Source organism: Arachis ipaensis, chromosome B2, assembly GCF_059453495.1.
Source record: "Arachis ipaensis isolate K30076 ecotype BB chromosome B2, ASM5945349v1, whole genome shotgun sequence".
Taxonomy (NCBI): domain Eukaryota; kingdom Viridiplantae; phylum Streptophyta; class Magnoliopsida; order Fabales; family Fabaceae; genus Arachis; species Arachis ipaensis.
The window spans coordinates 25,158,873-25,218,469 of record NC_142437.1 but is presented as its reverse complement, the minus strand read 5'-3'; the positions used below and the strand labels follow the sequence as shown (position 1 = coordinate 25,218,469).

Below are 59,597 nucleotides of genomic sequence, written 5' to 3'. Positions count from 1 at the left end.
GCATTATCTTGATGGCAATGTTGAGCAAGAGTGCTCAAGGCTGAGGCTAGATTAAAAGCTCAGCAAGGTCTAGCTAAAGACAATAAAGAAGCGCTTGCTGGGAGGCAACCTAGCCATTAGCAAAACTTTTTCTGTTATTTTATTTTATTCTATTCTTCATTTTATTTATTTTTTAAATTATACAAGTTCAATATTAATAATCTTCAAGGTAAAGAATCAATTGCATAAGTTCACAGGGTTATAGAAGGATTCAGAGTACAAAACAGGGAAAAGGAGCTCACTAGCAAGAAAATGCCAGTAAGAGGTACAATTGGGCGTTAAACGCCCAAAAGAAGCATCTACTGGGCGTTTAACGCCAGTAATGGTACCTTTCTGGGCGTTTAACGCCATATTTGCAGCATCCTGGGCGTTCAGAAAAACACCCAATGACGAGAGATTTCTGGCGTTTAACGCCAGCCAGAAGCAACAGCTGGGCGTTAAACGCCCAAAAGAGGCTACAGATGGGCGTTAAACGCCCAAAACAAGCAGTAGTTGGGTGTTTAACGCCAGGATTGTGGAGGGGAGGAAGTTTTTGTTCCCAACTTGATTTTTTTCAAATTTTCATAGTTCCATCCATACTTTCTTGCATAAACATGTTTTCACACTTTCATTTTTCAAACTCTTTTCCAAAAATATTAAACATATCTTAATCCTAAAATTAAATCTTTCTCAATTCTTCTTCAACCTCTTTTCAAATCTTTTTCAAAACAAATCTATCTTTTTCAAATCTTTTCAACTCATTAATATCTTTTTCAAATTTTCACAATAACCTTCTAAAAACAAATTTATCTTTTTCAAATATCTTTCATATCTTTTCAATTTTAAATTGCATCTTTTTCCTATCATACGTATCTTTTACAAATCACATATTCTATCATATCTTTTTCAAAAATTTTCGAAACCCACCCCCCTCCCCTTTAAATCCTCGTTCGGCCTCCCTCCTCTCCTCCACAATTCGAACTTGGCTCTCCATCTATCCCTCTCCTTTCCTTTCTTTTGCTTGAGGACAAGGAAACCTCTAAGTTTGGTGTGTTTATCCGTGATCACTAAGCCAATACTCACCAAGATCATGGCTCCTAAGGGAAAACAAACCACCTCAAGAGGCAAGAAAGAGAATATTCCAAAACCACTTTGGAATCAAGGGAAGTTCTTAACCAAAGAACATTCAGACCATTACTACAAGATAATGAGTCTAAGGACAGTGATCCCGGAAGTTAAATTCGATCTGAAAGAAGACGAATATCCAGAGATCCAAAAGCAAATTCGAAATAGGAGCTGGGAAGTCCTAGCTAATCCTGAGACAAAGGTGGGAAGAAACATGGTTCAGGAATTCTACTCTAATCTGTGGCAGACAGACAGTCAGAGAATAACTGGAACCGCATTCTATGATTATCGAACTCTGGTTAGAGGGAAGATTGTTCACACCCACCCTGACAAAATAAGGGAGATCTTCAAGCTGCCTCAACTGCAAGATGACCCAAACTTCTTTAATAGGAGAATGATGAGACTAAATCAGAGCTTGGACAAAATCCTAGAGGACATATGTCTCCCTGGAGCTAAATGGACAACCAACACCAAGGGTGTCCCAAACCAACTCAAGAGAGGAGATCTTAAACCAGTCGCCAGAGGCTGGTTAGACTTCATTGGGCGCTCTATACTGCCCACTAGCAACCGCTCTGAAGTTACCATCAAAAGAGCAGTGATGATTCACTGTATTATGCTGGAAAAAGAAGTGGAAGTTCATCAGCTGATTTCTTATGAGCTTTACCAAATTGCAAACAAGAATTCCAAAGATGCCAAATTGGCTTATCCAAGCTTAATCTCTCTGTTATGTAAAGATGCTGGGGTAAAAATGGGAGTAGATGAATATATCTCGGTTGAGCAACCAATCACCAAAAATTCGATGGAAAGACAAGTGCAGGACGACCCCATCAAGAGGAGAGCACAGGAGTTCCTACCGGAAATTCTTCAATTTGAATACTGGGGGCGCCTATCACCAAGTTGCAAGAAGCTATGGATCAACTGAAGGAAGAACATCAAAATCAAAACAGCATGCTCTGCAAACTGCTTAGGGAACAAGAAGAGCAAGGGCGTGAACTGAAAGAACTGAAGCGCCAGAAGCTATCTCTTGAAGGGCCAAGCACACCACAGACTAAAGAGGCATCTACCTCCCAAAATAAAGGTTGTTGAGTCCTAACTCTGTGATAACCTTTTATCTATTTTAAGAGTACATGAGTATTAAAATTAGAGTCATTTGTCTTTATGTTTTTAGTTTCTTTTCTTACTAAGTGTCTGCTTTTATGCCTAATTTATATTATTTCCATTAAATAATGAATAAAGATTAGAGTCTATGCCTTAAAGTTATGAATGTCCCATGAATCTATCACCTTTCTTAAATAAAAAATGTTTTAATTACAAAAGAACAGGAAGTACATGAATTTCGAATTCATCCTTGAAATTAGTTTAATTATTTTGATGTGGTGACAATACTTTTTGTTTTCTGAATGAATGCTTGAACAGTGCATATATCTTTTGAATTTGTTGTTTATGAATGTTAAAATTGTTGGCTCTTGAAGAATGATGAAAAAGGAGAAATGTTATTGATAATCTAAAAAATCATAAAATTGATTCTTGAAGCAAGAAAAAGCAGTGAATACAAAAGCTTGCAAAAAAAAAAAAAAAAGAAAAAGAAAAGAAAAAGAAAAGAAAAATGGCGAAAAAAAAAGCAAGTAGAAAAAGCCAAAAGCTCTTTAAACTAAAAGGCAAGAGCAAAAAGCCAATAGCCCTTAAAACCAAAAGGCAAGGGTAATAAAAAGGATCCAAGGCTTTGAGCATCAGTGGATAGGAGGGCCCAAAGGAATAAAATCCTGGCCTAAGCGGCTAAACCAAGCTGTCCCTAACCACGTGCTTGTGGCGTGAAGGTGTCAAGTGAAAACTTGAGATTGAGCGGTTAAAGTCAAGGTCCAAAGCAAAAATAGAGTGTGCTTAAGAACCCTGGACACCTCTAATTGGGGACTTTAGCAAAGCTAAGTCACAATCTGAAAAGGTTCACCCAGTTATGTGTTTGTGGCATGTATGTATCCGGTGGTAATACTGGAAAACAGAGTGCTTAGGGCCACGGCCAAGACTCATAAAGTAGCTGTGTTCAAGAATCAACATACAGAACTAGGAGAATCAATAACACTATCTAAATTCTAAGTTCCTATAGATGCCAATCATTCTGAACTTCAATGGATAAAGTGAGATGTTAAAACTATTCAAGAGGCAAAAAGCTACTAGTCCCGCTCATCTGATTGGAGCTAAGTTTCATTGATATTTTGGAATTTATAGTATATTCTCTTCTTTTTAATCTATTTGATTTTTAGTTTCTTGGGGACAAGCAACAATTTAAGTTTGGTGTTGTGATGAGCGGATAATTTATACGCTTTTTGGCATTGTTTTTAAGTAGTTTTTAGTATGATTTAGTTAGTTTCTACTATATTTTTATTAGTTTTTATTCAAAATTTACAATTCTGGACTTTACAATGAGTTTGTGTGTTTTTCTGTGATTTCAGGTATTTTTTAGCTGAAATTGAGGGACCTGAGCAAAATCTGATTCAGAGGCTGAAAAAGGACTGCAGATGCTGTTGGATTCTGACCTCCCTGCACTCGAAATGGATTTTTTGGAGCTACAGAAACCCAAATGGCACAATCTTAATTGCGTTGGAAAGTAGACATCCAGGACTTTCCAGAAATATATAATAGTCCATACTTTGCTCAAAGATGAATGACGTAAACTGGCGTTTAACGCCAGTTCCATGTTCCATTCTGGCGTTAAACGCCAGAAATAGGTTACAAGTTGGAGTTAAACGCCCAAAACAGGTTACAACCTGGCGTTTAGCTCCAGAAACAGCCTAAGCACGTGTAAAGCTCAAGTCTCAGCCCCAGCACACATCAAGTGGGCCCCGGAAGTGGATTTCTGCACTATCTATCGTAGTTTACTCATTTTCTGTAAACCTAGGTTACTAGTTTAGTATTTAAACAAACTTTTAGAGATTTATTTTTCATCTCATGACATTTTCAGGTCTTACATTGTATCTCTACGGCATGAGTCTCTAAACTCCATGATTGGGGGTGAGGAGCTCTGCTGTGTCTCGATGAATTAATGCAATTACTTCTGTTTTCTATTCCATCACGCTTGTTTCTATTCTAAGATACTCGCTTGTACTTAACCGTGATGAATGTGATGATCCGTGACACTCATCATCATTCTCAACCTATGAACGTGTGCCTTCCATTCTACCTTAGATTGAGTGTGTATCTCTTAGCCTCTTGGTTCATGATCAGAGTCTTCGTGGTATAGGCTAGAACTATTGGCAGCCATTCTTGAGATCTGGAAAGTCTAAACCTTGTCTGTGGTATTCTGAGTAGGATCTGGGAAGGGATGGCTGTGACAAGCTTCAAACTCGCGAGTGTTGGGCATAGTGACAGACGCAAAATGATTACTAAATCCTATTCCAGCAGGATCGAGAACTGACAGATGATTAGCCGTGCGGTGCCAGCACAATTTGGACCATTTTCACTGAGAGGACGGATGGTAGCCATTGACAACGGTGATCCACCAACATACAGCTATTACTTGGACGACCCAGTGCACTTGCTGGTTAGCGGTACGAGTTGTGAAAAGTGTGATCTATAATTCGTGCACCAAGTTTTTGGTGCCGTTGCCGGGGATTATTCGAGTTTGAACAACTGACGGTTCATCTTATTGCTTAGATTAGGAAAATTTTGTCTTTTGGGTCAGAGTCTTTTATTTTCTTTTCAAAAATTTTCCAAAAATTTATTATTTTTCTTTATTAATTTTTAGAGTTTTCTGTTTGAGTTTAGTTTCATATTTTAAGTTTGGTGTCAATTGCATGATTTTATTTTCCTTTAAATTTTTGAATTTGTGTTCATTATTCTTTCTTGATCTTCAAGTTGTTCTTGCTATTTTTCTTATTTGATCTTTAGGTTTTCCTGTCCTGTGTCTTTTCTTGTTTTTCTTGTGCGTTTTCAAATTATCAATTTTCAAAACTTCTTTCTTATACATTAAATATTTTTAAAAAAAAAAACACGTTAAATTTATAGCTCAATTGGCTAGAGCGTTGTGCTTATGTTCTTGGTAATTGAGTATCTTCCTTTTAAAACTTTTTCAAAAATAATTTTTCTTTGATTAAATCTTGTGTCAAATTTTTAAGTTTGGTGTTCTCCTGTTATTTTTATTTATATTTCGAAAATTTATTTTTAGTTTTCTAAAAGTTTTAAGTTTGGTGTTCTTTTTATGTTCTTGAGTCTTTGAGTTTTATTCTTGTTGTTCTTGTGAGTCTTCAAGGTGTTCTTGAGTCTTCTTTGTATTTTGATCTTAAAAATTTTTAAGTTTGGTGTTACTTGGTGTTTTTCCTCCAAAATTTTCGAAAAACAAGGAGCATTAGATCTAAAAATTTTAAGTCTTGTGTCTTTTGTGTGTTTTTCTCTTTCTTCATTAAATTCAAAGATATCTTTTCTCTTCATTTCAATTAATTTTCGAAAATTTCCTTTATAAATTCAGATTTCTATTTTAAAACTTTCTATTTTATCTTATCTTAGCTTTAAAACTTCAAAATTCAAATCTTTTTCGAAAATCATATTCAAAAGTTTTCAAATCTTTTCAATTAATTAGTCAATTCAACATTCAAATTTCTTTTTATTTTCCTTTTCATTTAATTTTCAAAATCTATATTTTATCTTCTAATTATTTTACTTTATTTTATTTCTTTTTTTTATTCGATTATTTTTAATTAAAGAAAATAAAAAATTAAAAATACATTTTACTTGCAATTCACATCATCTCCCTTTCTCCATCATGGATCTAAGTGGAAATGAACAGTCCAAAAGGACTCTGGGGTCATATGCTAATCCCACTATTGCTGCTGGTGCACAAAATTGTGATGTCCAGGCTCGAACAATCCCTGGTAATGGCTCCAAAGCTTGGTGCTTTGATCTTAATTCATAATTGTCACAACTTCGATACAACTAACCAGCAAGTGCACTGGGTCGTCCAAGTAATACCTTACGTGAGTAAGGGTCGAATCCCACGGAGATTGTTGGTATGAAGCAAGCTATGGTCACCTTGTAAATCTCAGTCAGGCGGATATAAAATAATCATGGAGTTTTCGAATAATAAATAATAAAATAGGGATAGAGATACTTATGTAAATCATTGGTAGGAATTTCAGATGAGCGAATGGAGATGCTTTTCGTTCCTCTGAACCTCTGCTTTCCTGCTATCTTCATCCAATCAGTCTTACTCCTTTCCATGGCTGGCTTTATGTGATACATCACCACTGTCAATGGCTACTTTCGGTCATCTCTCGGGAAAATGATCCAATGCCCTGTCACGGCACGGCTAATCGTCTGGAGGCATCACCCTTGTCAATGGCTTCATCATATCCTCTCGGTGAATAATATGCTCACGCACCCTGTCACGGCACGGCTATTCATCTGTCGGTTCTCGATCATGCTGGAATAGGATTTACTATCCTTTTGCGTCTGTCACTAACGCCCTGCAATCGCGAGTTAGGAGCTCGTCACAGTCATTCAATCATTGAATCCTACTCAGAATACCACAGACAAGGTTTAGACCTTCCGGATTCTCTTGAATGCCGCCATCATTCTAGCTTACGCCACGAAGATTCTGGTTAGGAGATCTAAGAGATACTCATTCTAGCTTAATTCATGTAGAACAGAAGTGTTTGTCAGGCACGCGTTCATAGGGGAGAATGGTGATGAGCGTCACACATAATCATCACCTTCATCATGTTCTTGAGTGCGAATGGATATCTTAGAAGAGAAATAAGAGGAATTGAATAGAAAACAGTAGTACTTTGCATTAATCTTTGAGGAACAGCAGAGCTCCACACCTTAATCTATGGAGTGTAGAAACTCTACCGTATGAAAATACATAAGTGAAGGTCCAGGCATGGCCGAGATGGCCAGCCCCCTAAACGAGATCAATAGTCTCCTAAGATGAACAATGGAATAAAACTGAGACCAAAGATGGTCAAAAAGACTAGTAAAGGTCCTATTTATAATAAACTAGTCACTAGGGTTTACATGAGTAAGTAATTGATGCATAAATCCACTTCCGGGGCCCACTTGGTGTGTGTTTGGGCTGAGCTTAAGTGTTGCACGTGCAGAGGCCATTTGTGGAGTTGAACGCCAGTTTCTGTGCCAGTTTGGGCGTTCAACTCTGGTTTTGGATCCTTTTCTGGCGCTGGACGCCAGATTTGGGCAGAAGGCTGGCGTTGAACGCCAGTTTACGTCGTCTATTCTTAGCCAAAGTATGGACTATTATATATTGCTGGAAAGCCCTGGATGTCTACTTTCCCAAGCAATTGGAAGCGCGCCATTTTGAGTTCTGTAGCTCCAGAAAATCCACTTTGAGTGCAGGGAGGTCAGAATCCAACAGCATCAGCAGTCCTTCTTCAACCTCTGAATCTGATTTCTGCTCAAGTCCCTCAATTTCAGCCAGAAAATACCTGAAATCACAGAAAAACATACAAACTCATAGTAAAGTCCAGAAATGTGAATTTAACATAAAAACTTATGAAAACATCCCTAAAAGTAACTAGATCCTACTAAAAATATACTAAAAACAATGCCAAAAAGCGTATAAATTATCCGCTCATCACAACACCAAACTTAAATTGTTGCTTGTCCCCAAGCAACTAAAAATCAAATAGGATAAAAAGAAGAGAATATACTACAAATTTCAAACTATCAATGAAACAGAGCTTCAATCATATGAGTGGGACTTATAGCCTTTTGCCTCTTGAATAGTTTTGGCATCTCACTTTATCCATTGAAGTTTAGAATGATTGGCATCTTTAGGGACTTCAGATTTCGAATAGTGTTATTGACTCTCCTAGTTTAGTATGATGATTCTTGAACACAGCTTCTTTATGAGTCTTGGCCGTGGCCCTAAGCACTTTGTTTTCCAGTATTACCACCGGATACATAAATGCCACAGACAGATAATTGGGTGAACCTTTTCAGATTGTGACTCAGCTTTGCTAGAGTCCCCAATTAGAGGTGTCCAGGGTTCTTAAGCACACTCTTTTTTTGCTTTGGACCTTGACTTTAACCGCTCAGTCTCAAGTTTTCACTTGACACCTACACGCCACAAGCACATGGTTAGGGACAGCTTGGTTTAGCCGCTTAGACCAGGATTTTATTCCTTTAGGCCCTCCTATCCACTGATGCTCAAAGCCTTGGGACCCTTTTTATTTGCCCTTGCCTTTTGGTTTTAAGGGTTATTGGCTTTTCCTGCTTGCTTTTTCTTTTTCTTTCTATATTTTTTTTTCGCCTATATTTTTTTTCTTTTTTTTTTCTGCAAGATTTGTTCTTTGCTGCTTTTTCTTGCTTCAAGAATCATTTTTATGATTTTTCAGATTATCAAATAACATGTCTCCTAGTCATCATTCTTTCAAGAGCCAACATATTTAACATTCTTAAACAACAACTTCAAAAGACATATGCACTGTTCAAGCATACATTCAGAAAACAAGAAGCATTGTCACCACATCAATATAATTAAGCTAAGTTCAAGGATAAATTCGAAACTCATGTACTTCTTGTTCTTTTGAATTAAAACATTTTTCATTTAAGAGAGGTGATGGATTCATAGGACATTTATATCTTTAAGACAAAGTTACTAACTACTAATGATCATGTAGTGAAGACACAAACATAGATAAGCACATAACATAGAAAAAGAAAAACAGAAGAAAGAAGAACAAGGAATGAATCCACCTTAGTGATGGTGGCGTTTTCTTCTTGAGGAACCAATGATGTCCTTGAGCTCTTCTATGTCCCTTCCTTGTCTTTGTTGCTCCTCCCTCATTGCTTTTTGATCTTCTCTTATTTCATGAAGCATGATGGAGTGCTCTTGATGTTCCACCCTTAGTTGTCCCATATTGGAACTCAATTCTCCTAGGGAGGTGTTGATTTGCTCCCAATAGTTATGTGGAGGAAAGTGCATTTGAGGCATTTCTGGAATCTCATGGTGATGAGCTTCATACGCCTCTTGAGCTCCATGACTGGGCTCTCTTGCTTGCTCCATCTTTTTCTTAGTGATGGGCTTTTCCTCTTTAATGAGGATATCTCCCTCTATGTCAATCCCAGCTGAATTGCATAGGTGGCAAATGAGGTGAGGAAAGGCTAACCTTGCCATGGTGGAGGATTTGTCAGCCACCTTGTAGAGTTCTTGAGGTATAATCTCATGAACTTCCACCTCTTCTCCAATCATGATGCTATGGATCATGATGGCCCGGTCTATAGTAACTTCAGACCGGTTGCTAGTGGGAATGATTGAGCATTGAATAAACTCCAACCATCCTCTAGCTATAGGCTTGAGGTCCAATCTTCTTAGTTGAACTGGCTTGCCTTTGGAGTCAATCTTCCATTGAGCTCCTTCTACACATATGTCCATAAGGACTTGGTCCAACCTTTGATCAAAGTTGACTCTCCTTGTGTAGGGGCGTGTGTTCTCTTCCATGTATGGTAAGTTGAACGCCAACCTCACATTCTCCGGACTAAAATCTAAGTATTTCCCCCGAACCATTGTAACATAGTTCTTTGGATCCGGGTTCTTACTTTGATCATGGTTCTTGGTGATCCATGCATTGGCATAGAACTCTTGAACCATTAGGATGCTGACTTGTTGGATGGGATTTGTTAGAACTTCCCAACCTCTTCTTTGAATTTCATGTCGAATCTCCGGATACTCATTTCTTTTGAGTTTAAAAGGGACCTCAGGGATCACCTTCTTCTTGACCACAACATCATAGAAGTGGTCTTGATGGGCTTTGGAGATGAACCTTTCCATCTCCCATGACTCGGATGTGGAAGCTTTTGTCTTCCCTTTCCCTCTTCTAGAGGATTCTTCGGTCTTAGATGCCATCAATGGTAATGGAAAAACAAAAAAGCTATGCTTTTACCACACCAAACTTAGAATATTGCTCGCCCTCGAGCAATAAACAAAAGAATAGAAGAAGAAGAAGAAGAAATATGGAGAGGGAGAGGGAGATGAGGTTTCGGCCAAGAGGAGTGTAGAGGGGTGTGTTGTGTGGATTTGATGAAGAATGGAGGTCTTTATATAGGGTAGGGAGGTGGGGTATTGGTTCGGCCATATGGGTGGGTTTGGGTGGGAAATTGGTTTTGAATTTTGAAGGTAGGTGGAGTTTATGAGGTAGGTTTATTGGGAAGAGTGGGTGGATGTGAGTGGTGAAGGTTTAATGGGGAAGAGAGATTGAGGTGATTGGTGAGGGGTTTTTAGGGAAGAGTGTTTATGGGGTTGTGTGAAAGGGAGTGGTGAGAAGAAGTGAGTGGAGGAAGGTGGGGATCCTGTGGGGTCCACAGATCCTGAGGTGTCAAGGCATTTACATCCCTGCACCATTAGGCATGTAAAAATGCCTTTGTATCCAACTCTGGGCGTTCAGCGCCAGGTTGGTGGCCATTTTGGGCGTTCAACGCCCATTTGTGTGCCATTTCTGGCGTTGAATGCCAGAACCATGCTTGTTCTGGCGTTCAGCGCCCAGAAGCTGCCCATTTTGGGCGTTCAGCGCCAGAACCATGCTCTGTTCTGGCGCTGAACGCCAGACAGATGCTCCTCCGGGGTGTAATTTTTCTTCTGCTGTTTTTGATTCCGTTTTCAATTTTTATATTTATTTTGTGACTCCACATGATCATGAACCTAAGAAAACATGAAAAAAATAATAAAAATAAGAATTAGATAAACATTGGGTTGCCTCCCAACAAGCGCTTCTTTAATGTCAATAGCTTGACAGTGGGCTCTCATGGAGCCTCATAGATGTGCAGAGCTTTGTTGAGACTCTCCAACACCAAACTTAGAGTTTGGATATGGGAGTTCAACACCAAACTTAGAGTTTGGTTGTGGCCTCCCAACACCAAACTTAGAGTTTGACTGTGGGGGCTCTGGTTGACTCTGCTTTGAGAGAAGCTTTTCAAGCTTCCTCTCCATGGTTGCAGAGGGAGATCCTTGGGTTTTGAATACAAGGGAGTTTTCATTCCATTGAAGGACTATTTCACCTCTGTCAACATCAATCACAGCTCTTGCTGTGGCCAGGAAAGGTCTTCCTAGGATGATGGATTCATCCTCTTCCTTTCCAGTATCCAGGACTATGAAATCAGCAGGGATGTAAAGGCCCTCAACCTTTACTAAAACGTCCTCTACTTGTCCATAAGCCTGTTTTCTTGAGCTGTCTGCCATCTCTAGTGAGATTTTAGCAGCTTGCACCCCATAGATTCCCAGTTTCTCTATTACAGAGAGGGGCATGAGGTTTATTCCTGAACCAAGGTCACACAAAGCCTTAAAGATCATGGTGCCTATGGTACAGGGTATTATGAACTTTCCAGGATCCTGTCTCTTCTGAGGCAATGTCAGTTGATCCAGATCACTTAGTTCATTGATGAACAAGGGAGGTTCAACTTCCCAAGCATCAATGCCAAACAATTTGGCATTCAGCTTCATGATTGCACCAAGAAACTTGGCAGTTTGCTCTTCAGTGACATCCTCATTCTCTTCAGAAGAGGAATACTCATCAGAGCTCATGAAGGGCATAAGGAGGTTCAATGGAATCTCTATGGTCTCTAGATGAGCCTCAGAGTCCTTTGGTTCCTCAGAGGGAAGCTCCTTATTGATCACTGGACGTCCCAGGAGGTCCTCCTCCTTGGGATTCACGTCCTCTCCTCTCCTCAGAGGTTCGGCCATGGCGCTTATGTCAATGGCCTTGCACTCTCCTTTTGGGTTCTCTTCTGTATTGCTTGGGAGAGTACTAGGAGGGATTTCAGTGATCCTTTTACTCAGCTGGCCCACTTGTGCTTCCAGATTTCTAATGGAAGACCTTGTTTCATTCATGAAACTTACAGTGGCCTTAGATAGATCAGAGACTAGATTTGCTAAATTAGAAGCATTTTGTTCAGAGTTCTCTGTCTGTTGCTGAGTTGATGATGGAAAAGGCTTGCTATTGCTAAACCTGTTTCTTCCACCATTATTAAAGCCTTGTTGGGGCTTTTGATCCTTCCATGAGAAATTTGGATGATTTCTCCATGTTGAGTTATAGGTGTTTCCATAAGGTTCACCTAAGTAATTTACCTCTGCTATTGCAGGGTTCTCAGGATCATAGGCTTCTTCTTCAGAAGATGCCTCTTGAGTACTGTTGGATGCAGCTTGCATTCCATGCAGACTCTGAGAAATCATATTGACTTGCTGAGCCAATATTTTGTTCTGAGCCAATATGGCATTCAGAGCATCAACTTCAAGAACTCCCTTCTTCATAGGCGTCCCATTACTCACAGGATTCCTTTTAGAAGTGTACATGAACTGGTTATTAGCAACCATGTCAATGAGTTCTTGAGCTTCTGCAGGCGTTTTCTTTAGGTGAATGGATCCACCTGCAGAAGTGTCCAGTGACATCTTTGATAGCTCAGATAAACCATCATAGAATATATCCAGGATGGTCCATTCTGAAAGCATGTCAGAAGGACACTTTTTGGTCAACTGTTTGTATCTTTCCCAAGCTTCATAGAGGGATTCACCTTCTTTCTGCCTGAAGGTTTGAACATCAGCTCTAAGCTTGCTCAGCTTTTGAGGAGGAAAGTACTTGGCTAAGAAAGCCGTGACCAGCTTATCCCAAGAGTTCAGGCTGTCTTTGGGTTGAGAATCCAACCATAATCTAGCTCTGTCTCTTACAGCAAAAGGGAAAAGCATGAGCCTGTAGACTTCAGGATCTACTCCATTAGTCTTAACAGTATCACATATCTGCAAGAATTCAGTTAAGAACTGAAAAGGATCTTCAGATGGAAGTCCATGAAACTTGCAGTTCTGCTGCATCAGAGAAACTAATTGAGGTTTCAGCTCAAAGTTGTTTGCTCCAATGGCAGGAATGGAGATGCTTCTTCCATGTAAATTGGAATTAGGTGCATTAAAGTCACCAAGCATCCTCCTTTCATTATTATTATTTTCGGCTGCCATCTCCTCTGCTTGTTCGAAAATTTCTGAAAGGTTTTCTCTGGATTGTTGTAATTTAGCTTCTCTTAATTTTCTCTTCAAAGTCCTTTCAGGTTCTGGATCTGCTTCCACAAAAATGTTCTTATCCTTGCTCCTGCTCATATGACAAGGAAGAATGGACAGAAAAATAATAATAATAATAGAGATCCTTTATACCACAGTATAGGGATCCCTTTGTGAGTGGAAAAAAAAGAGGGGGAGACAAAGAATGTGATGTAAAGGAAGAAACACATCTGTGAGGATGGAAGAGAGGTGAAATGAGATGTTAGGATATGAATGAATAAATAGAATGAGATGGGGGAGGGATAATTTTCGAAAATTATTTTGAAAAAGAGTTAGTGATTTTCGAAAATGGTTTTTGAAAAATGTTAGTAATTTTCGAAAATTTTTGAAATCAAAAATAGAAAATAAAAATAATCAGTAAAAAAAAAAGAAATTTTTGAAAAAGAGGGGAGATATTTTCGAAAATTAGAGAGAGAGAGAGTTAGTTAGGTGGTTTTGAAAAAGTTAAGAAACAAACAAAAAGTTAGTTAGTTAGTTGAAACAAATTTTTAAAAGATAAGAAGTTAGGAAGTTAGGAAAGATATTTTGAAAAGATATTTTTGAAAAAGATAAGATAAGAAGATATTTTTGAAAAGATATGATAGAATTAGTTTTGAAAAAGATTTGATTTTTAAAATCACAATTAATGACTTGATTCATAAGAAATCACAAGATATGATTCTAGAACTTAAAGTTTGAATCTTTCTCAACAAGCAAGTAACAAACTTCAAATTTTTGAATCAAAACATTAATTGATTATGTTATTTTCGAAAATTATGATATAAAATAAGAAAAAGGTTTTTGAAAATTATTTTGTTGGAATTTTCGAAAATAACCATGAATTTTGAAAAAGATTTGAATTTTGAAAAAGATTTTGAAAAAGATAAGATTTTCAAATTGAAAATTTGATTTGACTCATAAGAAACAACTTTGATTTTTAAAAATTTTTGAAAAAGTCAACTCAATTTTCAAATTTGATGAGAGAAAAAGGGAAAGATATTTTTTTGATTTTTTGAATTTTTATGAAAACATGAAAATTATGCAATGCATGAAATTTTTAGATCAAAACAATGAATGCATGCAAGAATGCTATGAATGTCAAGATGAACACCAAGAACACTTTGAATGTCATGGTGAACATCAAGAACATATTTTTGAAAAATTTTTAATGCAAAGAAAACATGCAAGACACCAAACTTAGAATTCTTTAATGCTTAGACACTAAGAATTCAAGAATGCATATGATAAACATGAAAAGACACAAAACAAAAAATCATCAAGATCAAACAAGAAGACTTACCAAGAACAACTTGAAGATCATGAAGAACACCATGAATGCATGAAATTTTCGAAAAATGCAAGATGCACATGCAATTGACACCAAACTTATAACATGACTCAAAACTCAAACAAGAAACAGAAAAATATTTTTGATTTTTATGATTTTCTAATTTTTTTGTATATTTTTTTTTCTCGAAAATTAATTTGAAAAAGGAAAATAAGGATTCCAAAATTTTTAATATGAATTCCAGGAATCTTGCCATGTTAGTCTAAAGCTTCAGTCCAGGAATTAGACATGGCTCACTAGCCAGCCAAGCTTTCAAAGAAAGCTCCAGTCCAAAACACTAGACATGGCCAATGGCCAGCCAAGCTTCAGCATGTAATTCAGACATGACACGCCTGACATACCCTACAGTCGTGTAAGAGCTGATGGTTGGAAGCCTCAGTCCAAAAGAATTTAGACATGGCTTTACAGCCAGCCAGGCTTCACATGCTTCATGAAACACTAGAATTCATTCTTAAAAATTTTGAATAAAATTTTTGAAAATATTTTTATATATTTTTTTTTTCGAAAACAAAAGAGAAATTTTTTTCGAAAATATTTTTGAAAGATTTTTTGAAAAGAAAACGAAAAGAAAGTTACCCAATCTGAGCAACAAGATGAACCGTCAGTTGTCCAAACACGAACAATCCCCGGCAACGGCGCCAAAAACTTGGTGCACGAAATTGTGATGTCCAGGCTCGAACAATCCCTGGTAATGGCTCCAAAGCTTGGTGCTTTGATCTTAATTCATAATTGTCACAACTTCGATACAACTAACCAGCAAGTGCACTGGGTCGTCCAAGTAATACCTTACGTGAGTAAGGGTCGAATCCCACGGAGATTGTTGGTATGAAGCAAGCTATGGTCACCTTGTAAATCTCAGTCAGGTGGATATAAAATAATCATGGAGTTTTCGAATAATAAATAATAAAATAGGGATAGAGATACTTATGTAAATCATTGGTAGGAATTTCAGATGAGCGAATGGAGATGCTTTTCGTTCCTCTGAACCTCTGCTTTCCTGCTATCTTCATCCAATCAGTCTTACTCCTTTCCATGGCTGGCTTTATGTGATACATCACCACTGTCAATGGCTACTTTCGGTCATCTCTCGGGAAAATGATCCAATGCCCTGTCACGACACGGCTAATCGTCTGGAGGAATCACCCTTGTCAATGGCTTCATCTTATCCTCTCGGTGAATAATATGCTCACGCACCCTGTCACGGCACGGCTATTCATCTGTCGGTTCTCGATCATGCTGGAATAGGATTTACTATCCTTTTGCGTCTGTCACTAACACCCTGCAATCGCGAGTTAGGAGCTCGTCACAGTCATTCAATCATTGAATCCTACTCAGAATACCACAGACAAGGTTTAGACCTTCCGGATTCTCTTGAATGCCGCCATCATTCTAGCTTACGCCATGAAGATTCTGGTTAGGAGATCTAAGAGATACTCATTCTAGCTTAATTCATGTAGAACAGAAGTGTTTGTCAGGCACGCGTTCATAGGGGAGAATGGTGATGAGCGTCACACATAATCATCACCTTCATCATGTTCTTGAGTGCGAATGGATATCTTAGAAGAGAAATAAGAGGAATTAAATAGAAAACAGTAGTACTTTGCATTAATCTTTGAGGAACAGCAGAGCTCCACACCTTAATCTATGGAGTGTAGAAACTCTACCGTATGAAAATACATAAGTGAAGGTCCAGGCATGGCCGAGATGGCCAGCCCCCTAAACGAGATCAATAGTCTCCTAAGATGAACAATGGAATAAAACTGAGACCAAAGATGGTCAAAAAGACTAGTAAAGGTCCTATTTATAATAAACTAGTCACTAGGGTTTACATGAGTAAGTAATTGATGCATAAATCCACTTCCGAGGCCCACTTGGTGTGTGTTTGGGCTGAGCTTAAGTGTTGCACGTGCAGAGGCCATTTGTGGAGTTGAACGCCAGTTTCTGTGCCAGTTTGGGCGTTCAACTCTGGTTTTGGATCCTTTTCTGGCGCTGGACGCCAGATTTGAGCAGAAGGCTGGCGTTGAACGCCAGTTTACGTCATCTATTCTTGGCCAAAGTATGGACTATTATATATTTCTGGAAAGCCCTAGATGTCTACTTTCCCACGCAATTGGAAGCGCGCCATTTCGAGTTCTGTAGCTCCAGAAAATCCACTTTGAGTGCAGGGAGGTCAGAATCCAACAGCATCAGCAGTCCTTCTTCAACCTCTGAATCTGATTTCTGCTCAAGTCCCTCAATTTCAGCCAGAAAATACCTGAAATCACAGAAAAACATACAAACTCATAGTAAAGTCCAGAAATGTGAATTTAACATAAAAACTTATGAAAACATCCCTAAAAGTAACTAGATCCTACTAAAAATATACTAAAAACAATGCCAAAAAGCGTATAAATTATCCGCTCATCACAACACCAAACTTAAATTGTTGCTTGTCCCCAAGCAACTAAAAATCAAATAGGATAAAAAGAAGAGAATATACTACAAATTCCAAACTATCAATGAAACAGAGCTTCAATCATATGAGCGGGACTTATAGCCTTTTGCCTCTTGAATAGTTTTGGCATCTCACTTTATCCATTGAAGTTTAGAATGATTGGCATCTTTAGGGACTTCAGATTTCGAATAGTGTTATTGACTCTCCTAGTTCAGTATGATGATTCTTGAACACAGCTTCTTTATGAGTCTTGGCCGTGGCCCTAAGCACTTTGTTTTCCAGTATTACCACCGGATACATAAATGCCACAGACACATAATTGGGTGAACCTTTTCAGATTGTGACTCAGCTTTGCTAGAGTCCCCAATTAGAGGTGTCCAGGGTTCTTAAGCACACTCTTTTTTTGCTTTGGACCTTGACTTTAACCGCTCAGTCTCAAGTTTTCACTTGACACCTACACGCCACAAGCACATGGTTAGGGACAGCTTGGTTTAGCCGCTTAGACCAGGATTTTATTCCTTTAGGCCCTCCTATCCACTGATGCTACAAGACACTAAAAATGATAATAAAAATATGGAAGCACAATTGAATCAGATAAAACAGCAGATATCAAGGCAGATAACAGAAGAATGCCAGGCAGTTCAATTAAGAAGTGGAAAAACATTAAATACCTCACTTCAGAGCAGTAGAAAACCAAGAAAAGAACAACTAACAGAGGATGAGCAAAATATTATCCAAAATCCCTTTGAGGACAGTGAGAGCCCAGAGAGGAATAACTCTGGCGTTCAACCGCCAGAAAAGAATGCAAAGCTGGTGTTAAACACCCAACCCATTCGCAGTTCTGGCATTCAAACGCCAGAAACAGGTAGGGAGTTGGCGTCAAACTCCCAATGGAAGCTCAGTTCTGGCGTTCAAATGCCAGAAACAAGTAAGGAGTTGGCGTCCAACGCCAATCCAGCTTCTAACCCTGGCATTCAAATGCCAGTGAGGGATCAGACACACACAAGTGCTGATAACAACCCCTCTAAAAAGGCTTCTCCAACCACCTCTGCAGGAAATAAACCTGCAGCAACTACGGTTGAGGAATACAAAGCTAAGATGCCTTATCCTCAAAAACTCCGCAAAGAGGAGCAGGATAAGCAATTTGCCCGCTTTGCAGACTATCTCAGGACTCTTGAAATAAAGGTTTCGTTTGCAGAGGCACTTGAGCAAATACCCTCTTATGCCAAGTTCATGAAAGAGATCTTGAGTCATAAGAAGGATTGGAGAGAAACTGAAAGAGTTCTCCTCACTGAAGAATGTAGTGCAATCATTCTGAAAAGCTTCCCAGAAAAGCTTAAAGATTCCGGGAGCTTTATGATACCATGCATATTAGAGGGCAATTGCACCAAGACAGCTTTATGTGATCTTGGGGCAAGCATCAACCTAATACCTGCATCCACTATCAGAAAGCTTGGTTTAACTGAAGAAGTCAAACCAACCCGAATATGTCTCCAACTTGCTGATGGCTTCATTAAATACCCATCAGGCATGATTGAAGACATGATTGTCAGGGTCGGGCCATTCGCCTTTTCCACTGACTTTGTAGTGCTTGAAATGGAGGAGCACAAGAGTGCTACTCTCATTCTAGGAAGACCTTTCCTAGCAATTGGACGAATTCTCATTGATGTCCAAAAGGGGGAAGTAACTCTGAGGGTCAATGAGGATGAGTTCAAGTTAAATGCTGTCAAAGTCATGCAGCATCTAGACACACCAAAAGACTGCATGAAAGTTGATCTTATTGACTCTTTAGTAGAGGAGATCAACATGGCTGATAGTCTCAAATCAGAGCTAGAAGACATCTTTAAAGATGTTCAGCCTGATTTGGAGGATTCAAAGGAAATAAAAGAGCCTCTGGAAATTCTTCAGGAAGAGGAAAAACATCCTAAACCCAAGCTCAAACCACTACCACTGTCCCTGAAATATGCATTTCTGGGAGAAGGTGGCACTTTTCCGGTGATCATAAGCTCTGCTTTGAATCCACAGGAAGAGGAAGCACCACTTCAAAATCATTGTAATTCAAAATCCATAAATTACAATAAATTTTCTGAAAACTTTAAGCTACAGAAGCACAAGGCCAAGTTCTGATGGCTTCAACCCATTCCTTATCCGGTAGTTGTAAGAATAATAATGAAGCTTCCCATCACTTAGTCTAAATTTCAGTTCTTTCAAGAAGGTTTCATTCTGCATGACATCCAATGCATTGGTGACACTGTAGTCCTTCTGTTTTGCTACAATGAGAGCATCATTCATCAGTTGAAGCAAGAGGGTCTTGTTTGACCTCTAACAAGGGAGTTGGAGCTTCAATAGGGCCTTCAGGAAAACTGGTGTCCCCTACATCCTTGAACTACCCGACAGGTTAGGTTTCCCAAAATTTATTCCTTCTTTCAAAGGAGAGGGATTCTTGAACTTTTTGTGCTAGATTGTCCAGTGCAAGATCGCTTTCCCAAAATTCAACTCAGTAATGATTTTCAGCAACAAAAGGATTTAGCTAAGTAATTATTTGAGTAGAACAGCAACAAAATCAAAATTCAATGAATGTTATTGTACAAGATGTCTTTGATATGGGTTGAGAGATGGATCGAAAACCTGCGGATCGAGGCGGATGCCGGACCACTTGACTGGAGCAAAGGGGGGAGGTTCCTGCAAAGACACTCCGATGCTCAAGTCAGAATGGATCTGAGAGGTATAAAGTGGGAGGAATGAATGAATACCTGGAGGGACCTGGGTCCTCTTATTTATAGGTGATGGTAGCTATCTTATCTTTATCTTATTTGACTAAGATAAGGGAGACATTTGAGTTCGAAAGTTGGTTAGGAATTCTAGTGGGCCTGTTTCCGGCCTTCTAGAAGGTTTCGGAGGGTCAGACCCGGGTAGCCAGGTTTGGGGACTATTCTGGGTCGTGGGATTTGTGGGCCGGATCCGTAACAGTTGCCCCCGTAGTGGGAAAGCGGGCGAGGTCAGTTTCTTCCGCTGGCATGGGGTTAGGCCGTTGGTGGCCTTCTTTTTGTCGTATGGATGTTTTTTTCCCGAACGCTCGTCGCGGTGGGTCGGTGTGTCGGACCCTAGGATGGGCCAACCCGTAGAGTCTGTCAGACTCGTAATTCGTGTTGTAGGAGGCGTGACCTTTCCATTTCTCTGTGTTCACTTAGCTTCCCAATGCGCGCTGTCAGTTAGGTTTTAAGAGAGCATTTATTGCGGAGGAAAAGATGCTTGGGTTGCCTTCCAATTTTGCCCTTTTGCGTTTGTTGGTTACTAGGGGTATTTTTGGTTTTCTAGCCCCTTTTAATCATTTTATGCTTTTTCTTCTTCCCTCGTTTATTTCATTTTGCTTTAGTCTTCTTAGTTTTTACTCTGCAACTTTGCTTTCTTCTTTCTTCTGCTTTGGGGTGCCCTGCTTCTCAGCCGTTGCGTTCCTATCTTTCGGGTTTTATCGGTGCATCACCAGGTTGGTATTCTTTCTCCGTTTCCTATGTGATTTGTGTTTTCCTTTTGCATTTCTGTTTTGTATCTGTTTAGTGTAGATTAGGATTGCCTCTGGTGTATGATGGTTTTGCATGGTGGTAAACATTTTTCTTGGGGTAGTGAGTTTTATGAGGGGATGAGCACCACTGTGTAGTTGGTAGTGTGTAGTGGTGTCTATTTGGTTTCCTCCACCGTTTTCTGCCGGGTTTGGCTGACGGTGGTGCTCATCACTGTTTTAGGTATGGCTCGTCGGAGGACGGAGGGTATGAGGGCTCCGGTGGCCCCAGCGGGGGGTGTCCCTTCCCTTTTTTCTTGGGTTACTAGTGACGTGTGGGGGACGCCATCGCGGATGACGGAGGCGGACCTCCAGCGGCTCCGTGATCAGGGAGCTGTTTGTGGGGGTGGCGACGCCAAACGTCATTACAAGCTTTCTCTTCCCGGGGTTGATGAGAGGGTTTGTTATACCAACCTCGACTCCCCGACCGTTCCGGAGTGGGTGTGGGTGTACGAGGCGATGTTCACCCGACTCAGCGTTCGGCTCCCCTTTTCCCCTTTTGTTCAGCAGCTGTTGAGCCGGTGCTCCGTGGTGCCGTCCCAACTGCATCCGAATAGCTGGGCGGCGATACGGTCTTTCGAGCTCGTTTGTGAGTTTCTGGAGCTCCCTGCCTCGGTGAATGTCTTCCTTTTCCTCTTTTTGTGTACCTGACGTTAGGATTTTTGCCAGTAAAGAATTTTATAAAAATAGTTGCGTTGTAGATATAGTCTCTAAACCAACATAAATCCCTTCGTACAAACGTTTTGGTTGTCACAAGTAACAAACCCCTAAATAAATTGATAACCGAAGTATTCAAACCTCGGGTCGTCTTCTCAAGGAATTGCAGGAGGTGTTCTTATTATTGGTTATGAGTCTTGTAAATTGGGGGTTTTGGAAAGAAGGAGCAAGTAATGTAAGATAACAAGTCGTTAAAATAATAAATAACAAAGCTCTTGGCAAGGTATAAGAACTAGAAGTCCTATCCTGGTTATCCTTATCAATTGTGATGAGAATTGGATTTTTCTCCCACTTTGTTAACCTCTAACTATGAAGGTAAGTTAAGTGGATGAATTAATTTTTATTCCTCAGATCCTAGTCTTTCCTTGAGAAAAGTTAGAGTTATTGGAACTCGAATTAATTCTTGAATAATTCCAATTTTCAATCAACAATGAGTTTGATAACTCAAGTGTCTCCAATGACTCAACCAAAGCCAAGAGGGAAAATTCTAAATTAAATTAAAAGCATCAATATAAATAAAGCAAAGCATTCTTAAATCTGAAATACCTTAAATAATATTAATTAAGAAAATCATAACATGAATGTAGCATAAGCCAAATAGGCAACATAACTAATATAAGCATTAAAGTTCTGAAAGTAAGAGATAAATATAAAGTAAAAGAACATTGAACCTGGGATTGAGAGGCACACCTAAAACTAAGAGAAATCCTAAATCCTAATCCTAAGAGAGAGGAGAGAACCTCTCTCTCTAAAAACTACATCTACTCCTAAAATTTTGAATATGAAAAGCTTGTTTATGAATGGATATATTTCCTCACTTTATAGCCTCTAATCTGTATTTTCTGGGCCACAAACTGGGTCCGAAACAGCCCAGAATTCGCTGGTTGCGAATTCAAACACGCTGATTTTTGTCACTACGATGCGTCGCATGGAGCACGCGTTTGCGTCGCTTATCATCAGGGAAACTATGGCATATTATATATCAAATCGAAGCCCCGGACGTTAGCTTTCCAACACAACTGGAACCGCGTCGTTTAGACCTCTGTAGCTCAAGTTATGACCGTTTGAGTGCAGAGAGGTCAGGCTGGACAGCTTTAGCAGTTCCTTCAGTTTCTTGTATTCCTTCCACTTTTGCATGCTTCCTTTCCATCCTCTAAGCCATTCCTGCCTTGTAATCTCTGAAAACACTTAACACACATATCAAGGCAGCTAATGGTGATAAGAGAGGATTAATATTAGCAATATAAAGGCCAAAGAAGCATGTTTTCAATCATAGCACATAATTAGGAAGGTAAATGTGAAACCATGCAATTAGTATGAATAAGTAGGTAAAGAATTGATAAAAACCACTCAATTGAGCACCAGATAAACCATAAAATAGTAGTTTATCAACCTCCCCATACTTAAACATTAGCATGTCCTCATGCTAAGCTCAAGAGAAACTATAAAGAAATGAAGAGGAATGGTAGAATGTATGAAATGCAACCTATCTTATATGAATGCAACTACATGCAAAATGTTTCTACCTACTTGGTTAAAAGCAAACAAGTTCTCCAAGACAAATACAAACCAATTTCGACTAATTCAAATTAAACAATAAAAGACAAGTAAACTTGTAAGAAGATAGCTCATGAAAGCAGGGAATATAGAATCAAGCATTGAACCCTTACTGGTAGTGTATATCACTCTAATCTCTCAAGTGTATAGGGTAATTCACTCTACTCTTCTCTAATCATGCTTTCTAAACTTTGTTCTTCATCTAACCAATCAACAAATATTTAATGTACCAATGCAAACATCATGAGGTCTTTTCAAGGTTGTAATGGGGCTAAGGTAAGGTTGAGGGTATATATATGGCTAAGTGAGCTATGAATTGAATCTTTAATTAACCTAAGCTTTCACCTAACATACATATACTCTATATAATTCTAATTCATGCCTAGCTACCCAAAATCCTCACTTTTGTATCACATACTCATGTATCAACTTTTCTTTAATTTTATCACATATGCATTGATCTTTTATTAACTTAACATTGGGGTAATTTTGTCCCCTTATTTATTTATTTATATTATATATTTTTTTTCTTTTTCTTTTTCTCTTTTTTTTATTATTTTTTTTTGAATCATAAAAGCAAACATAACTTATCAATGCACATGGATTCTCCATTATTTTTCTATTTTGGTTTTTCATGAGTAGGTTCCCAAATTCCCAATATTCAAATAAAGTAGAGACATGATACATTCCGTTATTAACCCAAGTTTCCACAGTTTTCCCACACTTAATTGTTGCACAATCCCTATCTTAAGCTAACCAAAGATTCAATTGGGATATTTAATTATTTTTCTGCTTAAGGCTAGTGATGTGGTAAAATACAGAACAAATGGGGATTAAAAGGCTCAAAGTGGCTGACAAGGGTGATTTAAAGGGTAGGCTTATTTGGGATAAGTGAGCTAAAATCAAACAATGGCCTCAATCATATGCAAGCATGTAAATACACTAAATAATGGACATATAGATTGGAATAAAATATAGATTACAATCATAGAGAAGGAAACTCACAGGAATAAAATATTTAAGGTTAAATAATGTAACCATATAAATAAGCTCAAATCTCACAGGTTGTGTGTTCTTCAGCTCAAAAATCATGTTCCAAATACAACTTCAAACAAATTTAACACAAAAATTTTGATTTAAATTAGTGAATACTATAAAATTTCTTGAAAAAGAAAATATTACTTCAACCAAGTAGTAACTAAATGCATAAAATCAAATAAACATGCAATCAAATATGCAGATGCAACAATGAACAAATAAAGAAAATAAAAGTATTGGTGTTGAAAAGAAGGTAACTAACCCCTAGAAGTCGGTATCGACCTCCCCACACTTAAAGATTGCACCGTCCTTGGTGCATGCTAAGATGTACAAGTGGACGGGCTGCTCCAACTGATGTCTTTCACTATAGATTGTGCAGATTGACTTGTCTGTCTCCCCAGTTAGAAGCTTTCCCTTTCCCTTCCTCGGTGGCCATCCTGAAAGAAGAGAAAAAGAAGAAAAGTAACCCATAAATAAAGATAAGAACATAAATGAAGTATGGGTGGGTTAATGCCAAATGATAAGGGTCTCAATTACATGGAAGCTTTAACATGTATGTGAGAAAACAATAGAAGCCATGGCATACTAGTGGTGCAAAATTTGCAACAAATGGGAGGTGTGTGGGTAATGAAAATATCAATATAAGTTCATGTCAATACAAGTGAAGTGCAAGTATCATAAAAGATTGGCATTGGCAGATAATTAATATCATCCCATAGTGTAAAACAAGTCGCTTAGCACCAAAATAATACCAGAAAAGATACAACAGTTGAATATGAACAAGTAACACCAATGGAAAAATAATAAATTTAGAAAAGAAAATAAAAAGATGCACAAAATTAAAATGCAAGGGATGAAAGTATGTAAATAAATTAAATAAAATAGAAAGGAGGTGAAAAAGATGATAAATCAAAGAAAATAAGAAAGGAAGGAAAAAGAAATAAGAAAAGATAAGAAAAATAAGGATTTGGAGAAGAAAAGATAAGATATTTGGTGAATTAGGATAAGCTGTGCGGCGCAAGCGACGCGGTCGCGCGACTTGCGCTTAAACTGATTGACGCGGTCGCGTGACCCGTTTTATGCCACTGGCGTGAGGGCAGCCTCACACTCGCACAACTCTCTATTCAAAATCATTAATTGCCAAATATTGGGTGACGCAATCGCGTGGGGCATGCGATCGCGTGAGTGGCCTTATTTCCAATATGACGCGGACGCGTGGGGCACGCGTTCGCGTGGGAGGGCTTGGGCTTCCAGCACGAGTCCAGCCCAATTCCAGCTAAACTTTCGGCCATACACCCTTTTTACGTCGATTTACAGGGCCACGCGGTCGTGTGGGTGACGCGGACGCGTGGGAAAGCTATTTTTCAAATGACGCGGTCGCGTCGGCGACGCGGTCGCGTGGGTCAAATTATGCTAATGGCGTGCCTCCAGCCACGCTCTTGCATGACTCTCTGTTCAATTCTTTTCTTCCCAACGCACTAGTGATGCGGACGCGTCAGCGACGTTGCCGCGTTGCGTGCGTGCTTTTTTTTTGTGTAAAATGCATAATGCAATGCTAATATGAATGTTATGCATGATTCCAGGTTCAATGAAGTAAAATAAAATAAAACTCAAAAATAAACAAAACGGAATAAAATTAAAATTGAAAAAAGGAACGATCATACCATGGTGGGTTGTCTCCCACCTAGCACTTTTAGTTAAAGTCCTTAAGTTGGACATTTGGTGAGCTCCTTGTTATGGTGGCTTGTGCTTGAATTCATCCAGGAATCTCCACCAATGTTTGTGATTCCAGTAACCTCCGGGGTCCCAAACTAGGCATGTAAATCCCTTAAGAAGCTTCAAATAGATTCTTAGGCTCCCGGGGTGACAAATGTCAGAGCAGATTCCAGGATCCCAAACCTTGCTTTTACACCCATCTTCAAATTGATTATCATGATTCCATCCGGGTGGTTCAACTTTAGAATTCTCACTGAAGCGTCCAAACAACTTCCTAGACCCATTCAATTGAGCTCTACACCAACCTTTGCGTTTAAACTTAGAGCTTCCAACCATAATGAACCTTGCAGGACAATTCTTACCACTGACCATCTTTCTCTTACTCTTAATGCCACAAAGAGCTCTAAGTTGACCATCCGTCTCCAGTAGCCCATATTCAAGTGGAATTAGAAAGCTAAGGGATATGAATTTTACCCACTTGAATGTTGTGAAGGATGATGGCAACTTAGGGGGAGGGGTCTCCAATAACTTTGGCAAGGTGATTCCAAGCTCCACTCTCTTGTGCTCTTTGACAACTTCCACCTCTTTGCAAACTTCTTTAATTTCAACCTCTTCCTCTTGGTAGCTTTCTTCCAATTCAATCTCTTCTTCATTACTTACCAAGGGTATGGGAGGTTGTACTTTTTCTTCTTTAATTTCCATCTCTTGGTCAACCTCTTCCAAGTCTTCAACCATGATATGCCTTAGAGGTTGTACACCCTTTTCAACATCAATTTCAATTGCCTTGGAAGGAGGTTCCATAACCTGACTTTCCCATGGAGGGTCAACATCTCCTAAGTCTACAACCACTTCTTCCTCTTCAATAATTACAGCTTCCTCCACTTATTCTAGCACAAAGTCATGCTCCGTACTGTCCACTGGAGTTTCTAATATCTCCTTCATGCTACGTTCTTCATTAGATTATCCACATGAAGCCATGGGGGTTTCTTGAGTGTCCGAACGTCGGGAAGCTAATTGATTTATTGCTTGATTCAATTGATGAAGTGTGGCATTAAATTTTTCACATGTTTCCTTGAGTTGCTTCGTTGATGCTTGGGGTGATGGATATGGACATGATGCATATGGAGGTGGTGGTTCTTAGGAGTAATTGGGTTGGAATTGGGGTGGTTCTATATATGGTTCATATGGTTCATAAGGTGGTTGGTATGGTGGATGAGGGTTAGGATCATATGGAGGTGAATGGTGTAAAGGGGCTTGTGAGTTTGGTGGTTCAAAGTTGTGTTGAGGAAATGGTTCATAGGCATATGGTGGTGGTTGTTGATAGTCCATTGGAGGTGGTTGTCGCCAAGAGGGTTGATCAAATCCTTGTGGCTCCTCCCATCTTTGATTGTTCCAACCTTGATGCCTGTTCTCATTGTAACCAGACTCATAGCGAAGGGGGTGAGAGTTCATAGTAGCAAATAAAAATTAAAAACAAAAATAAAAACAAATTGAAATTAAAAGGTTATTTAAATTTTTGAATTTGAAAATTAAATTTTGAAAGTTGAAATTTGAAATTTTGAAATTTGAATTTTAAATTTTTGAAATTTGAATTTTGAAATTTGAAATTTGAAATTTGAAATTTGAAAATTTTTAAATTTGAATTTTGAAAATTGAAACTTGAAATTTGAAATTTGAGTTTTAAATTTTGAATTTTTTTTGAATTTAATGAGAAAAGAGAAAAACAATAAAATGACACCAAATTTAAAATTTTTAGATCAAAATGAAGAAAACAACTAAGAACAACTTGAAGGTCAAGATGAACACGAAGAACAACTTGAAGATCAAGATGAACACTAAGAAAAAATTTTTCGAAAACTTTTTTTAATAACTAAATAAAAACCAATAACCTCTTAATTTATGAAAAGGAAAAAAATAAAAACAAAAATAAAAACAAATAAACAAGCAAAAAGTAAATATTTACAATAACCAATAATAAGGCACACGTTTGCAATTCCCCGGCAACGGCGCCATTTTGACGTTAGGATTTTTGCCAGTAAAGAATTTTATAAAAATAGTCGCGTTGTAGATATAGTCTCTAAACCAACAGAAATCCCTTCGTACAAACGTTTTGGTTGTTACAAGTAACAAACCCCTAAATAAATTGATAACCGAAGTATTCAAACCTCGGATCATCTTCTCAAGGAATTGCAGGGATGTGTTCTTATTATTAGTTATGAGTCTTGTAAATTGGGGGTTTTGGAAAGAAGGAACAAGTAATGTAAGATAACAAGTCGTTAAAATAATAAATAACAAAGCTCTTGGCAAGGTATAAGAACTGGAAGTCTTATCCTGGTTATCCTTATCAATTGTGATGAGAATTGGATTTTTCTCCCACTTTGTTAACCTCTAACTATGAAGGTAAGTTAAGTGGATGAATTAATTTTTATTCCTCAGATCCTAGTCTTTCCTTGAGAAAAGTTAGAGTTATTGGAATTCGAATTAATTCTTGAAGAATTCCAATTTTCAATCAACAATGAGTTTGATAACTCAAGTGTCTCCAATGACTCAACCAAAGCTAAGAGGGAAAATTCTAAATTAAATTAAAAGCATCAATATAAATAAAGCAAAGCAATCTTAAATCTGAAATACCTCAAATAATATTAATTAAGAAAATCATAACATGAATGTAGCATAAGCCAAATAGGCAACATAACTAATATAAGCATTAAAGTATCTGAAAGTAAGAGATAAATATAAAGTAAAAGAACATTGAACCTGGGATTGAGAGGCACTCCTAAAACTAAGAGAAATCCTAAATCCTAATCCTAAGAGAGAGGAGAGAACCTCTCTCTCTAAAAACTACATCTACTCCTAAAATTTTGAATATGAAAAGCTTTTTTATGAATGCATGTATTCTCCCACTTTATAGCCTCTAATCTGTATTTTTTGGGCCACAAACTGGGTCCGAAACAGCCCAGAATTCGCTGGTTGCGAATTCAAACACGCTGATTTTGTCACTGCGATGCGTCGCGTGGAGCACACGTTTGCGTCGCCTATCATCAGGGAAACTATGGCATATTATATATCAAATCGAAGCCCCGGACGTTAGCTTTCCAACACAACTGGAACCGCATCGTTTGGACCTCTGTAGCTCAAGTTATGACCGTTTGAGTGCAGAGAGGTCAGGCTGGACAGCTTTAGCAGTTCCTTCAGTTTCTTGTATTCCTTCCACTTTTGCATGCTTCCTTTCCATCCTCTAAGCAATTCCTGCCCTGTAATCTCTGAAAACACTTAACACACATATCAAGGCATCTAATGGTAATAAGAGAGGATTAATATTAGCAATATAAAGGCCAAAGAAGCATGTTTTCAATCATAGCACATAATTAGGAAGGTAAATGTGAAACCATGCAATTAGTATGAATAAGTGGGTAAAGAATTGATAAAAACCACTCAATTGAGCACCAGATAAACCATAAAATAGTGGTTTATTAGTACCCTTCCGACCAAGGAAGGGAAGCACAAGAAGGGGTATATGACTTTTAGAGCTCAGCCCCATCGCCGGGTCTTCGGTTTGTATGAAGATTCTTTTCATGGGTTTAAGAGTGGATATTTTAATGTCCGTCCTACGAGGGGGCATCATTCGTTCTGGTTGACATTGGAGGGTGAGCGGCGGTTCCCCATGTATTGGAATTTTGGGGCGGGGCCGTCCGTTCTCACTCGGGTGACGCAAGAGTTCTTAACTGCGGAGGATCGGGATGTCGCTCTTGTTCTATGGCAGTTGTTTGGGGAGTGTCCCCTTAATCCTCGGGACGTGATGGGTGACCCGGTCGCTTGTCGGACCTATGTTGGTGTGTGAGCCCTTTTTTTTTTGTTTCCGAGTTGGATACTTAGGCTTTTTCCTTCTTTTTGTCTTTTTCGCAGTTGAGATGGCTGGAGGTTTGATGACCCTTGCGTGGTTGAAGGCTCAGTTGTCTCAGGGGACTCCTTCCGGTGCTACTCCCTCTACTCCGATCTCGCGACCTAGTGATGAAACGAGAACTGTTTCTGAGGATCTCACGTTGACTGGAGGTGGGACTGAAGGGTCGGGTCGGGGTGTGGGGGTTGATGATGATGTGGTTGAGGTGTCGCTGGAGGGTGCTTCCCGTAAGCGAAAGCAGTTAGAGGATGATGATAGTGAGAATTTGGCAGAAGGGGATGGTGCGGTGCCATCGGTAATGGATCATCGTTTCGACGCTCCGGCTTTCATTGATGAGTATCTTATGCCCAGCACGGAGGATTTTTTCCGTGAGTGTGACGTGACCTTTCAGGCTAAGTCTCTCTATCGTTCCCTCCTTCGTTCTGCTGTGATTGTCTGGAAGGCCGAGCCTGTAATGGCTCAGGTGGGCCTTTTGGACAAAAAACTCCGTCAGTCTCAGGCCGAGATTGCGAGGTTGAAGGGGTTGCTCGCAGATGCCGAGTCGGCGAGGGAGCGGGCAGAGAAGTCATCCGAGGAGTCTGGTGCTGAGATCCTTCGTCTTTCCGAGGTTGAGACTTTTCTTTTGTCTCAACTTGGGGAGGAGCGAAGGAAAGCTTCGGATGCGGAGTCCCGGGCAGCCGTGCTTTTGGCTGACGTTGGTTCGCTGAAGGGTGAGGTGGCTGATTTGAAAGCGGAGGTCGTGGTTTTAAAAGAGGAAAAAGCTGTGTTGCTTGCCGATGTGAAGGAAGCTGTTGCTGCTACCGAGGAGACGATGAGAGCTCAAGCTTTGGTGTTGGCGCCTGATGCGGACGTGTTTGTGATGGGAGCTTTCAAGACTGTCCGTGATGGCGAGATTGTCGACCTCGAGTAGTTGTGATTATGACTATTTTGGATTTTTTGTTTTTATGGATTTTGGCCGTGTGGCCGTGTAATCGTGACTTGAAGTTTATTTTGTTTTTATGGATTTTGGCCGTGTGGCCGTGTAATCGTGACTTGAAGTTCATTTTACACTGGTTGGGCTGTTTTGTGCCTTTTTGTATATTCCGTTTTAAGCCGTTCTTTTTTAATTTACTCATTCCCTTTGTTTGGTTAGCGGACCATCGTGAGGTCAATTTTTTGTGGATATCCGTATCTAGGGCCCGGGGGGTGATCGGTCCCCCAATTTTGGCCGTGCTTTTATTCCGTGCTTAGGAAAATAGCTTAATGGAATTTTATTGATGGTTGGGCCTCATTAAAACCCTCCGTTTGTGGCGGGAAAGAGTATCCGGGATTGATACTTAAAGAGAAAATAGAAAAATTTGTTGTAAAGAAGACTAAGCGAAATAAAATAAAGGAGGAAACAAATAGGGAAAAAACAAAGTTAAGGGATGACCTAGGGGGTCAGTCTAAGTGTGGTATCGTCGCAAGTTGGCAGCGTTCCATGCCCTCGGGACTTCGTCGCCGTTTAGCCGTTCGAGCTTGTATGCTCCCTTTCCGATTACCGCCTTGATTCTGTATGGTCCTTCCCAGTTGGGGGTGAGTTTTCCTTCACCCGGGGTTGGGGCTCCGATTAAGTTTTGTCGTAGGATGAGGTCGTCGGGTACAAATTCTCTTTGGATGACGCCGTGATTGTACCTTAGACTGATTCTTTGTTTTAGGGCTAGCTCTCTGATGTGGACTATGCCTCTTACCTCGTCGGTGAGGTCTCGTTCTTCTTCTTCGTCATTGCCCCCGACCGTTCTCCTTGGGCTTGGGTCTCCTATCTCTACCGGGATGACGGCCTCCACGCCATATGTTAGTCAAAAAGGGGTTTCCCCGGTGGCCGTTTGGGGGGTTGTTCGATACGACCATAAGACTGATCTGAGTTCGTCGGCCCATAGTCCCTTGGCTTCGTCAAGTCGCTTCTTTAGTCCTTTGACGATTATTTTATTTGCGGATTCTACTTGCCCGTTTGTTTGGGGATGTTCTACCAAACTGAAACGGTGGGATACGTGCAACCCTTCTAGGAATTCTCTGAATTTCCTATCGGTGAATTGGGTTCCGTTGTCTGAAATGACGATCTCGGGGATCCCGAACCGGCTTACGATCTGTCGCCAAAGGAATTTTTGGCATTGGATTGCTGTGATGGAGGCCAGGGATTCGGCCTCGATCCATTTAGTGTAATAATCTATGGCGACGATGAGATACCGGAGTTGACCGGGTGCCGTAGGAAAGGGCCCGACGAGGTCGATTCCCCAGGTACCGAATGGCCGTTCTGCCGATATAATGCTGAGTTGGTGCGGGGTGGCCTGGTGGATATTGGCGTGCATTTGGCATTTATTACAGTTTTTTACCAGCTGCATGGAGTCTCGGATAATCGTGGGCCAGAAGTATCTGGCCCGGATGACTTTTTGGGCCAGGGTTTTACCCCCGATGTGGTTGCCGCAACAACCTTCATGGACTTCGCGGAGTATGTACTCTGTATCCCCAGATTCGACGCATTTGAGGAGAGGTTGCGAGAATCTGCATTTGTATAGTTGTCCCGCAATGAGTGTGTAATTGGCGGCTTCCCATTTTGTTCGTTTTTCCTCTTTGGGGTCTTCTGGTAGTGTTCCGTTGAGGAGGTATTGTAGGATAGGGTAGGTCCATGATCCTTGGCTAGAGAGTGTCAGATAGGCGTTAATCGTGGTCGATATGGATGGTGATCTGACGACTTCCTGAATTAGCGACTTGTTGCCGTGTCCTGGTTTGGTGCTGGCTAGTTTGGAAAGTAGGTCTGCCCTGGCATTTCGTTCCCTAGGAACGTGTTGTATGGTAACGTGATCGAATCCTCCTTTCATTTCGTGTACTCTAGCAAGGTATTGTTGGAGTAGGGGATCTCGCATCTGGTAGTCTCCGTTAATTTGGGAACTGACAACCTGTGAATCGGTATTCACTTCCAGGACCTTTGCTCCGACTTCCTTGGCTAGGGCTAGGCCTGCCAGGAGGGCCTCATATTCTGCTTGATTATTTGAAACTGGGAACTCGTATCGTATTGAGTGTTCGATCGTGATCCCGTTTTGACTCTCGAGTATGACTCCTGCGCCTCCATAGGTGACGTTTGATGAGCCGTCGACGTGTAGTTTCCATGATTCGGGGGTGGAGTTTCCCGGGGTCATCTCGGCGATAAAATCGGCCATAGCTTGTGCTTTGATTGCATTTCGGGGTTTGAACTTGATCTGGAATTGGGATAGCTCGATGGACCATGCTAGCATTCTTTCTACTAGGTTAGGTTTTTGTAGTACTTGTTTGACCGCTTGGTCGGTTCGGACCGTCACAGAATGAGCCTGGAAGTATTGTCGCAGGCGCCGGGAGGCCGTGAGGAGTGCGAAAGCTAACTTTTCTAGGCGTGAGTAGCGAGTTTCCGCGTCTTGCAGGACTTTGCTTATGAAGTATATGGGTTTTTGTTCTTTCTTCTCGTTTTCGCGGATGAGTGCTGATGAGCGGATAATTTATACGCTTTTTGGCATTGTTTTTAGTATGTTTTTAGTAGGAGCTAGTTACTTTTAGGGATGTTTTCATTAGTTTTTATGTTCAATTCACATTTCTGGACTTTACTATGAGTTTGTGTGTTTTTCTGTGATTTCAGGTATTTTCTGGCTGAAATTGAGGGACTTGAGCAAAAATCAGATTCAGAGGTTGAAGAAGGACTGCTGATGTTGTTGGATTCTGACCTCCCTGCACTCAAAATGGATTTTCTGGAGCTACAGAACTCGAAATGGTGCGCTTCCAATTGCGTTGGAAAGTAGACATCCAGGGCGTTCCAGCAATATATAATAGTCCATACTTTGGCCAAGAATAGACGACGCAAACTGGCGTTCAACGCCAGCTCTCTGCCCAATTCTGGCGTCCAGCGCCAGAAAAGGATCCAAAACCAGAGTTGAACGCCCAAACTGGCACCAAAACTGGCGTTCAACTCCAAGAAGGACCTCTACACGTGCAACACTCAAAGCTCAGCCCCAGCACACACCAAGTGGGCCCCAGAAGTGGATTTATGCATCAATTACTTACTTTTGTAAACCCTAGTAGCTAGTTTATTATAAATAGGACATTTCACTATTGTATTAGACATCCTGAGTTTTATCTTCGGATCAGAAGAGTCTTGGTTACTCCGGTTCCCCTCTGGGGCCGAGACCAATGAACTCCATTATCACTTATGTATTTTCAACGGTAGAGTTTCTACACTCCATAGATTAAGGTGTGGAGCTCTGCTGTTCCTCAAATATTAATGCAAAGTACTACTATTTTCTATTCAATTCATCTTATTTCGCTTCTAAGATATTCATTCGCACTTCAATCTGAATGTGATGAACGTGACAATCATCATCATTCCCTATGAACGCGTGCCTGACAACCACTTCCGTTCTACCTTCGACTGAATGAGTATCTCTTAGATCTCTTAATCAGAATCTTCGTGGTGTAAGCTAGAATGATGGCGGCATTCAAGAGAATCCGGAAGGTCTAAACCTTGTCTGTGGTATTCCGAGTAGGATTCAATGATTGAATGACTGTGACGAGCTTCAAACTCGCGATTGCTGGGCGTAGTGACAGACGCAAAAGGATAGTAAATCCTATTCCAGCAGGATCGAGAACCGACAGATGAATAGCCGTGCCGTGACAGGGTGTGTTGACCATTTTCACTGAGAGGATAAGATGAAACCATTGACAAGGGTGATGCCTCGAGACGATTAGCCGTGCCGTGACAGGGCATTTGGATCATTTTCCCGAGAGAAGACCGAAAGTAGCCATTGACAATGGTGATGTATCACATAAAGCCAGCCATGGAAAGGAGTAAGACTGATTGGATGAAGATAGTAGGAAAGCAGAGGTTCAGAGGAACGAAAGCATCTCTATTCGCTTATCTGAAATTCTCACCAGTGATTTACATAAGTATTTCTATCCCTATTTTATTAATTGTTTTCGAAAACCCCATTACTATTTTATATCCGCCTGACTGAGATTTACAAGGTGACCATAGCTTGCTTCATACCAACAATCTCCATGGGATTCGACCCTTACTCACGTAAGGTATTACTTGGACGACCCAGTGCACTTGCTGGTCAGTTGTGCGAAGTTGTGAACCATGGTATTGGCATCATGTTTTTGGCGCCATTACCAGGGAAAGAAAGAGCAATGAATTTTACATAATTAAAGTGTAATCACAATTTCTGCGCAAGTGCTGCTGCGAGTGCTTCTTCCGTTATGGAGAGGTATAAGTAGAGAGCCTCCCCTGTTTGGGGTTTGGCGAGGACTGGTGGTTCTGCTAGGACTTTCTTGAAATGTTGGAATGCTTCTTCACATTCTGCTTCCCATTTGAAGGGGGCTCCCTTCTTCATCAGTCTGAAGAAGGGGATTGCCTTTTGAGCCGATGCTCCGAGAAAGCGGGATAGCGCTGTCAGTCGGCCGGTGAGCTTTTAGATGTCGTTAAGGTTTTTTGGGCTTGTCATCTCGAAGACAGCACGACATTTCTCTGGGTTGGCTTCAACTCCGCGTTGTGTGATCATAAAGCCGAGGAACTTTCTTGCCTCCATTCCGAAGGCGCATTTTGTCGGGTTGAGTCGCATTTGGTGCTTTTGTAGGGTGTTCATTATGACCTTGAGGTCGCTGATGAGTTGTTCGCCGGATTCGGTCTTGGCGAGCATGTCGTCTATGTAGACTTCTAGTTTTGTTCCGGATAGGTTCTGGAATATTTTGTTGACGAGCCATTGGTAGGTGGCTCCGGCGTTCTTTAAGCCGAAGGGTATGACTATGTAGCAATACGTCCCGTCGGGGGTGATGAATGCCGTTTTTTCCTCGTCAGGTCGGTGCATAGGTATTTGATTGTAGCCAGAGTATGCGTCAATGAAGTTGAGGTACCGGTGTTCGGATGCGGCGTCTACCAATCCGTCGATGTTTGGCAGGGGGAAGGCATCTTTTGGATAGGCTTTATTGAGGTCCGTGTAGTCGACGCACATTCGCCATTTCCCGTTGGATTTCTTAACTAGCACGACATTCGCCAGCCACGTTGTGTAGTGTAGTTCCCTGATAAAGTTTGCTTCGAGCAGGGCTTTTACTTGCCTTTTGACCTCGGCTGCTCGGTCTGGGGACATTTTTCGTCTTCTTTGTGCCACGGGTTTGGCTTTGGGATCTACGATTAGTCGGTGGGACATTAGGTCGGGGTCTATTCCGGGCATGTCGGCTGGTGTGAACGTGAACAGGTCCCTGTTTTGTTTCAGGAATTGGGAAAGATCTTCTTTGAGGTCATATGGGAGATTCCTATTGATGAAAGTGTCTTCGTCTTTGGTTTGCCCTACTTGTAGTTTTTCTATGTCGCCTTCTGGTTCTGGCCGGGGTTGGCCGTCTTGCCGGGCGTCCAGGTCGGCTAGGAATATCCCAGTTGCGTTACGAGACTTCTTTCGTAAAGCTAAGCTGGTGTTGTCACATTCTGCTGCGACTTCCCAGTCTCCGTGGATGTTACCGATGGAGCCGTCTTCCGTTGTGAATTTCATAAGGAGGTATTTGGTAAAAATGACAGCGGAGAAGTCGTTGATTGTTTTTCTTCCGAGGATGACGTTGTAGGCGGTGGAGTCTTTTAGGACCACGAATTCGGATAAAATTGTCTTTCTTTGGTTGCCTGACCCTATGGTGAGTGGGAGGGTGATGGAACCGTCTAATTTGAGGAAGTTATCTCCGAGTCCCATGACGCTGTTGCGGTGTGTTTGGAGGTTGTCATTGCGGAGCCCGAGTTTGTCGAAGGCTCCTCGGAAGAGGATATTAGAGTCTGCACCAGTATCCACCAGTATTCTTCGTACTAGTTCTGTTCTGATTCTTGCCGAGATGACGAAAGGTGCGTCTTCGGCCGAGGTGCCGTGCTGGCAGTCCTCGGGTAGGAAAGTTACCGTGTTGTCAGTAACGATAATTGGGGTTTGGTCTCTAACGGCGAGGATTTTGAGGTCCTTTTTTAGTGAAGATTTTGACTTGCCTGATATGTCTTTGCCCATGATGATGTTTAATATTATGGTTGGGTCGTCGTCCATGCTTTCCCTAGGGGATTGTTTTTGTGTTCGCGGGTTGCGTCCTTCTCTTTCTGGCGACCTGTCCCTTTCTGCGCGTTTTGATTCTCTGATGAGTTTGGCAAACTCTGGTAGCTTGCCGTCTCTTATGGATTGTTCGAGGGCATCTTTAAGGTTAAAACAGTCTTGTGTCCTGTGCCCGTAACCTCGGTGGTAATCGCAATAAAAGGGTTTTATTGCCGCCTGTTCTTTCTTTAAGTTGTCGAGCTTTTGGGATGATACCTCGATCTGCTATCTAGTGGTATATTTCAGTAATTGAGGCTGTTAGGGGTGTATAATTAGAGAATTTCCCGATTCTGGGTGGTCGGTTTGTGCTTGTTGGTTTGGGGTGGTCTCTCTGATTTTCTCTGGTTGGTGGGTTATGCCGCGGTGCCGGGTTGCCGTGTTGGATGTTGTTATGTTGTCGTTTGTTGGCAGCGACGACCTGGCTGACCTCCTCGTCGTTGATGTAATCTCTGGCGATGTTATGGATCTCGTGCATGGTCCATATTGGTTTGGTGGTAAGGTGCTTGCAAAAATCTTCGTTCATGAGCCCGTTGGTTAAATAGAGGCTTGCGACGGAGTCCGTGAGTCCGTCAACCGTTAGGCATTCGTCGTTGAAGCGGCCGAGATATTTTCTTGTGGATTCGTCTTGTTTCTGTGTGACCCCTAGTAGGCTGATGGGGTGTTTAGCTTTAGTGATTCTGGTTGTAAATTAGGCCATGAACTTTCGCGAGATGTCGTGGAAACTAGTTATGGATCCGTTGCGGAGAGCGTTGAACCATTTGATTGCCGGCCCCGCTAGGGTTACCAGAAAGGCTCTGCATCGGACAGCGTCAGCCGCGCCTTCTAGGTTCATCCTGGCCTCAAAGGCCGTCAGGTGTTCCTGGGGGTCTTTGGTTACGTCATACTTCATGTCCGTGGGTTTATCGAAACCTTTGGGGAGTTTTGCTTTTAAGATTCTTTCCATGAAGGGGGTAGCTCCCATTATTGTGTGATCGTTTCTCGTGCACTTGGTTTCTCGGTGTCGTTGGTCGTCGTCCGTGTGAACGGGGTCGCGGGAGGTACTGCGGCCGTATCTTTTGCTGTGTCGCCGCTCTAATGATCTGTCGTGTCCTTGGTTACGTGAGGTGCTTCTGTCGTGCCTCTTGGCGTGTCGCCTTTCTGGCGATCTGCCGTGGCGAGACCTGGATCTGGAGGTCGCGTGACTTCCGTATTCGGCATTGTGCTTTTCCTTGGTGACAATTCGATCTTCGAGTTCTTGTACTCGGTGGCAGAGTTCTTGGATTATTTGGGCTGACCTGTCTTCTGGTTTCTCGGGATGTTGAGTTTTGGTGAAGATGGGACCGTCTTCCTTGTTATGGACGGCACTTGCTATCCTTCCGTGGAGTATGGCTTCTTGGTGTTCGGGAGTAGGGTTTCGTGTTCTGGAGTCGTCATGGTGGCTGATGGAATGCTCTTCAAATCCGTCCGCCATTCCGACTCAACCGGTGGTGGTTCCCCACAGACGGCGCCAATGTACAAGATGTCTCTGGTATGGGTTGAGAGATGGATCGGAAACCTGCGGGTCGAGGCAGATGCCGGACCACTTGACTGGAGCAAAGGGGGGAGGTACCTGCAAAGACACTCCGATGCTCAAGTCAGAATGGATCTGAGAGGTATAAGGTGTGAGGAATGAATGAATACCTGGAGGGACCTGGGTCCTCTTATTTATAGGTGATGATAGCTTTCTTATCTTTATCTTATTTGACTAAGATAAGGGAGACGTTTGAATTCGAAAGTTGGTTAGAAATTCTAGTGGGCCGGTTTTCGGCCTTCTAGAAGGTTTCGGAGGGTCGGATCCGGGTAGCCGGGTTTGGGGACTATCCTGGGTCGTGGGATTCGTGGGCCGGATCCGTAACAGTTATCAATACCAAATTCATCTCAATGATTTTTCACCAACAAAAAAAACTTGCTCAGTGAATTTTCATCAACAAATTATTTAACAAATTCAACTCAGTAAATTAACAAATTCAACTCAGTGATTATTTTTAGTGACGAAAAGATGTAGCTAAGTAATTATTTGAGTAGAACAGCAACAAATTCAAAATTCAGATCAATAACAAATTTATCTCAATGATTTTTCATCAACAAAAAAACTAGCTCAGTGAATTTTCATCAACAAATTATTCAAGGTTCATAATCAATATGATTTTTTTCAATAACAAAGAGACTAATTCATTGATATTGTCAGCAAAAAAATCAAAGACAGCAACAAAACAGAAAAGGAAAGAACAGGAAAATTTGTTGGAACTCCCCAAATTGGGACTAGGTTGTGTGAAGGAAGCCGACGGCGGGGAGGAAGCTAACGGCGAAAGTTGCTGAAGATGAGGAGGAAGTCCCGTAACCTGCTGCTTCTGTCTCTGGCGACGATAGGCGCAACGACGGCGCGACATTGACTGCGAGGCAGTGACAAGACAGGGAAGGAGCGCGAGACCGGAGACCGTAGGAGAGCGACGACGAGCTTATCGGAGGCAGTGAGAGAGACCGATGCCGAGAGAGGGAGAGAACTTGGGTTCGAGAGCAATGCGGCACAGACGCACGGTGAGAGATGAGGGAGCTGCTGTGACAGTGATGTTGAGGGAGGAGAAGAGGACCGTGAAATGACGTAGTTTCATAGATTTAATGGGAAAAAATTACTCGGACTTATTTATTTAAATCGGACGGGTCGAACCGGGGGTTAAAGCACCTGGTTTAGACATAGATTTTATTAACCGGTTCTTAATAAACAACCAATCATAAAATGACACCTCAACAACTTAAAAAAAAAGTTATTTTGGGCATCTTTATGTGAGTCTTCCCCAATTTTTTATGTGCTTATAATATTTTTGTTTAACTAATACATTATGAGTATTTGGTAAATTTAAAAAACTAACCCAAAGTGTTCTGTTTAGGATTTCGATTTGTAGATAATGAAGTATGTATAGTAACTACTAGGTTTTGTGTTGAATTTACTACCATCAAAATGTGAATTTCAACTAAGCTAGAAATTAGTTCTTGGTTTTCAACGCAGGAATAGTTGAGAATTTTACTTCCAACAAAAAAAAAATTAATCAAATTTAAAAATATTAATTTTCATGTTTAAGTTATCAATATTGAGTTTAAGACTAATTTAAAGAATAAATGAGTTATCAATATTAAGTTTAAGGAATTAATTTTATATTTTTATTTTAAAATTATAAATTTAATATTAATAATTAAAAATAAATTATAAAAATAAAATATCTTAAGTTATTTAACATGTAAAATAAACAAATTTAAATTAAAAAAATAAGATTAAAAAAATAATAAACTGTTATTACGTGTCACAAAAACAATATACAAATTTACTAATATTATTTAAAGATTAGTTATTTATAAATATTATTAAATTTATTTATTTCTTAATCCTATTTAATTAGAAACAAATTTAAAAAATTATATCTAAAACATTCTTTATCTTCATCCATAATTCTAATAGATAAAAAAATATATTTCTTCAATTTTAACTTAAACATCTTTAAGTATCTTTAATTTTATTATTTTTTAAGATTATTAATTTTTATTTTGATTATATTATCTCATCATATTATACACTATTAGTGTCTCATAAGTTGTCTCCGCATATTAGTTATTATAAAAGAGTAAAAAATCTAACTATTAGTGTATAATATTTATTTCTTCACTAATTTAGTAAAAATATAATCATAATTTTTTTTTTGAAACTATAATTCACTAATTGTTGTTAGCTAATCTGTGAACTATGATTTTTCATTATTGTGATTTAGGATTGTGGATAATTTTAAATAATTGTTGTTAGTCAATCTGTGAACCTTGGTGTTGTTACTTGCTACTGGGTTGAATATAGGGATGTTCAAAATCGATTCAAACCAAACAAAATCGACTAACCGAACTAAAAAATCGAAAACTGAAAATTGAAAAAATCGAACCGAACCGAGTCACTAAATAACCCTAAATGAACCAACTCCCAACGCCAAGTAGACGACCTAGCCAGCCGCACTCGAAACCAAGGTTCTGAAAATCGGACCGGACCGGCCAGTTCGACCGGGTTAACCAAAAACCGATCATCTGATCGGTCTGGTTGACCTCCAAAACCTCTCTGCAAAAAATCGAACCAAATCGAACTGCAGTTTTAATAAACGATCGGATCGGATGACTTTTTCCTAAATAACTGAAGCAAACAGCACCGCAAACACCCCTAAAGTCTTGAATAATTGTTGAACAATTTTGAATATTTTTTACTATTGAGATTACTGGTTGGAGTGAGTTGCTATGGATTGTTGTTTTATTATAATTGAATTGTATTGTTTGCTCAACTGCTTAGAACGAAGGCAATGGCCTTCATTGATTTTAATTTTCGTTTTCTATTCTTTTTCATTCTTTGCCCAAAACATTGATTTTTGTTTGGGATTCTGCTAGTAGTACTCAGATTGAAATTTGAATCATTGAATGGTTAGCTCCGCTCTGATGCTGTATTGTACATTTGCTACTTTGTTTTCTTAGTTTGGATTGAATCATTGAAGGATTAGTTAATTTAGTTCACTGGTTAACCTTGTTAGTCTTTATTAAAATTGTACTGCTGTTTTATTTTTTTTATATATAGTGATGTACTGTTGTGTTTTGTGACTCAATTGTACTTTGATTGTGATTGACTTGATGACTTAATTGTGTTTGAAATTGAAATTATTGAATGATTAATTGATTATTGATTAACTATGGCTGCTCTATTGTGATGATGTTGTGTTTTGTGATTTTTATACAGTAATGTGTTGTATTGTAACTATCTTGATGACTTAGTTGTGTTTAGATTATATGATTATTGATTAATTGTGCTGTTGTGTTTTGTGATTTTTATAGTGATGTGATGTTGTTTTATGTTTTGTGATTCAATTGTATTTGCTGTAATTATGATGTAAGGTATTTATTTATAATTTATTTTTGTTATAAAACAGTTTTTCGGTTGAATCACGGTTGAACCGATTGGGCCAATAAACTATTGAACTAGTAGCTAGAGCGGTTCGATGACCGGTCCGGTTGTTAGAAACTTGGTCCTTATACATATTTTATTTGTTAGAATTAATTGTTAATTTCTAATAGAGTCTTGTTAGAATTGATTGTTAATTGTTAATAGTCTTCGTTGCTGTAATGTGATTGTTAATCGTTCTAATAGATTGTCAATGTGATAGTGTGATTAGAATTAGATAATAGGCTGTGTTAAAATTGATTGTTAATTGCTAATAGATTCTGTTAGAATTGATTAATTGCCTATTTGATTGTTGATTGTTAATAAGCTCCGTTCCTGTAGTGTAATTGTTAATTGCTTAATTAGAATTGATTGCTAATTGCCTAATTGATTGTCACTGTTATTGTGTTAAATTAAAATAGTATTGTAGTATTGACTAATTTTATGTCTATTTTCGTATTAGTTATTTTTAGAAAGTGAGACTTGATTATTGTTAAATTGTTGGTGAAGATATGTATTTCAAACCCAGTAGTCTGACCGGTTTGATCACCGATTCAGTTTTGACAACTATGTATAATATCATATTTCTAAAAATCTGTACATATATGTACGTATATTTATATTTATATGTGTATGCTATGTAAATTACATTATACTGATAATATAATAGTTATATTTACCAAAATATCAATCATCTTATGCAATTTTCCGGCATTGCTGCCTTGACTGAAGTGCTTTTTCCATGTTAACTTAATATTTAAGAGAGAGTATGATTCACGACTTATAGTAAGATTTTTGTTATGGAAGATAATTTTTTGAGACCTAACTAAAGATTTGTTGTAATTGTTTCATAGTTGGATAGCAGAATATATCAGATAGGCCCTAACTCGGTATCCTCTTTGCTGTTCTTTTGCAGCAAGTTTTTAAAATCTCAGTGGTAGCCACTTTCACATCTCCAAATTAACAGTTTTGGATTTTTTTGAAATGCCTTCCATGGCTAAGAGAAACCATAACCCTTGTTCTACCGGAAAATTTTCTAATGAAAAACAGAATCGTCAAACTGAATTCTCTGCATGGTATGGATTTCTGCAATACATGTCAAAATTCATTATTTCCTCCAAACCCACGAATGAAAGAATCACGTTTGTAATCACTTTGGAAAAAGAGAAAGGAGGGAGGGGTGGGGAGGAGGAGGGGAGGATAAACTTGACTGTAATTTTAGTGTTGTTGTTTTGTAACATTTATAGTTTCCTTTTTTAGAAGGCAAAAGATAGCACAGCAGAGAAAGTCTATCCCGAAAGCTTCTGGTATTGGCTGAGCTTGATTTTATATTTTCTTCCTTGTTATGTTTTTCCTAGTTATTTTCGTCTTGTGTTGTGATAATCCGAAGTATGCTTGTTGTCGTCATTGTGTACTCTTGTAGTTGAGAAAAGACTCATTGAAAAGGTCCAAAAGAATGATATTTCGATTATCGTTGGAGAAACAGGAAGTGGAAAAACCACACGTAGGTCACATCTTATTTTTTATATAATTCATTATTTAGTTTTTCTATAAAAGCAAAGGAAAAAAGGCTTTTAAGCATAGAAAATTTTCACCATGTTCTATTTATTCCATTTAACTGTGTAGAGATTCCACAGTTCCTGTTTGGTGCTGGATTTTGCCATGATGGAAAAGTGATTGGGATAACTCATCCGAGATGTGTAGCTGCCATTACAGTTGTAAAACGGGTTGCTGAAGAATGTGGTGTTGAGTTGGGCCAGAAAGTTGGGTACTATGTTAGATTTGATGATACTACTTCCAGCTCAACAAGAATTAAATATATGACAGATGGATTGCTTCTAAGGTATACGTGTAACATGGATGTTTGGATATCTTTTTCCGTTTTCCAGTAAGATTCATTTTGTGAGACTTTTACTGGGAACTTGGCCAATCAGAATTCGCTGCTCTTCTCAATACTGAAATACGGAAGAAATTATGATTTGCTTTGGTGGTGTCTCTCTGCCATTTGTTTTAAGTTATTTTTTTAAGAATGAGTTAACCAAACCACGTTCTTCACAAATTGTCCTCTTTGACATGGATTTTAGTTGTATATGATTTGAAGCAGCTAAGGAGATTTCAATTTGAAATATCTGTTTTCTGTAGATTGTAAGTGCAGCTTTTTGTATAGGATAGCTAATGTGTTTCTTTATGCTTATAGGGAAGCATTGTTGGATCCATATCTTTCCAAGTATTCTGTTATAATTGTTGATGAAGCACATGAGAGAACTGTCCACACTGATGTCTTGCTGTCCCTACTAAAAAATGTACAATCTACTCGGTCAAGATCTGTTGCTGATGATTAGGGCATTAACTTTAGAAAAAAGAATGTGAATGCTGGTATGTCACTGGAGAAAGAATACAATGGTCAGAGCAGAAGTTTTCTTAAAAAGGATAACCACGAAAAGTATGCTCCATTGAAGCTAATAATTATGTCTGCTAGTCTTGATGTTCGCACTTTCTCCGAGTATTTTGGCAATGCCAAATTTGTTCACATCCAAGGGAGACAATTTCCTGTGGATATATTTTACACATGCCATCCAGAAGAAGACTATTTAGATGCTTCCTTGATAACAATATTCCAGGTGATATGTTTAATTAATAACCATTTCATTTAATCTAATATAATGTAATCGATATTTTATTTGATTGTAATGAGAAATCTTTAGATATTTTACAGTGCATCACTCTTGGTTTCTACATATGCATTTATGGTATTTACAGCTTCATAACTCATGCGATGGTTCACTCCATTCATTCTCATTAGCGCATTGAATCATCCAACGATATTGTCGCGTATATATTATAAATTAAATCATATGGTATACGGTTATAACAATGTAGTGAGTGATGGATGACTGAGAAACAAAGTTCATAGCTTTGTTGCTTAAACTCATGTCATTGATCTATAGATTCATTCAAAGGAGGACCCTGGTGATATACTAGTATTTTTGACTGGTCAAGAAGAGATTGAATCAGTTGAAAAGCTTATCAATGACAGACTCACTCAGTTTCCTGAAGGGAGTGAGAAGCTTCAAGTTGTGCCTATATTTGTAGCTCTTCCATCTGAGCAGCAATTGCGGGTCTTTGCACCAGCTCCGTTTGGATTTTGCAAAGTATCTCATTTTTGCATTCATTTTTCATTTGCTCTATCTCTCAACTGATTCAGTAAAACTAAAGGGAAAATATATTTAAGTTAGGCGTTTGTAAAATTGGATTCAAATATTTAAAATGATTGATATATTTGGTCTAGGTTTCTATTAAATATCGTGAGGCATTCTGTTTTATTTGACTATATCTACAATTTAAAGTAAAATGCTGGTGGCCTCATTTTAGAGTTGAATATGCATATGCACATGCTTTTAAATTCATATATAATCTATTTTCAAGTGAAACAAATTCATATATAATCTATTTTCAAGTAAGGTTCACTGTAAGTGCTACCAGCTTTTCCATAACAACTACCTCCTATGATTTGGTAAATTTCAGCTCAGCTAGACATAATCCCTATGAACACTATAATTTTTTTTATTTTGTAAAAAATAATTGGGCATCCACCTGTTTTTATGAGATTTGATGCAAATTTTAAATAATAATCGAATGGGTACTCACTTGCTTTTAGTTGGATTCAAGTTATCTTTCTATTTCTTTCTTAGGTAATATTGGCAACTAATATTGTTGAGACATCAGTAACAATTCCTGGAGTAAAGTATGTAATAAATCCTGGCTTTGTCAAAGCATGTTCTTATGATTCTGAAAAAGACATGGAATCTTTGATTATAGTACCTACATCGAAATCCCAGGCACTGCAAAGAAGGTATGGTGCAAGATTCTGTTTTAGTGTGCTTAATGTTGATTGTTGCTTTAATTTAGTCAACAAAAACCTGAAAAGCTTTTCTCTGTTTAATCGAGGATGACAGTTTTTCCAGTGTTAATGTAGTTTAGTGTAGAAAACCTTTTTCTCACATCACACGGCATTGCTGAACAAATACTTTTTAGATACAAATCTGGCATATTGTTTTTGGTATATTTTTCAATTTGTTTTTGTCACGTGTTTTTTTTTGCTATGCATGTCCATTGGGAATCTCTTTATTATAAAGCTTGTTATATATTTTATCAGAAAATGAAATTAAACTGAGTGATGTAACCTTTTATTTCTTTTATCTTTATGATGCCTTTTCAAGTCTTAAACTTTCTTTTCTGTATCATAGCTCATTCTTTAATTGTGATTTTATGTGTAGTTGTTCTTACATATCATATGTTGGTTATAATGAGTGATGTCATTTGCATAATTATTATTGCTAAACAATCTTTCTGAAATTAACATATACATGGAATTCTTTATTAAGTACGAACAAACTGATTGTTAGCTTTGTTGTTCAGTGGCCGTGCAGGGCGTGAAGGACCTGGAAAATGCTTTTGTCTATATCTAGAAAGTGAATTCGAGAAGCTTGAGGATTCGACAAAGCCAGAGATTAACCGGTGCAACCTATCTAATGTGATTTTGCAGCTTAAGGCCTTGGGTGTTGATGACATAGTAGGATTTGATTTTATTGAGAAACCCTCACGGTGAGAAACTTGTCAGCATTTTGGTTTTATTGTTTCCCTACATTTACATATTTATCAGTCTTTATGTGCTCCATTTTTGCTGATAATTATTTGTCGTAGCATTTTTTTTAGATATGTCTATGGTGAATCCTTTTTATTTTTAACATATGGTTTTTGATGGCACAATGGTAAAATTCTCCCTTTCTTAAGAAGTGTTACACATTAAAAAAAATCATTATATTACGGGGGTGGCATTTGAATGTTCACTTCAGCATTACCCTAACGGATGTGAGACGAAAGTTTTGCTGTTTCTAAAAGTGGGACACATAGTTGGTCATTTTGAAAAGCTGGGGGGATCAAATTGACCCATTCAACCAATTTCAGGAATCAAGATGCACATTACCTCAATATTTTAGCTTTTGATAAATAAAGAAAGAAGGTGGAGTTTTGTGATTAATTTTGGAAGAAAACAATAACTTTCTGAATCCAAATGGACCCAAATGATTCTATTCTCTTCAATATAACATCAACCACAACCACTTTCTAAGGTAGTAAAAATGAGTTTTAATAGTTCATTTCACTTATTATCATAGTACAACCTGAGAATAATATATATGGTTGTTTGCACTGTGATGCACATTATATATGAGGTAAATATTTGGAAACATATATGAGGTAAATAAAAATTTCTGTTTGACTAGATGTAATTTCTGATCTCTTTGATAATATATTAGTGAATTATTCTTCTAGCATCCCTTGTTAGTGAGCTTTTGAAATTTATTTTGATCTCTTGTAAGCTGTATGATGTATTGTACTATTGAACTGAAGTAGCCTCTTTCAGGGTCAGGGATATATATATATATATATATATATATATATATATATATACTATGTAAAACATTATTGAAAGCTTGTTCCCTTTCATGTTTGAACAGGACAACGATTATTAAATCATTGGAACAGCTATTTTCACTAGGTGCTCTAACAGATGACTGTTAGCTCTCTGATCCTGTTGGGCATCAAATGGCTCGGTTGTCCTTGGACCCTATTTATTCTAAAGCTCTTATCTTATTTAGTCAGTATAACTGCTTAGAGGACATGTTGATAACCGTAGCAATGCTGTCTGTGGAATTCATATTTTATGCTCCCTGTAAAAACCAAGTAGAGGTTTGAATGATGAATTCTGATTCTACTGCGTATCTGTTATATTATCTTTTGATGTTACTATGAAAAACGAGACTTAAAACGATTTTAGTCAAATGCCTGTCTTTTTTTCCTCTTGTCCTTATAATTCTTTTGGTTTTCATTTAGTAAAATTTCAAAGTTGGTTATTTAAGTACCTACAATTAGTTTGCTTGCTGATGTGATATGTCTTGCCACATCAGCATTTAACTTGCCAGTTCAGCACTTAACAGAACAAACTAGGACTAAAATAGATAACTTTAATTTTACTCGACTAAAAGCAGAAGAAAAATTTTAGGACCAAAACATAAGAGGTGTTTCGTAGGGACCAAAAATTTATTTAATCCGACAAACAAATATGAATATTAATCATTGATTGTATACTTTCATAGTCTACCCCTCTATTGACTTTTTAACAGAATGTGTAAATAGTGTATAAATAATTTATAAAATAAGCAATGAATTTCTGTAGGAAAATTCTAGTGTCCAGGGTCTTCATTTTTTTTACTAGAAAATTTTTCTGGCATTATTCTCATTATTGTTTGTCCAACCTTGTAGCAAGAGATTGCTGAAGCTTATGGAGATTGTGCTTACTTCTAATGTTCCCTCTGTTGTTGAGAAATTTGAGTTGTTGTGCATGTTAGTGCGATTTCAGATTTCTACCGCACTATGTTGTCATTTTTGTAACTTTTCTGAACATTTGGCCAATGCCTTTATCGTTGGTCCGGAGAGCCTTTGTAAGTTTGTTTGAGGGTGCACTTAGAATTCGCAAAGTTACAAAGGTATATCTTGTTTGGTTATACAAGTGTGGGGGCTCTTATTTGGTTATATAAGTGTTATTTTTCTTGCTGCGTGCCATAATTTCACATTATTTGAGTTATGACTTATGAGTTATGACTTGAATTTAATGTTATGTTTATTTGCTAAATTTATTATTGTATTTGTTGCATTAATTAAATGTCTTATGACTAAAAAATTGTTTATATAGATTAGATTTTATAGTTTATTATATTTATAATTTTTCTGCATATATATATATATATATGATTTTTTAAGTAATCTGTAGTTTCTTACAATACCATTCACCATATTTTTATGACGAATTTGCGGGTAGAAATTAAGATGCCTGTGAGTAATGTGGCAGGTAGTGTGGCCGAGACATGGGTGTTCAAGATGGGTGTGGATAAACTTTTAAAATGCCTTACAATTTTTTCTTTCTTTTTAACTAAAAAATACCCTTTTATAAAAAATATAATTTCTTTAATAAAAAATAATTTATACACCGTATATCAAATTCAATATTCACAACATTGTTTAAACTTCTAAAGCATTTAAAATATGTAATAATAATGCATATCAAAATTTTTTTAATTATGAAAAGCTATTTATATATAGAGTAATACTATATATCTAAGTCTTTTTATGAATTAAGTTCAACCACATTAAATAAAAAGACTTAGAATAATGCTAGCCACTATATAGTTGTTAGAATCGAATCGATGATCGAACCGGTCAAGTTACTGGATTACTGGATCACTGGTTGAATCGGTTAACCTGGTCCTATATAAATAAAAATAAAAAATAATAAAAAATTTAAAATTAAAATTTAAAATACATATTTTCACTAACATTTTAAGAATATCTAGCTATTCTAAATTAATATAAAATAAGAACAATAAGTATTTTGTTAATTTTACTCTATCATAAATATTTTATTTTATTTTTATATTAAAATAACTATTATTTTTAAATTTTAATAATCTATTAATTAATTTATATCTATTATACTATTATATACTACTAGTATTTAATTAAAATAATATTAATAGATATTATATAATTATGAAAAGAAAAAATAAGTGAATTTATAACTATAATTAAAATAAATTAAATAAAAATAAATTATTTAATGATATATATATATATATATATATATATATATATATATATATATATATCATAATTTACAAATAAATTAATAAAGAGTGTTACAACCCGGTGGTTGATTCTGATTTTATTATTCAGGTTCACCTGAACTCCAATATGATTGGAAAAGTTGAATTGATATACGGTCTATATGTGTACTCAAAGAATTCAGAATTTTTGAATAAAGGCTCTTTTGATGAAAAGTCTACACCTAATAAAGTCTCATCTAACAATATTTTAGATGGAGCTGATATTTGTAATCCAATTGATACCAAAATATGACACAACAGATTAGGTCACTTGTCAATTTTTGTTTTGAAACATTTGCCTACTTTTTTAGTTACTAATGTTGATCTGTTTTGTGAGATATGTCCTTTATCCAAGCAAAAGAGACTTTCCTTCATATCAAACAATAATCAAGAAGCAAATCGTTTTACTCTTGTTCATTATGACACCTAGGATCCCTATAAGATCCCCACCTACTTGGGAGAAAGATATTTTCTAACGTTAGTGGACGATCACAGTCGTTACACATGGATACACTTGATGAAATCAAAATCTGAGGCAACAACAATTATAAAAGATTCTTTTGCCATGGTTCAAACTCAATATGGCTGCAATATTAAGTTGAGATCGAAAAATGCACCAGAACTCCCACTCACTAAATTTTTACAAATGAGAGGAACTACTCTTCATCAGTTTAGTTGTGTGGAAAGGCCTCGGCAGAACTCAGTGGTCGAGAGAAAACATCAACACCTCCTCAATATGGCAAGGAGTTTATTTTATCAATATGGAATTTCAATAAGATTTTGGAGGGATCGCGTAACCACAGTGACGTTCCTTATTAACGGAACCCCCTCCTCACTATTGAATTGGCAGTCACCTTACAAAATCCTTTTCAAAAAGGATATATCCTACACAGATTTGAAAGTGTTCGAATCCCTTGCTTATGCTTCAACTTTGTCTTCATCTAGAAACAAATTCATTGCATGCGCTACACCGGCTGTGTTCGTGGGTTATCCAAAAGGCTACAAAGGATACAAATTGTATGACATTAAGTCTAAGAAATTTTTTATTTCAAGGGATGTGGTTTTTCATGAACTAAAGTTTTCCTTGAAGTCTGATAATAAGGAGCTTCAAGAATCTGATTCTTTTGTTGACTATGTACTCCCTAGACCCTACCTTGCTCCTTTAGATAACTCAACCTTATTGCAGAAGCCTCATCCATCTCTTATCCAGCAAGATCACCAACTTCAGAACCAAGAACAAAAAATTAGAAGGAGCACTAAACTTCACCGACAACCAGCTTATTTGTCATATCATCAATGCAACAATGTTACTTCACCTTTCGCAATGGTCAACTACTGCTCTTATACCAAGTTAAGGCACTCCGTATGACCGTATCGAAAATTTTTTTACAAGTCCCTGAGTTTTATGAGCCACATTTTTATCACCAAACTGCCAAATATCCTCAATGGCAGCAAGCTATGGCTAAAAAATTGCAAGCAACGAAAAATAATAAAACATGGGAGGTGGTAGAGCTCCCAAAAGGAAAGAATTGCATCAGTCGCAGATGGGTGTATAAGGTGAAAAGAAAACAAGTAGGAATTAGTGGCTAAGGGTAACACAAAACAAGTAGGAATTGATTTCAATGACACTTTCTCTCCTATGGCTAAACTCACCACTGTGAGAATGCTCCTTGCCATAGCAGCCATTAAAGACTGAAAATTGTTGCAACTTGACATGAATAACACCTCCTTAAATGGGGGATTTATTGGGTTTTTTCTCTCCTTTGTGAGGCCCAAGCCCAACTTTTTGGGGGTGTATTCTTGTACTCTAGTGTCTCTTCCCGAATCAGATTTTTGGAGATCTTTTGAGAGTGAGAGAGTGTAGCCACAAAGTGAGAGAGAAGAGGAAAAATAGAGAATTTCCGTTTTTATGCAAAGCAGTAAATTTCAAATGCCAGTTTCTCATTCGTTCACCGTTGAATCGGCTTGAAATTTGAACTACGTGCTCCTATCATCTTGTTCTTCATTATGGTCGGTGGAGATGTTGATTGGAGATTTGCAGTAAGAAAAATTGGCTTCGCAAGAGAGAAAATAGGTTTCTCGTTTTTACACAGAGCAGCAATCTTTGAACAGCAGTTTCTCATTATTTCACCGTTAGATCGATGTGAAATTTGGACTGCAGATTTTTTGCATCTTGTTCTTCATTCTGAATGGTGAAGATTTTAACTGAAATTCTGCAGAGGGAGAAATAGGCTTCAAGCAACAGCTCTATTTTGGGGTATTTTTCATCTTCTTGCTTCTCATTTGTAAGCTTTAGTGTTTTGATATTTTGGCTGGCTATATGCACATTTTTGTGCTTTGTTTGAGACTCTTTTGTACCTCATTTGATTATAGTGGAGCTATTTCATTGGTCTGGACGACCCGTGGTTTTTACCTCTCACATTGAGGGGGTTTTCCACGTTAAAATCTCGGTGTGTTCTTGTTATTGCTTTACTTGCTATATTTGCTTATTATAGTTGATACCATATTGTGTTGTGAGTGCTTCTATATTGTTCTTGTATTTGATATTTGCGTTGTTTCCGCTGCTAGACTCTTTCATACTGGCATCAAAGCTTGTTGGTATTTTTCTGGAATTGTGATTATGTGAACAATGGAAGCTAATACTAGTAGGATGATCACTCTTAATGGTCCTAATTATGATTTGTGAAAGTCAAAGATGAAAGATTTGCTCTATGTCAAAAATTTTCATCAACCAGTTTTTGGTACAGAGGAGCCTAATGATAAATCTGATGATGATTCGACTTTGTTGCATAGACAAGTTTGTGGATATATTAGACAGTGGGTTGACGATAATGTGTTGAACTATATTATTGGAGAGGCACATGCTCGGACCCTTTGGATTAAGTTTGAACAGTTGTATGCTCGGAAAACTGGGAATAAAAAGATGTTTTTGATCAAGCAGTTGTTGGCTTTGAAATATACAGATGAGACATCAATGACAGATCACTTGAATAACTTCCAAGGAATTATGAATCAGTTATCTTCCATGGGTATCAAGTTTAATTAATAGGTTCAAGGATTATTACTTCTTGGCTCCTTACCAGACTCGTGAGAAATTCTCAGAATGTCATTGTCCAATTCTGTTCCTGATGGTGTAATCTCTATGGATCTTGCCAAGAGCAGTGTTTTAAATGAAGAAATGAGAAGAAAGTCACAAGGTACATCGACTACACATTCAGATGTTCTTGTTTCTGAGCTAGGAGGAGAAACAAAAGTCGAGGTTCTGAAAGTAGAGATCAAAGCAGAAGCAAGTCTCAAGAAAAGTATAAAAATATTGAGTGTCATCATTGTGGTCAAAAAGGACATGTGAAGAAATTTTGTTGGTAGCTAAAGAAGGAGAAAGCCAAGGCAAGTAAAGACAAGAGCACAAATAAAGATGATGGTAGCAAGGAAGACAAGGTTAATATAACTCATGATGATTTTCTTGTTGTTGAGGAGTTTGAATCTGTTAACCTTGTTGATAATAGCACTAGTTGGTTGATTGATAGTGGTGCTTCTATTCATGTTACATCTAGGAGGGATCTGTTTACATCTTATACTCCTGATGATTTTGGTGATGTGAAAATGGCTCATCAAGGTGTTGCAAAATGTGCCGGTGTTGGACAAGTTTGCTTAGAAACCTCCAACGGTACCAAGTTGACTTTGAAGCATGTGAAGTATGTTCCAGATATTCGGTTGAACTTACTTTCTATTGGTAAGTTGTGTGATGAAGATTTGGATAGCTCATTCTCTCGTGGTAGTTGGAAGCTCACCAAGGGTCCTATGGTTGTTAATACTACTGAGTTTGTTGATGAAACTGATTTATGGCATAAGAGATTATGTCATATGAGTGAGAAGGGCATGAGTATGTTATCCAAGAGGAATCTTTTATCTGTTTGTAAAGTTTCTTTACAAAAGTGCAACCACTGCTTTGCTGGGAAACAAAACAAGGTTTCTTTCAAGAGTCATCCACCTTCAAGGAAGCCGGAGATACTTGACTTGGTGCATTCTGATGTATGTGGGCCGATGAAGACAAGAACACTTGGAGGGTCTATCTATTTTGTAACCTTTATTGATGATCATTCTAGAAAACTATGGGTTTACACTTTGAAGACCAAAGATCAAGTTTTGAATGTGTTCAAGCAATTTCAAGCTTCTGTTGAAAGAGAAACTGGGAAAAAATTGAAATGCATTCGTACTGACAATGGTGGTGAGTACTCAGGTCCATTTTATGCTTATTGTAAAGAGCATGGTATAAGACATCAGAAGACTCCTCCAAAGACTCCTTAGTTGAATGGCTTGGCTGAAATGATGAACAAAACATTGGTTGAAAGAGTTAGGTGCTTATTGTCACAGTCTGTATTGGTAAAATCTTTTTGGGGTGAAGCTTTGAGAACTGTTGTTCATGTCTTGAACTGGACACCATGTTTTTCCTTGCAATTTGAAGTGTCAGAGAAGGTATGGTCAGGTAAAGATATTTCTTATGATCATTTAAGAGTCTTTGGATGTAAAGTTTTTGTTCATATTCCCAAAGATGAGAGATCTAAGCTTGATGTAAAGACTAGGCAATGTATTTTTATTGGCGATGGCATGGATGAGTTTGGTTACAGGTTTTATGATCCTGTTAGCAAGAAGGTGATTCGGAGTAGAGATGTTGTCTTTGTTGAAGACCAAATATTGAAGGATATTGATAATGCGGAGAAGCCAATGGTTCAGCCTAATGATAATTTTTCTGACTTGGATATTACTCCCTCTATGCTATAGTGGAAGATGGTAGAGTTGAAGCTCAAAATAATGAGCATGATACAAGTGCTTGCTCATCTTTCCATGCACTCCAGAGATTTTGGAATCCTTCTTCCTGTAATTGATATTTGTTAATATATTTCTAGTATATTAATGATAATTAGTACGTACCTGTTGCGTAAAACAAATGTTTAAGGTCGTTGTCTTTATCTCCTAGCATATATTGATGAGCTCCTTTGAAATCAAATTGTCTATTAAAAAAATATAAGTCGTTAGTCCTCAATAAATTGAAGTTTGTATACAAAGATATCTATATCAATGAAAAAGATTTAAAGATTAAAATTATATGTAGACTGAATTGTACCAAGAAGTAACTACACACACTTACTAAGAACATAAATTACCTGTGGGGAAGGTAACAATATTTCTTTGAAAACTACATTTCTGGTAAATTCTCCACTTGTTCCATCTATTTTTCCTTCTTTGACTAAAATTTTTGTAGTTGACTGAGAAATACTTCGAGACAGAGCAACATATAATTGGCTATGGCTAAATACATGTTTAGGGAGGTAGATCCCTACTTTAGGAATGGTCTGTCCTTGTGATTTGTTTATTGTTATTGCAAAACTCAACCTTACAGGAAATTGCTTCCGGATAAGTATAAAAGGCAGTCCTGAATTTTCTGTTGTTTTGTGTTTTATCCGAGGCAAGAAAGCTCTTCTTCCACAGTAATGACCGGTTAAAATTTCTACGTCCAACATGTTTTGAAAAGTTCCACGATATAGTAACCTTGTACCATTGCATAAGCCGGCCTTAGGGTCTATGTTTCTCAATAACATCAAAGGTGCACCTCTTTTTACCTTCAACACATGAGGTGGCAACCCGCCTGTAGAAACTGAGTTAATGTATTCTTGTTGATATAAATTATTAGCATCTCCTTCTACCTCATCAAATGAGACTAAATTTCGTTCTTCTCCTGGAAACTGGTTGATAATTATATCATTAAGCTGTTGCACATCATGATTTTTTGGCGTCAATATTGCCCTTTCTACCATGTAAGAAGCGTCCCACCCATGAGATTGTAAGTTTGAAAATATTTCTTCTATTAACTTGTGTAACGATGTTTCACCCTTCCACGGAATTGCCATATTTGCTTGTATCCGTACAAAGTCTTCATGTATGGTGGGCTCAATTCCATCACCAATGTGCATAAGATACTTAGCAAAAACATGATCATTAGAAGATCGCATATTTTGTCGCAAATGGAGAATTTTAGTGGAAGCCCATAAATGAGACTTAACTATAGAAGCTGAAATCATTTGTGACTTACTACCTTTCGGTACCACAGGCAGTACTTGGCGAAAATCTCCTTCCATCACCATCACTTTTCCTCCAAATGGCATACCGTTTGCTAATATATCTCTCAGAGTGTGGTCTAATGATTGCACCAATTCTTTATTTGCCATAGGTGCTTCATCCCAGAAGATTGCCGTTGTTTGTCTAATCAGCTTTGCAAGATCTGATTGTTTGCTTATGTTGCAAATGGATGATGGTTCTGCATTAATTGGGATCTTAAACCTAGAATGAGCTGTTCGACCCCCAGGCAATAATGTTGCGGCTATTCCTGATGATGCAGTTACCAAGACAATATCACCCTTATTTCTCAATTCTGCAATTATAGCTCTGTAAAGAAATATTTTGCCTGATCCTCCTGGCCCATCAACAAAGAACACCACTTTCTCTTCGATCAATTGTATTCATAATGCACTTGAAAGCTTTAGATTGGTCATTGTTCAATCTTGCTACGGAACACAGGTCTTCCCGAGGTACTTCGACAGACAGTTCTTCTTGGATAACTCTGGGTATTGAGTTGTTATTGTCATTTTCATGAGTTAGAGCTGGCAAATCGTATTGGGTAATCTGTTTTCCGTGCTGAAGGAGTATATCATTTATATCCCTGAGTAGCCGATTTGTGAACACTAATGCTGTTGTGGTGCTGGCTGACGGATAATCATCCACCATATATGAAAAAAATTCATCCCATAAGCTTCTTACATCTGTAGGCTCACAAAATATTAAGATGGTTGCAAACAACCTTCGTAAAGCACATGGTAATCGTAAAACAGAAGCCTCAACCAAACACGCATGGATGCTACTGTCACTCTCTAACAATCTTCGGTGTTGAGCAGATTGCTTGAAGAACGAATATTGGACCCCATTCACTGTTAGCAAGTCATCCCAACTGATTGGTCCTCTGACATTAGATAATAGAATACGCAAATAGAATTTTTCTCCTTCTGAAGGTGATACAGTATAAATTCGACCGATTGATCTTCTCTGTGTCTTGCGCCGACGCCATTCCTTTTCCTTGTTGTGCCAAGTGTAATACTCTGGAATTTTCCTGTACAGAAGATGCCTAGATTGTTGGTCCTCCTCACGATTTAGGGCAAAGAACTCAGTGAGCATTGTTCTAGAGAAATAATCATCATTAAGTATTTCAGGAATGGTTTGGTGATCATAGAAGCTCACTTGATGTTGATTTGGCAAATGAATTTGTAACCTTTCCACTGATGGATACATTCGATAAAGGTTAAATTTAAATATTCTCCAACATGCCTCTGGAGCAGCGATCCATCTTGCATCAACAAACTGTTGGACCTTGTCAACATTAGAACCGTTGTGAACTTCCATTGCAACTCGGTCTGGACCCTTGTAGCAATATTTGTAGAGATACTTTATACTCTTTATGCTACTATATATCTCAACATTAGTATGGCAATCATACTTTAGTAGTAGCCAAGGGTTGTACGGAACTACCCATCTATTGTCAACTGTGACATTTTGGTTAATCGGTACTGGAGTGTCGAATAGTCACCTATATTGCGGATATAAGTCGTCACCTCTTCGTGTTTCTGCTGTGAACTCTTTTGGGTAGTTTCGTTTGCATTGGCCATTTTTCATACAGAGCGAAGATTGATCAAGTGTTCCGCAAGGACCATGAATCATATGTTTTATCACTGCATCATGTAGGTGTGGTTCTACTTCTTTAGATGGTATCTCTGCACGTACCAAACTATCATAATGCTCTGGGTCAATTAACTTGTCATTGTTCTCTAAGATTAACAACATATGTACATGTGGCAACCCTCTTTTTTGAAACTCAGTGACATAAATATAGCTCTTCACCTTTCCCAAGACACCCTTAGTAATTACATCCTCTTTCAACTGTTCAAATTTGGCTCGAAAAATTTTTGTTGTTAGATCTGGACGATCTTGTGGAGTTTGAACTGGGTTGAGTTCTGAAGTTATTTCAGTCCAAGATGAATTGCATGTCATTGTGAGAAAAATATCTGGCTTGCCCTCTTTAAGAACAATCGCCATTCCATCTTCATATCGTTGGGTCATGTCGCGACGGCTACCAATGAACGACGATGGTAATTTTGTTCTTTTTCTTCCAACATTTTCTGAAGACAAATATATAGAGAAATATTATTAGTTTTAATAAGGGTTAAGTACTGAAATCGTCCCTAAGGTCTGGGGTGAAAATCAAAATCGTCCCCGACCTTTTTTTGTTATTAAAATCATCCTCAACGTTACAAAACGTTATAAAATCATCCTTTACTACTTCAATTTTATTATTTTGACCAAATTACCCTTTATAATTAATAAAAATAATATTAAAAAAAACAAAACAACCCCTCACCCTCCCCCCACCCGAGCCCAAACCCAAACCCAAACCCTGCATCTCTTCAGTTTCTTCCCTCTCAACCCTCTCATCCCCCGCTCCCAACCACAACCCCAATTCTTCTTCTCTCTCTCTTTCCGCCACCAAGCAGAAAAGCTCATCTTTTAATTCACCATCGGCGAAGTCTCTGGCATGCCAAACATATAATTTCTCGTTCCCGGAGTGCTCCTGCACACTCATCGAAGGTAGAATCAAATGATTGGCGCAGATCTTGAGCATATTCGCCAGTGGAGACGGCGACCTCTTCGAGTCTGACAATCGGAGCTACCTGAGCTCCGGTGTCCTCGTCCTCGCCGGCGGGAGCCTCCTCCTCTTTGCGGTGCTCGGCTTCGGTGTTCGACATGCTCTTTTTAATTTCTCAACCCACCGCCGCAACCCTTTCTCCTTTCTTCTTCCTCTCCTCTTTTACCTTCTCCTCTGTCCACTGACCCATGGCCGAACCATGTCAGAACCATGATGCAAGAGTATAACCATGATGCAAGAATAGGGCAGCACCGTGTGCGGTGGAGCTCCATGTCAGAACCACCACCACCACCGCCTCCACAAGCATTCTTTATACCGTCAAAGAGTTCATCTGAGAGTGTCAAAGGGCAACCTTTGACATCAGATTGTTCAGGGAATGCAGAGATTGTTGCTGTTGATAGATGAGATGGGCCTGGCTTGGGCTTGTGTTTGGGAGGATGGGCTTAAGGGTTTGAAGGGTTGTTGTTGATGATGAGTCATTGCACATGCGGCAATGGAAGAAGAAGATGATAATGCAGAAGAGGAAACGGGTTATTGCAATATGCCATTCTTCTAATTTCTAACTAGTTTATTTTAGATCTATAAGACTAGTTTAACTCCATAAAGTTAAGAGTAGGGATTAGTGTGTATTAATGTATTATCATGACCAAATCATTCATGGAATAGAAGGACTCAAGTTGACTTACATTGTCTCATAATCTCATTGAAGTCACATTATTTTGCTTTGATTGGGTTTGGTTGCTGGCGGAGAGGGGAAGAACGAGCTGGATTGGTGATGATGGTGAAGAAGATGAAGCTGCGTTGAATTTGAGAAGAACAAAAGAAGAAAGAACAGTCAAAAGAGGAAGGGGAAGAGGGGTGGGTCTCCTCTGGAATGCTGGGGGGGTGGGTGGGGTGGGGTTTTGTTTTTTTTTTAATATTATTTTATTAATAATGAGGGGTAATTTGGTCAAAAAAATAAAATTGAAATGGAAAAGGACGATTTTATAACGTTTTATAACGTTGAGGATGATTTTAATAACAAAAAAAGGTCGGGGACGATTTTGATTTTCACCCCAGACCTTAGGGACGATTTCAATACTTAACCCTTTTAATAATTATTTTGGGTAATTCTTAATGATTTATGAAGTAGCAATTAGATACAATATTTACCTGCATTGGTTTCTCCTGTGTGCAAAGCATCTTGTAAGCCTTGGTATAATTCAGCCCGTAATTTCTTCTGTCTAGTTCGAACCCATCTTAACTTTCTGGTTTCAATTTTCACATAGTTATCAACAACATATTGTTGTAGTAGTCGCCCTGCTTGCAATACGGTGGAATGATCATCGGGGCGGATCTACAAATTTTTAAGAATTTGCAAAAAAGATTAGATACATTGAACAATTTTTTGGCAGAATTTTATTGAAGTCTATACTGCGTAGGAAATGGGAATTTGTACCTGGAGCATATAGCTATTATATGTTTGGCATGATACTTTGCCGCCACTTTGACTTCGGGTATTGATATCCCATCCATAAGTTCCAAATGGAAAAAGAAGAGGATATTGTAGTGGATCGTAATAGCTAACGAATTCCTGAATCCTTCGTAGGCTACCAGCATGAGTTTGCACCTTAATATCTC

The 59,597-nt window shown here is 38.5% G+C and overlaps 2 protein-coding genes, 1 non-coding gene and 2 pseudogenes across 3 annotated transcripts; 2 read left to right on the top strand and 3 right to left on the bottom strand.

Moving 5' to 3' along the window:
• Positions 1 to 12,586: 12,586 nt before the first annotated feature.
• On the top strand, positions 12,587 to 12,694 carry LOC148573351 (small nucleolar RNA R71). Its single transcript, XR_015906119.1, has one exon. It is a non-coding gene; the product is annotated as a small nucleolar RNA R71 (small nucleolar RNA).
• Positions 12,695 to 31,255: 18,561 nt separating this feature from the next.
• On the bottom strand, positions 31,256 to 32,689 carry LOC107627044 (uncharacterized). The gene has a single exon (XM_016329922.1). It carries the CDS (start codon positions 32,687 to 32,689, stop codon positions 31,256 to 31,258), a length of 1,434 nt encoding a protein of 477 aa, XP_016185408.1.
• A 2,199-nt stretch (positions 32,690 to 34,888) lies between these two features.
• On the bottom strand, positions 34,889 to 37,982 carry LOC148573350 (uncharacterized; annotated as a pseudogene).
• Positions 37,983 to 42,500: 4,518 nt separating this feature from the next.
• On the top strand, positions 42,501 to 52,274 carry LOC107627043 (pre-mRNA-splicing factor ATP-dependent RNA helicase DEAH10-like; annotated as a pseudogene).
• A 1,865-nt stretch (positions 52,275 to 54,139) lies between these two features.
• LOC107627042 (uncharacterized) lies at positions 54,140 to 58,077 on the bottom strand. Its single transcript, XM_088505744.1, has 6 exons — positions 58,003 to 58,077; positions 57,728 to 57,902; positions 56,953 to 57,453; positions 55,723 to 56,844; positions 54,850 to 55,613; positions 54,140 to 54,160 (listed from the first exon to the last, which is right to left on the bottom strand). Exons 1-6 carry the CDS (start codon positions 58,075 to 58,077, stop codon positions 54,140 to 54,142), a joined length of 2,658 nt encoding a protein of 885 aa, XP_088361870.1.
• Between the last annotated feature and the right edge of the window lie 1,520 nt (positions 58,078 to 59,597).

Coding starts and splice junctions, on each gene's coding strand:
- LOC107627044 (XM_016329922.1), bottom strand. CDS start 32,689: ATGCTAGCATGGTCCATCGAGCTATCCCAATTCCAGATCAAGTTCAAA.
- LOC107627042 (XM_088505744.1), bottom strand. CDS start 58,077: ATGTCGAACACCGAAGCCGAGCACCGCAAAGAGGAGGAGGCTCCCGCC. Junction 57,903..58,002: donor ACGAGGACACCGGAGCTCAG/GTAGCTCCGATT, acceptor ATGAGTGTGCAG/GAGCACTCCGGGAACGAGAA. Junction 54,161..54,849: donor TGCCACCTCATGTGTTGAAG/GTAAAAAGAGGT, acceptor TTTACGCAACAG/GTACGTACTAATTATCATTA.